Genomic DNA, 58,970 nt, shown 5'->3' with positions numbered 1-58,970 from the left:
AGTCATGTCAGGATAAGAATTTGGGATTCCAGATTTTCTACAGCATATCAAGTTTTTTTTAAAAAAATCATTTATTTATTTACTTATGGCTGAGTTGGGTCTTTGTTGCTGTGTGTGGGCTTTCTCTAGTTGCGGTGAGTGGGGGCTACTCTTTGTTGTGGTGTGTGGGCTTCTCATTGCAGTGGCTTCTCGTTGCAGAGCACGGGCTGCAGGTGCACGCGCTTCAGTAGTTGTGGCATGCAGGCTCAGTAGTTATGGCCCACGGGCTCTAGAGCGCAGGCTCAGTAGTTGCGGCGCACAGGCTTAGTTGCTCCGCGGCATGTGGGATCTTCCTGGAACAGGGCTCGAACCCGTGTCCCCTGCATTGGCAGGCGGATTCTTAACCACTGCGCCACCAGGGAAGCCCTATCACAAGTTTTTTACAATGCTATTTTTCGAGTCTTTTCCCTCTTGCTTTTTTTTTTAAAGTATAATTTATATACAGTAAAGTTCACCCTTTATAGTATAAGTTCTGTGAGTTTGGACAAATGTATACAGTAGTGAACTACCATCACTATCAAGGTATAGTTTACATCACCCCCAAAACTCTCCGGAACTCTTTGTAGTCAACCCCTACCCCCACCCTCAGATTCTGGGAGCCCCCGATCTGTTTTCTGTCCATATAGTTTTGCCTTCGTGTGAATGTCACGTAAAAAGAATCATACAGCATGTAGGCTTATTTTATGCCCATAGGCATAGAATAAAATAACCTTTGGTGTACTTAGAATAAGATAACCTCTGGTGTACAGTTCTATAAGCTTTGACAAATGCATAGAGTTGTGTAACCAACACAATCAAGGTATAGAACAGTTCCATTACCCTCTGCTCTCCCCCGTCAAATTCATCCCTGCTACTTTATAGTAAAAACCTCCCTACCTCTTAACTCCTGGCAACCCTGATTTGTTTTTTGTCCCTATAGTTTTATCTTTTGGAGAATGTCATATAGATGGAATTATACAATATGTAGCCTTTTGAGACTGGCTTCTTTCTCTAAGCACATTTGAGATTCATCTACGTTATTGGGTTTATCAATAGTTCCTTATCTGAGTTACACTCCATTGTATGGATGTACCACCATTAGTTTATCCATTCCCCGGTTGAAGGGACATTGGGTTGTTTCCAGGTTTGGGTGATTACAAATAAACCTGCTGTAAACATTTGCATGGATTTTTTTGTGTTTTCATTTCTTTAAATACTTAGAGTTGGTTTGCTGGGATATATGGTAAGTATATGTTTAACAGTCTCAGAAACTGCTAAACTTTCTCAAAGTAGCTCTACCATTTGGCATTCCCATCAGTGTGTGAAAATTCTCCACACCTTTTTCAGCAGCTGGCATTGTCAGTTTTTTGACATTAGCTAATCTAGTAGGATGTAGTGGTATCTCATTGTAGTTTTGATTTGCATTTTTCTACTGACTAATGATTTGAGAGTATTTTCATGTGCCATCCAAATATCTTCTTTGGTAAAATGTTCAACTCTCTTGCACATTTTGTATTGGGTTGCTCATTTTATTGTTGAGTTTTGAGAATTCTACATATAATCGGATAAAAATTCTTTGTCAGATATATGTATGTTTTGTAACATTTTTCCCCAGTCTGTGGCTTGTCTTTTCATTCTTTAAAAAGTGTCTTTTTTCATTCTGAAAAAGCTTTTCATTTATGGCCACACAGCATGCGGGATCTTAGCTCCCCAACCAGGGATTGAACCCGTGCCCCCTGCAGTGGAAGCCCAGAGTCTTAACCACTGGACTATCAGGGAAGTCCCCTGAAAAAGCTTTTGAAACATTTAAAATTTTAAAAAATATTGTGGTAAAATACATATAAAATTTACCATCTTAACAATTTTTAAGTATAGAGTGGCATTAAATACATTCACATTTGTGAAACCATCACCACAATCCATCTTCAGAACTCTTTTCATCTTGCATAACTGAAAGTCTACCATCTAAACACTAATTCATCCTCCCCCCAGCCCCTGACAATCACCATTCTACTTTCTGCCTCTGAATTTGATTACTCTTGGTACCTCCTATAAGTGGAATCATACAGTATCTATCCTTTTGTGACTAGCTTATTTCACTTAGCATAATGTCTTCAAGGTTCATACATGTTGTAGCATGTGGCAGAATTTCCTTTGGAAGGCTAAATAATATTCCATTGTAGTGTACACCATATTTTGTTTATCCATTTACCCATTGATGGACACTTGGGTTGCTTTTACCTTTTAGCTATTGTGAATAATGCTGCTTTAAGTATGGGTAAACAAATATCTATTTGAGTCCCTGCTTTTAATTCTTTAGGGTATGTACCGAGGAATGGGATTGCTGGATCATATGGTAACTCATTTTTAATTTTTTGAGGAACTGCCATACGATTTTCTGTAGAGACTGCACCATCTTATGTTCCCAACAACAGTGCTCTAGGATTCCAGTTTCCCCACATCCTCACCAACACTTTTTCTTTTCTTCCTTTCTCTTTCTTTCCCTTCCTTTCCTCCCTCCTTCCCTCCCTTCCTTCTTTTTCTTTCATCATCCTAAAGGGTGTGAAGTGATATGTGATTTTGATTTGCATTTCCCTAATGATTAGTGATGTTGAGCATCTTTTCTTGTGCTTATTGGTCGTCTGTATATCTTCTTCACCCATTAAAAAATTTTTTTATTGTTGAGTTGTAGAAGTTCTTTATATATTCTGCATATTAACTCCTTATCAGATATGATTTGCAAATATTTACTCCCATCTCCTGGATTGCCTTTTCATTCTGTTGATTGTGTCCTTCAATGCATAGTTTTAAATTTGGATATAGTTCAGTTTTTTCTTTTGTTGCCTGTACTTTTGGTGTCATACACAAAAAATCATTGCCAAATCCAATGTCATGAAGCTTTCTGCCTATGTTTATTTCTAAGAGTTTTGTAGTTTTCTCTCTTACATTTAGATCTTTGATCTATTTTGAGTTTTTATATATGGTATAAGGAAAGGGTCCAACTTCATTCTTTTGCATGTGGATATCCAATTTTCTCAACTCTATTCTTTATCTAAACAGTGTCTTTTGAAGAGAAGACATTTTAAATTTTGATGAAGCTTAAAATTTTTTATTGGCGTATAGTTGCTTTACAATGTTGTGTTAGTTTCTGAGGTACAGCAAAGTGAATCAGTTATATGTATACATATATCCACTCTTTTTTAGATTTCCTTCCCATTTAGTTCACCACAGAACATTGAATAGAGTTCCCTGTGCTATACAGTAGGTTCTCATTAGTTATCTATTTTATACATGGTAGTGTATATATGTGAATCCCAAGCCCCCAGTTCATCCCATCCCCCCTTCCCTTTGATGAATATTATTTTATTCTTCTATGGAATATGCTTTTGGTGTCATATCTAAGGAATCTTCGTCTAACATAAGATTACAGAGGTTTTCTCCTATGTTTCCTTTTATGAGTTTTATAGTTTTAGGCTTTACATTTAGGTCCATGAACCATTTGGGGTTAATTTTTGTATATGGCAGAAGGTATGGCACCACGTTCTTTTCTTTTTTTTTTTTTTTAGCATATAGTTACCCAGTTGTTCTAGCAGCGTGTGCTGAGAAGGCTATCCTTTCTCCATTGCATTGCTTTTGTACTTTTGTCAAAAATCAATTGTCTGTATATGCGTGGGTTTATTTCTGGACCCTCTGTTATGTTCCACTGATGTATTTGTCTACCTTTATGCCAGTATTACACTGTTTTGATTACTGTAGCTGTATAATAATTTGGGAGATCAGATAGTCTTAGGCCTTCAATTTTGTTCTTTTTCAGGATTGTTTTGGCTCTTTGGGGGTCTTTTGCATTTCCACATGAATTTTAGAATCAGCTTGTCTATTTCTACAAAAGAGTCTGCTGGGATTTGGTTGGAATTGCATTGAATCTATAGATTAATGTGGGGGAAGAATTGAGCTCTTAACAATATTGAGTCTTTGGCTCATGAACAAGATGTATTCCTCCATTTATTTAGGCCTTTACTTTTTCTCAGCAATATTTTTTGTAGTTTTCAGTGTACAGGTCTATCACATTTTTTCAGATTTATCCCCACTTATTTCATATTTTTGGGTGCTATTATAAATGCTATTTTAAAATTTTCAATTCCCAGTCATTCACGGCTAGTATATAAAAATACAATTGTAGCAGTGAATTTCCAGTCATTCACTGTTAGTATATAAAGATACAATTGTGGGACTTCCCTGGTGGTCCAGTGGTTAAGACTGTGCACTCCCAATGCAGAGAGGACACGGGTTCAATCCCTGGTTGGGGAACTAAGGTACCACATGCCTCACGGCATGGCTAAAAATGTATATACATATACAATTGGTTTTGTATATAGATATTATATCCTGAAACCTTGCTAAACCTACTTAGTTCTAGTAGCTTTTTTTCTAGATTTCATTATACTTTCTACGTAGATAATCGTGTTCTCTGTGAATAAAGATTGTTTTACTTTTTCTTTTTTGTTCTCTTTTTAAATTTGTTCCTATCTTCAAGATTTTTTTAAGGTTTTCTTTTCTTTTTTTAAAAATTTAAATACAGTTAATTTACAATGTTGTGTTAGTTTCAGGTGTACAGCAAAGTGATTCAGTTATACATATATTATATATATATATGTAATATATATATATATTCTTTTTCAGATTCTGTTCCATCGTAGGTTATTACAAGGTACTGAACATAGTTCCCTGTGCTATACAGTAGGTCCTTGTTGTTTACCTATTTTATATAGTACTGTGTATATGTTAATCCCAAACTCCTGATTTATCTCCCCCGTCCCGCTATCCCCTCTGGTAACCATAAGTTTGTTTTCTACATCTATTTCTGTTTGGTAAATAAGTTTGTTTGTATGATTTCTTTAGATTCCACAGATAACTGATATCACATGATATTTGTCTTACTCTGACTGACTTACTTCACTTAATATAATAATCTCTAGGTCCATCCATGTTGCTGCAAATGGCATTATTTTATTCCTTTAAAAAAATTATTTATTTATTTATTTATTTGGCTGCATTGGGTCTTCGTTGCTGTGCATGGGCTTTCTCTAGTTGTGGTGAGTGGGGGCTACTCTTCGTTGCAGTGTGCAGGCTTCTCATTGCGGTGGCTTCTCTTGTTGCTGAGCATGGGCTTTAGGTGCATGGGCTTCAGTAGTTGTGGCACACAGGCTCAGTAGTTGTGGCTCACAGGCTCTAGAGCGCAGGCTCAGTAGTTGTGGCACACAGGCTTAGTTGCTCCGCGGTATGTGAGATCTTCCCGGACCAGGCATTGAACCCATGTCCCCTGCATTGGCAGGCAGATTCTTAACCACTGCGCCACCAGGGAAGTGCCTATTTTATTCTTTTAATGGTGGAGTAATATTCCATTGTATATATATACCACATCTTCTTTATCCATTCATCTGTTGATACACATTTACATTACTTCCACGTCTTGGTTGTTGTAAATAGTGCTACAGTGAACATAGGGGTGCATGTATCTTTTCGAGTTAGAATTTTCGCCAGATATATGCCCAGGAGTGGGATTGCAGGATCATATGGTAACTCTATTTTTAATCTTTTAAGGAACTTCCATATTACTCTCCATAGTGGCTGTACCAATTTACGTTCCCACCAAGAGTGTAGGAGGGTTCCTTTTTCTCCACCCTCTCCAGTGTTTATTGTTTGTAGACTTCTTGATGATGGCTATTCTGACTGGTGTGAGGTGATACCTCATTGTGGTTTTGATTTTCATTTCTCTAATAATTAGTGATGTTGAGCATCTTTTCAAGTGCTTTTTGCCCATCTGTATGTCTTTGGAGAAATGTCTACTTAGATCTTCTGCCCATTTTTTAAAATTTGTGTTTAAAAATTTTTTATTTTATATTGGAGCATAGTTGATTAACAATGTTGTGTTAGTTTCAGGTGTACAGCAAAGTGATTCAGTTAGATATATCCATGTATCCTTTTTCAAATTCTTTTCCCATTTAGGTTATTACAGAATATTGAGCAACGTTCACTGTGCTATACAGTAGGTCCTTGTTGGTAATCTATTTTAAATATATCAGTGTGTACATGTTAATCCCAAACTCCCAATCTATCCCCTACCCACCCTTCCCCTCTGGTAACCATAAGTTTGTTCTCTAAATATGTGAGTTTGTTTCTGTTTTTTAAATAAGTTCATTTGTATCATTTATTTTTTAGAATCCACATATAAGCAATATCATATGATATTTGTCTTTGTCTGTCTGACTTATTACACTTAGTATGATAATCTCTAGGTCCATCCATGTCGCTGCAAATGGCATTATTTCATTCTTTTTTATGGCTGAGTAATATTCCATTATAGATATGTACCACATCTTCTTTATTCATTCCTCTGTCGATGGACATTAGGTTGCTTCCACATCTTAGCTATTGTAAACAGCACTGCAATGAACAGTGGGGTGTGTGAATCCTTTCGAACCATGTTTTTCTCTTGATATATGCCCAGGAGTGGGATTGCAGGATCATATGGTAACTCTAGTTTTAGATTTTTAAGGAACCTCCATAATGTTCTCCATAGTGGCTGTACCAATTTACATTCCCACCAAGTGTATAGGAGGGTTCCCTTTTCTCCACACCCTCTCCAGCATTTATTTGTTTGTAGGCTTTTTGAAGATGGCCATTCTGACTGGTGTGAGGGGATATCTCATTGTAGTTTTGACTTGCATTTCTGTAATAATTAGTGATGTTGAGCATCTTTTCATGTGTTTTTTGCTCATCTGTATGTCTTTGGAGAACTGTCTACTTAGATCTTCTGCCCATTTTTTGACTCGATCATTTGTTTTCTTGCTATTAAGCTGTATGGGCTGTTTGTATATTTTGGAAATTAATCACTGGTCAGTAGCATAGTTTGCAAGTATTTTCTCCTGTTCTGTGGGTTGTCTTTTCATTTTGTTTATGGTTTCCTTTGCTGTGCTACTTCTTCATTTCTAATATGCATACCTCTATTTTCTTTTCTTGCCTTATTGTGGTGGCTGGAACTTCCAGTACTACATTGAATAAGAATGGTGTGTTTGGGGATCCCTGGCTTCTTCCTGATCATAGGGGTAAACATTCTGTCCTTAACCATTAAGTATGTTAGCTGTAGATTTTTTTGTATTTCCCTTTACCAGTGTGAGATACAAGGTTTTTTGTTTTGTTTTGTTTTGTTTCAGGAATGGATTTTGGATTTTCTCAATTGTTTTTATACATTGATTGAGATAATCACATTGTTTTTCTTTTTCAGTTTGTTTTTATGGTGAATTACATTGATTGGCTTTCTAATGTCAAATCAAACCTTCAATCATGTGAATAAATCCCAGTTGGTCATGACTTTCACTGGGCCAAAATAAAAGTGTTGGTAGGGTCACACTCCCTCCAGAGATTCTAGGGGAAAATCCATTTCCTTGCTATTTCCAGCTTCTAAAGGCTGCTTAGATTACTAAGGTCATGTCCCCTTCCCCCATCTTCAAAGCAGCAATGTAGTATCTTCTCTATCTCACTCTAATCCTCCTGCCTTCCACTTATAAGGACTCTTGTGATTACACTGAATGCACTAGCATAATCCAGGATAATCTCCACATCTCAAAATCCTTAAGGACATCTGGGAAGTCCCTTTAACCACGTAAAGTAACATGTTCAGAGGTTCTGGAAATAAGGATTGTACATCTTTTTTTTTTACTTTTGCATAAGAAATTAAAAAAATTAAGGTGTAGTTGATGTATATTATTATGTAATTTTCAGGTGTACAACATAGTGATTCACAATTTTTAAAGCTTATAATCTATTTATAGTTATTATAAAATATTGGCTATATTCCCTGTGTTGTACTATATATCCTTGTAGCTTATTTATTTTATACATAGTACTTTGTACCTCTTAATCCCCCACCCTTCTTTTGCCCCTCTCCTCTTCCCTCTCCCCGTGGTAACCACTAATTTGTTCTCTATATCTGTGAGTCTGTTTCTTTTTTGTTATATTCACTAGTTTCTTTTTATTATTTTTTAGATTCCACATATAAATGTTATCATACAGTATTTGTCTTTCTCTGTCTGACTGATTTCACTTAGCATAATACCCTCCAAGTCCATCCATGCAAATGGCAAAACTTCATTCTTTTTTTATGGCTGAGCAGTATTCCATTGCATATATATACCACACCTTTATCCATTCATCTGCTGATGGACACTTAGATTGCTTCCATATCTTGGCAATTGTAAATAATACTGCTATGAACATTGGGGTGCATGTATGATTTCAGATTAATGCTTTCATATTTTTTGGATAAATACCCAGAAGTAGAATTGCTGGGTCATTTGGTAGTTCTATTTTTAGTTTTTTGAGAAACCTCTATACTGTTTTCCACAGTGGCTGCACCAATTTACATCCCCACCAACAGTGTATGAGGGTTCCCTTTTCTCCACATCCTCGCCAACATTTGTTATTTGTGTTCTTTTTGATGATAGCCATCTGACAGATGTGAGGTGATATCTCGTTTTATTTTCTTTCAATTTTCATTTTATATCGGAGTATAGTTGACTTACAATGTGGTGTTAGTTTCAGGTGTACAGCAAAGTGATTCAGTTATGCATATACATATATCTACTCTTTTTCAGATTGTTTTCCCATTTATGTTATTACAGAACACTGAGCAGAAATCCCCGTGCTATACACTAGGTCCTTGTTGGTTATCTCTTTTATATACAGTAGTGTGTATCTGTTAATCCCAAATTCCTCATTGATCCCTTCTCCCCACCTTTCCCCTTTGGTAACCATAAGTTTGTTTCCTAAGCCTGTGAGTCTGTTTCTGTTTTGTACATATGTTAATTTGTATAATTTTTTAAGATTCCACATACAAATGATATCATAATATTTGTCTTGCTCTGTCTGACTTACTTCACTTAGTATGATAATCTCTAGGTCCATCCATGTTGCTGCAAATGGCATTATTTTGTTCTTTTTTATGGCTAAGTAATATTCCATTGTATATATGTACCACATCTTCATTATCCATTCGTCTGTCGAGGGACATTTAGGTTGCTTCCATGTTTTGACTATTGTGAATATGCTGCAGTGAATATTGGGGTGCATGTATCTTTTCAAATTATGGTTTCCTCTGGGAATATGCCCTGGAGTGGGATTGCTGGATCATGTGGTAGCTCTATTTTTAGTGTTTTAAGGAACTTCCATACTGTCCTCCATAGTGGCTGCACCAATTTACATTCCCGCCAACAGTGTAGGAGGGTTCCCTTTTCCCCACACCCTCTCCAGCATTTATTGTTTGTAGACTTTTTGATGATGGCCATTCTGACTGGTGTGAGGTGATACCTCATTGTGGTTTTGATTTGCTTTTCTCTAATAACTAGCGATGTTGAGCATCTTTTCATGTGCTTCTTGGCCATCTGTGTGTCTTTTTTTGAGAAATATCTATTTAGGTTTTCTGCCCATTTTTTGATTGGATTGTTTGTTTTTTATGTATTAAGCTGTATGAACTGTTTGTATATTTTAAAGATTAACCCCTTGCTGGTTGCATTGTTTTCAAATATTTTCTCCCATTCCATATGTTGTCTTTTTGCTTTGTTTATGGTTTCCTTTGCTGTGCAAAAGCTTTTAAGTTTAATTAGGTCTCATTTGTTTATTTTTGTTTTTGTTTCCATTACTCTAGGAGATGATTCCAAAAAAATATTGCTGCAATTTATGTCAAAGAGTGTCTAGCCTATGTTTTTCCTCTAGGAGTTTTATAGTATCTGGTCTTAGACTTAAGTCCTTAATTCATTTTGAATTTATTTTTGTGTATGGTGTTAGGAAGTGTTCTAATTTCATTCTTTTACATGTAGCTGTCCAGTTTTCCCAGCACCACTTATTGAAGAGGCTGTCTTTTCTCCATTATATATTTTTGCCTCCTTTGTCCTAGATTAGGTGACCATAGGTGTGTGGGTTTATCTTTGGGCTTTCTATCCTGTTCCATTGATCTATATTTCTGTTTTTGTGCCAGTACCATACTCTTTTGATGACTGTAGCTTTGTAGTATAGTCTGAGGTCAGGGAGCAGGATTCCTCCAGATCAAGATTGCTTTGGCTATATGGGGTCTTTTGTGTCTCCATACCAATGTTAAGATTTTTTTCATCTAGTTCTGTGAACAATGCCATTGGTAATTTGATAGGGATTGCATTGAATCTGTAGATTGCTTTGGGTAATATAGTCATTTTGACAATATTGATTCTTCCAATCCAGAACACAGTCTTTCCATCTGTTTGTGTCATCTTCGATTTCTTTTATCAGCTTCTTATAGTTTTCAGAGTACAGGTCTTTTGTCTCCTTAGGTAGGTTTATTCCTAGGTATTTTATTCTTTTTGATGCAATGGTAAATGGGATTGTTTCTTTAAGTTCTGTTTCTGATCTTTTGCTGTTATTGTATAGAAATGCAAGAGATTTCTGTGTATTAATTTTGTATCCTGCAACTTTACCAAATTCATTGATGAGCTCTTGTAGTTTTCTGATAGCATCTTTAGGATTTTCTATGTATAGTATCATGTCATCTGCAAGCAGTGACAGTTTTACTTCTTCTTTTCCAATTTGAATTCCTTTTATTTCTTTTTCTTCTCTGATTGCCATCGCTAGAACTTCCAAAACTATGTTGAATAAAAGTGGCGAGAGTGGACATCCTTGTCTTCTTCCTCATCTTAGTGGAAATGGTTTCAGCTTTTCACTATTGAGAATGATGTTAGCTGTAGTTTTGTCATATATGGGCTTTATTATGTTGAGGTGTGTTCTCTCTATGCCCACTTTCTGCAGTTTTTATCATAAATGGGTGTTGAATATTGTCAAAATCTTTTTCTGTATCTATTGAGATGATCATACATGGTTTTTAGTATTCGGTTTTTTAATATGGTGTATCACACTGATTGATTTGCATATATTGAAAAATCCTTGCATCCCTGGGATAAATCCCACTGGATCATGTTGTCTGATCCTTTTAATGTATTGTTGAATTCGGTTTGCTAGTATTTTGATGAGGATTTTTATGTCTATGTTCGTCAGTGATATTGGCCTGTGATTCTCTTTTTCTGTGGTATCTTTGTCTGTTTTTGGTATCAGGGTGATGACGACCTCATAGAATGAGCTTGGGAGTATTCCTTCCTCTGCAGTTTTTTGGGAATAGTTCCAGAAGATAGGTGTTAACTCTTCTCAAAATGTTTGATAGAATTTGCTTGTGAAGCCATCTGGTCCTGGACTTTTGTTTGTTGGGAGTTTTAAAATCAGTTTCAATTTCAGTACTTGTGATTGGTCTGTTCATATTTTCTACTTCTTCCTGGTTCAGTCTTGGGAGATTGTACCTTTCTAAGAATTTGTCCATTTCTTCTAGGTTGTCCATTTTATTGGCATATAGTTGCTTATAGTAGTCTCTTATGATCCTTTGTTTTTCTGTGGTGTCTGTTGTAATTTCTCCTTTTTCATTTCTAATTTTGATTTGAGCCCTCTGTTTTTTTTTCTTGATGAGTCTGGCTAAAGGTTTATCAATTTTGTTTATCTTTTCAAAGAACCAGCTTTTAATTTCATTGATGTTTCCTATTGTTACAGACATAAACCCTGCTGAATCTATAACAAGGCCTGCATTGCTCTAGGGTTTGACATTGCCAATAACTTATCAGCAGTCTGCATCTGTGCAGCAAGGTCAGGGTTCTGGCTTAGTGACTGCATCATGCTTCTCATGTAGGGGGCAGACAACATATTTTGCATAAGTTGTGAGTTTTCAGTTATTTGTTGCAACAAGCTCTGCATTCCTGGTGTGTTGAACATACTTGCTCTTACTCCAGGCCCCAAATTTGGCACAGAACTCTGCCCAGCAGTGCCACTGACAGCACTGCCACTAGTGCCTCCTAGGCACTTGTGAGTGCCTCCCTCAGAAGCTGATGAATTCTGAGAAGCCTGTGGAGCCCACGTTTTGGGTAATCGATCTCTATTTTCTGTACGGGCAGCTTAACTACCTTCACCTGAGGATATATTGCTCACTAAGGAAGAAAATGGATTACCACCAAACTGTTCTTGTGCAGCACTCAGCATTGGGTCCTGAATATCTGGGTACATGCACCATAAAGTATTGTAGAATCCTCTGGGATGCTTCCTAGGTTGGTCAAGGCTCGGTCCTGGTTTCTCATTATTTCCTGCATCATTGCTGTATTCTTGGCAAGTTCCAATGTTTGTCTCATAATATCTGGATTATTCAGCATATAACTAATTTCTGGATTTCTCTGTATCAACTGCTGCATTTGTGGATTGGCCATAAGTAACTGCCTCATCAGGTCAGGATTTGAAAGCATGCTCTGGACAAAGGGATTCTCCATGAACTGGACCATTATTTCAGGATTGGACACAAGTTGCTGCTGCACCTGGCTTTGTAGTTCAAAGAAGTTGGTAGTATTCAAACCCAAGCTACTCAGACCTGCAAGTCCTCTAAGGCCACCTAAACCAAAAAGGTTGCTAGCAGCAGAACCAAATGTGGAGTTACTTTTAGGAGCTGATGATGTGGTAGCACTGCTTCCACTGGTGTTTTTTTGCTGAGCTGAATGATCCTGAGGTCTGCTTTGTGTTTTGATGACGAGGTGAACAATAAGTACCTCGTGAATTCCATGCTGACTCAAAGTATCTTGATCTTCTAAAACTTTTCCAGCAAATATCAACACAAGTTGGTTGGTATGTGATTTGAAACATTTAGAGATTTCTTCCTTGAACTGCAGGGCGGAGCTATTCTTGGACACTGTGAAGTACTCCTTCTTCTTCGGGGTCTTCAGGGTGACTTTCGTGATCTTGCGTTCTGTGGAGGCAGCGGTGGCAGGGGGGCTGGCACCTTCGGCAGCGGTGGTGCTGTCCTGGGAGCTTGGAGGGCTGAGACTTTCATCATTCTTGGCCATGGGACAGCAGTGCCTCAGGTGTGCAGGAGAGAGTGGGCGAGCAAAGGGAAGCCAGGCAACACCTGAGCTGGCCGGCTGGGACAGCGGAGAATGTGGGGCACACTGCCTCAGTGACAGCTGGGTGCAGGGCCACCCTGGCAGGCTAGGGGGCACAGAGCTCAGTGTGGGTTCCAGCGCAGGCCCTCAGCACTTTAAACATGTAATCACCATTGTATCTGATAAGAAATCGGCTGTTAATTTTTATTGAGAATCCCTTATGTATGATGAGTCATTTATCTCCTATTGCTTTCAAGATTTTCTTCTTGTCTTTATCTTTTAGTGATGTGATTATAATGTGTCTTGGTGTGGATCTCTCTGAATTTAACTCATTGGAGTTCCTTGAGGTTCTTGGATGTATGGATTCATGTATTTGATTAAATTTGTGAAGTTTTAGCTATTTTTTTAAAAAATTATGTATTTAATTTATTTTTGGCTGTGTTGGATCTTTGTTGCTATGTGGGCTTTCTCTAGTTGCGGCGAGTGGAGGCTACTCTTCATTGCGGTGCGTGGGCTTCTCATTGCAGTGGCTTCTCTTGTGGAGCACAGGGTCTAAGTGCATGGGCTTCAGTAGTTGTAGCATGCAGGCTCAGTAGTTGTGGCTCACGGGCTCTAGAGTGTAGGCTCAGTAGTTGCAGCGCATGGGCTTAGTTGCTCCGCGGCATGTGGGATCTTCCTGGACCAGGGCTCGAACCTGTGTCCCTTGCATTGGCAGGTGGATTCTTAACCACTGTGCCACCAGGGAAGCCCCTATTATTTTTTCAAATATTCTTTTTCTCCATTTCCCTCCTCTTTTGCTTAAACTTCCATTATGCACACGTCGATATGTTTATTACTGTCCCACAGGTCTCCTAGGTCTGAATCATTTTTCTTCATTCTTTTTTCTTTCTGCTCTTCAGATTGGATACTCTAATTGATCTTTTTTTGATGATTCTTTTTTATTCCTGCAAAAATCTACTATTGAGTCCCTCTAGTGAATTTTGTATTTCAGTATTTAACGTTACAGCTCCAGAATTTTAATTTTGTTCCTTTGTTTAATTTTTATCTCTTTATTGATATTCTTTATGTATTTAGACATTATTCACATAACTTCCTTAAGCTCTTTGAACATATTTAAGACAGTTGATTTAATATATTTATCTTTAAGTCTACCCTCTGGGCTTCCCTAGGAACAGTTTCAACTGATTGCTTTTTTCCTGTATATGAACCATAGTTTCTTGGGTTTTGGCATGCCTCATTTTTTTGTTGTTGTTGAAAACTGGACATTTGCAATATTATAATGTGTAAATAAATGAACAAACCAAACCACACAAAAACAAACACATAGATATAGAAAACAGAGTAGTGGTTATCAGAGGGGGTGGTATGGGGGGGGTAGTGCAAAATGGGTAAGGGGGCTCAACTGTATGGTGCCGGATGGAAAATAAATTTTTGGTGGTGAGCATGTAGGCTATACAGAACTAGAAATATAATGTTGTACACATGAAACTTATATAATGTTATAAATCAGTGTTACCTCAGTAACATATATGTGCGTGTATATGTATGTATATCTAAAATGTGGCAACTCTGGAAGTCAGGTTCTTCCATTTTCCCATGTTTTGTTATTTTTGCTCTTTGTTGTTTTTTTTAATTTAGTGTCTTTTCTGAATTAATTTTGTAAAGCCTGTATTCTTTGTCATGTGTGACCACTGAAGTCTCTGCTTGGTGAGCAAAGTGGTTAGCTAATGACCAAAAGAGATTCCTTTTTTTAAAAAAAATAAATTTATTTATTTATTTTTGGCTGAGTTAGGTCTTTGTTGCTGCTCGCGGGCTTTCTCTACTTGCAGCGAGTGGGGGCTACTCTTCATTGCGGTGCCTCGGCTTCTCATTGTGGTGGCTTCTCTTGTTGCGGGGCATGGGCTCTAGGCATGCTAGCTTCAGTAGTTATGGCTTATGGGCTCTAGAGGGCAGGCTCAGTAGTTGTGGCCCATGGACTTAGTTGCTCTACGGCATGTGGGATTTTCCTGGATCAGGTCTCGAACCCGTGTCCCCTGCATTGGCAGGCAGATTCTTAACCACTGTGCCAGCAGGGAAGCCCCCAACAGAGATTCTTTAAATGTCTGGAAATAGTAACACTCCTTGTCTTTTCTGAGGGGCTCTGTGTTTTTACTGGTGACATGCTTTTATCAGTTCATCAGGCAGTTTACAACTCTGTCTTGACCTTAACTTCCTACTAGCACAGAGCCTCATTAACAGGCAGAGGTGAGAGCCTAAGGCTTTCTCAGGTATTTCCCCAGTGTACACACAACCTTAGTCATAAACACAGACCTGCATATGCATGTGGCACTCTGATTCCCAGGAATACATTGGAGCTTTTCAAGGACCCTGTGGACATCTCATTTCCCAGCTTTTCATATAAAAATGTAAATTTTCTCTTCAATATTTAAAAAATCTTTCTGGGCATTGGGGTTTTGATAGGAATTCCATTAACCCTGTGTATTAATTGGAGATAATTGACATTTTTACTATAATAGGCTTTCTAAAGCTTGAACATGGTATGTCCCCACATAATTAGGTCTTTGATTTCTTTCTTCAGTGTTTTGTAGTTTTCAGCATACAAGTATTGTGTGTGTTTTGTTAGGTTAACATCTATTTAATATTTTGAACAATTGTAATAGGGATTGTGCTTTTAATTTTAGGTTCCACATGTTCATTGCTAGCATATAGAAATATGTTTGATTTCTATATGTTTTTCTTGTATACTGTTACTTTGCTGAACTCACTTATTTGTACTAGGTTTTGTGTATGTGAGTATCTTGGGATTTTCTATGTAGATTACTTTGCCTTCTGCAAATTTAGACAGTTTTATTTCTATATTTTCAGTATATATGATTTTTATTTTGTTTTCTTGCCCATTGTACTGGTGAGAACTTCCAGTATAATGTTGAAGTGGTGAAAGTGGAATTCTTGTCTTATTCCATATCTTAGGGGAAAACATTGTCTTTCACCATTTTGTTTAACATTATAGTTTCTTTTTTACATTCTCTGTGTCAAATTAAGAAAATTTCTGTCTATCACTGTTATTCTGAGCATTATTTTTTATCATGAATGGATGTTGAATTTTTGTCAAAAGCTTCTCTGTATCAACTGATATGATTATATGATGTTTCTTGTTTAGTCTGTTGATGTGATGGATTACACTGGTTGATTACAAATGTGGAAACAGTCATGTTAGCACTGCATTAGCTTTATTCTTCAAATTTTGATATGATTTATTTTCATTTCCATCCAACTCAATCCAATTCAATGTATTAAAATTTTTTTAAAAATTATTGAGATACAATACCGTATCTTCTTTATCCATTTGTCTATTGATGGACACCTAGGTTGCTTTACTATCTTGGCTATTGTAAATAATGCTGCAATAAACATGAAGTGCACATAACTTTTTGAATTAGTATTTTTGTTTTCTTTGGGTAAATCCCCTGAAGTGGAATTGCTGAATTATATGACAGTTCTATTTTTAAATTTCAAGGAACTTCCATACTGTTTTCCATACTGGCTGCACCAATTTGTATTTCCACCAACAGTGCTGGAGTGTTCACTTTTCTCCACATCTTCACCAACACTTGTATTTTGTTGTCTTTTTGGTAATAGCTATTCTGACATGTGTGAGGTGGTATCTCATTGTGATTTTGATTTGAATTTCTCTGATGATTAGTGATGTTGAGCATCTTTTCATGTGTCTGTTGGCCATATGTATGTCTTCTTTGGAAAAATATCTATTTAGGTCCTATGCCCATTTTTTTAATGTGGTATTATCTTTAAGTACAAAGACTTTTCCAATCATGTCACTTAGAGATCATTTTATCCACTGCTGTGTTTGGCCACCAGTCTCTTGTCTCTCTCCTCAGCAATGGTAAGGCAGATACCCTTTCTATGAGGAAGAGAGATCCATGGTTTGTCGCCTTTGCCAATAACGAAAATGTTGGAGAGCCAGGTGGCAAAGCTGTTGCCACTGGCATCTTTCACACGAACTACATCGAAAGAACCAGTATGTCTCTCCCGGTTAGTGATCACACCAATTCTTCCCAGGTTAGCACCTCCAGTCACCATGCACAGGTTACCAGTGTCAAATTTGATGAAATCAGTAATCTTGCCAGTCTCCAAATCAATTTGAATGGTGTCATTCACCTTGATGAGGGGATCAGGGTAGTGGATGGTGGGAGCATAATGGGTCACCAGATGAGGGATTCCTTTTGTCCCCACAAAGATCTTTCTCACTTTACACAACTTATACTTGGCCTCCTCAGGTGTAATACAATGAACAGCAAAGCGACTCTTGGTGCCATATATCAGACGAAAATTCTCTCCAGTCTTGTCAATGCTGATGACATCCATAAAACCAGCAGTAGGTTATATCAGTGCGGACCTTGCCATCAATCCAAATGAAACGCTGCATGCAGATCTTCTTTATTTCATCTGTTAGGGCATACTTAAGTCTGTTCCTTAGGAAAATGATTAGGGGGCGACATTCCCTTAGCTTGTGGGGACCAGTAGATGTACGAGGAGCAAACACACCAGTCAGTTTATCCAGCATTCAATGCTTTGGAGCTGCTACATGCTTCAGGTGCTTCTTGGGACCACGAGCCATGGCTGCACTAGGCACGAAAAGAGCCCTATGCCCATTTTTTAAAAATTAATTAATTTATTTTTGCTGTGTTGGGTCTTCGTTTCTGTGTGAGGGCTTTCTCTAGTTGTGGCAAGCGGGGGCCACTCTTCATCGCAGTGCGCGGGCCTCTCACTATCGCGGCCTCTCTTGTTCTGGAGCACAGGCTCCAGACGCGCAGGCGCAGTAGTTGTGGCTCACGGGCCTAGGTGCTCCATGGCATGTGGGATCCTCCCAGACTAGGGCTCGAACCTGTGTCCCCTGCATTAGCAGACAGATTCTCAATCACTGTGCCACCAGGGAAGCCCCATATGCCCATTTTTTACTTGGGTTTGTTTTTTTGATGTTGAGTTGTATGAGTTCTTTTCATATTTTGCATATTAACTAACCTCTTGTTGGATGTATCATTTGCAAATATAAGCTCTCATTTCCTTTTCATTTTGTTGATAATTTTTTTCACTGTGCAAAAGCTTTTTATTTTGATGTAGTCCCATTTTGTTTCCCTTGCCTGAGGAGACCTATCCAAAAACACGTTGCTAAGATAAATGTCAGAGAATGTATTGCCTGTGATTCTTCTATGAATTTTATGGTTTCGGGTGTTACATTTAAGTCTTTAATCCATTTTGAGTTCACTTTTGTACATGGTATGAAAAAGTAGTCCAGTTTGGTTTTTTTTTTGGCATATGGCTGTTTAGTTTTTCCAGCATCATTTACTGAAGAAGCTGTCTTTCTCATATTGCATATTTGTGCCTCCTTTGTCATAGATTAATTAACCATATAAATGTGGGTTTATTTCTGGACTCCTTATTCTGTTACATTGATATATGTGTCTGTTTTCATGCCAGTACCATACTGTTTTGATTAGTGTAGCTTTTTAGTATAGATTAAAATCAGGGAGTGTGATACCTCCAGCTTTTTCTTCTTTCTCAGACTGTTTTGGCTCCTTGGGTTTTAGTGTGTGTGTGATGCCATACAAAGTGTAGGATCCTTTGTTCCAGTTCAGTGAAATATTTCATTGGTACTTTGATAAGGATTGCATCAAATCTATAGATCATCTTGGGTAGTATGGTCATTTTAACAATATTAATTCTTTCCCCCCACCCCCGGCTCTGCCACTTTATTTATTTGTTTGTTTGTTTGTTTATAACAGAAAGTTTTTTTTAACATCTTTATTGGAGTATAATTGCTTTACAATGGTGTCTTAGTTTCTGCTTTATAACAAAGTGAATCAGTTACACATATACATATATCCCCATATCTCTTCCCTCTTGCATATCCCTCCCTCCCACCCTCCCTATCCCACCCCTCTAGGTGCTCACAAAGCACCGAGCTGATCTCCCTGTGCTATGCAGCTGCTTCCCACTAGCTATCTGTTTTACATTTGGTAGTGTATATATGTCCATGCCACTCTCTCACTTTGTCACAGCTTACCCTCCCTCCTCCCCATATCCTCAAGTCCATTCTCTAGTAGGTCTGCATCTTTATTCGCATCTTGCCCCTAGGTTCTTCATGACCTTTTTTTTTTCCTTAGGTTCCATATATATGTGTTAGCATATGGTATTTGTTTTTCTCTTTCTGACTTACTTCACTCTGTATGACAGACTCTAGGTCCATCCACCTCACTACAAATAACTCAATTTTCTTTCTTTTAATGGCTGAGTAATATTCCATTGTATATATGTGCCACATCTTCTTTATCCATTCATCTGTTTATGGACATTTAGGTTGCTTCCATGTCCTGGCTATTGTAAATAGTGCTGCAATGAACATTTTGGTACATGACTCTTTTTCAATTATGGTTTTCTCAGGGTATATGCCTAGTAGTGGGATTGCTGGGTTGTATAGTAATTCTATTTTTAGTTTTGTATGGAACCTCCATACTGTTCTCCATAGTGGCTGTATCAATTCACATTCCCATCAACAGTGCAAGAGTGTTCCCTTTTCTCCACACCCTCTCCAGCATTTATTGTTTGTAGATTTTTTGATGATGGCCATTCTGACTGGTGTGAGATGATATCTCATTGTAGTTTTGATTTGCATTTCTCTAATGATTGATGATGTTGAGCATTCTTTCATGTGTTTGTTGGCGATCTGTATATCTTCTTTGGAGAAATGTCTGTTTAGGTCTTCTGCCCATTTTTGGATTGGGTTGTTTGTTTTTTTTGATATTGAGCTGCTTGAGCTACATGAGCTGCTTGTAAATTTTGGAGCTTAATCCTTTATCAGTTGCTTCATTTGCAAATATTTTCTCCCATTCTGAGGGTTGTCTTTTCGTCTTGTTTATTGTTTCCTTTGCTGTGCAAAAGCTTTTAAGTTTCATTAGGTCCCATTTGTTTATTTTTGTTTTTATTTCCATTCCTCTAGGAGGTGGGTCAAAAAGGATCTTGCTGTGATTTATGTCATAGAGTGTTCTGCCTAACAATATTAATTCTTCCAACCCATGAACATGGTATATCTTTCCATCCGTTTGTATCATCTTCAGTTTCTTTCATCAATACCTATTCGTTTTCCAAGTATGAGTCTTTTACTTTCTTGGTTACATTTATTCCTAGGTATTTAATTCTTTTTGATTCAGTTGTAAATAGGCTTGTTTTAATAATTTCTCTTTCTGATAATTCATTATTATTGTATAGAAAGGCAACTGACTTCTGTGTATTAATTGTGTATCCTGCAACTTTACTGAATTCATTAATTAGTTCTAATAAATTTTAGGTGTTTTTTTTTTTAAATTGGGGTGTAGTTGCTTAACAATGTTGTGTTAGTTTCTGCTGTACAGTGAAGTGAATCAGCTATATGTATACATATATCTCCTTATTTGGGATTTCTTTCTCATTTAGGTCACCACAGAGCACTGAGTAGAGTTCCCTGTACTATACAGCAGGTTCTTATTAGTTATCTATTTTATACATATTAGTGTATATATGTCAATCCCAATCTCCCAGTTCATCCCACCCCTTTTAGGTGGTGTCTTTAGGATTTCCCATATGTAGTATCATTTCATCTGCAAACAGTGACAATTCTACTTACTCATTTTCAATATTAATTCCATTTATTTCTTTTCCTTGTCTGACTGCTGTGGTTAGGATTTCCAATATTATGTTGAATAAAAGTGAAGAGAGTGGGCATCTCTGTCTTGTTTCTGACCTTAGAGGAAATGCTTTCAGTTTTTCACCACTGAGCATGAAGTTAGCCATGGGCTTGTCTTCTATGGCCTTTATTATGTTGTGATATATTCCCTCTATACTCACCTTGTTGAGAGAGAGTTTCTATCATAAATATATGTTGACATTTGTCAAATGTCTTTTCTGTCTTTTGAGATGATCATATGATTTTTGTCACTCATTTTGTTACTGTGGTATGGCATACTGTTTGATTTGTGGATGTTGAACCATTATTGAATCTCTGGAAAAATTCCACTTGATTATGGTTACAATTCTTTTATTGTGTTGCTGAATTTTGTTTGCAAATATTTTTTTGAGGATTTTTGATTCTATGTCCCTCAGGAATGTTGGACTGTAATTTTCTTTTCTTGGTGTCCTTGTCTAATTTTGAGATTAAGGTAATGTTGGTCTCAAAAAATGCATTTAGGGCTTCCCTGGTGGCGCAGTGGTTGAGAGTCCGCCTGCCGATGCAGGGGACACGGGTTCGTGCCCCGGTCTGGGAGGATCCCACATGCCGCGGAGCGGCTGGGCCCGTGAGCCATGGCTGCTGAGCCTGTGCGTCCGGAGCCTGTGCTTCGCAACGGGAGAGGCCACAACAATGAGAGGCCCACATACCGCAAAAAAAAAAAAAAAAAAAAAAATGCATTTAGATGTGTTGCCCCCTCCATTTTCTATATTTTAGAAGAGTTTGAGAAGTATTGGTATTTATTCTTCAAATGTTTGGTAGAATTTACCATTGAAGCCATCTTATCCAGCGCTTTTAATTTTTGGGGAGTGGTTGGTCTATTTATATTTTCTGTTTCTTCCTGAATCAGTCTTGGTAGGTTGTATGTTTCTAGGAATTTATCAGTTTCCTATAGGTTGTCCAATTTGTTGGTATATAATTCTTCATAGTAGTCTCATTATCCTTTGTATTTCTGTGGTATCAATTGTAACATCTTCTCTATAATTTCTGATTTTATTTATTTGAGACTTGCTCTTTTTTTCTTGGTAAGTGCAGCTAAAGTTTTGTCAATTTTATTTATCTTTTCAAGGAATGAGCTCTTAATTTTATTGATTTTTTTAGATTGTCCTTTTAGTCTCTATTTCATTTATTTCCACTCTGATCTTTATTATTTCCTTCCTTCTACTGACTTTGGGCTTCATTTGTTCTTCTTTTTTCTAGTTCCTTGAGGTATAAAGTTAGGTTGTTTATTTGAGCTTTTTATTGTTTTATGATGTAATCATTTATCTCCATGAATTTCCCTCTTGCAACTCCTTTTGCTGTAGCCCATATGTTTTGGTATGTTGTATTGCCATTTTCATTGACTCAAGGCATTTTTTACTTCTCTATTGATTTTTCTTTGACTCATTGGTTTTTCAGTAACATGTTTAATCTCCAGTTATTTGTGAATTTTCCACTTTTCTTCTTCTAATTGATTTCTAGTTTCTATAGTCCAAAAAGATGCTTGATATGATTTCAATTTTCTTAAATTTATTTTCTTAAGTTATTTTATTTTATTTTATTTTTTATTTATCTATTTTTTGGGGCTATGTTGGGTCTTCATTGCTGCGTATGGGCTTTTTCTAGTTGTGGCGAGAGGGGGCTACTCTTTGTTTCAGTGCGCAGGCTTCTCATTGCAGTGGCTTCTCTTGTTGCAGGGCATGGGCTCTAGGCACATGGGCTTCAGTAGTTGTGGTGTGTGGGCTCAATAGTTGCGGCACACGGGCTCTAGGGCATGCAGGCTTCAGTAGTTGTGATGTGCAGGCTCAGTACTTGTGGCACATGGGCTTAGGTTCTCCGCAGCATGTGGGGTCTTCCTGGACCAAGGATCAGACCCGTGCCCCTGCATTGGCAGGTGGATTTTTAACCACTGTGCCACCAGAGAAGTCCCTTAAATTTATTAAGACCAGTTTTGTGCCCTAACATATGATGTATCCTGGAGAATGTTCCATGTGTTCTTGAGAAGAATGTGTATTCTGTTTCTTTTGGATGGAATGTTGTGTATATTTTGTTAAATTCATCTTGTCATTTAAGGTCAATATTTCCTTGTTGATTTTCTGTCTGGATGATATATCCATTGATAAAAGTGGGGTATTAAAGCCCTCTACAATTATGTATTGCCTTTTATTCTCCCTTTAGGTCTATTAATATTTCTTTGTATATAGGTGCTCCTATGTTGGGTGCATAAATATCTAAAATTATTATAGGCATACCTTGGAAATACTGAGAGCTTGGTTCCAGATCACTTCAATAAAGTGAATATTGCAATAAAGTGAGTCACATGAGTTTTTTGGTTTTCCAGTGCATATAAATGGCATGTTTACACTACACTGTAGTCTACTGTGTCCAACAACATTATATCTTTAAAAAAAGTACTAAAAAATGCTGACCATCATCAGACAGTGCAGAGTTGTCATGAAGCTTTGAATTGTAAAAAAGTGCAATGTCTGTAAAACACAATAAACAAAGGGCAATAAAATGAGGTATGCCTGTGTATCCTCCTGTTGGATTGACTCCTTTATCATTATGTAATGACCTAATTTGTATCTTATTGCAGTCTTTAAGTCTATTTTGTGTAAGTATAGCTACTCCAGCTTTCTTTTGGTTTCCATTTACATGGAAGATCTTTTTACATCCTTTAACTTTCAGTCTGTGTGTGTCCTTACATCTGAAGTAAGTCTCTTGTAGGCAGCATATATATGGGTCTTGTTTTTTAATCCATTTAGCCACTTCATGAATTTTGGTTGGATTATTTAGTCCATTTACCTTTAAGTTAATTTTTGAGAGGTATGTACTTTTTGCCATTTTGTTCATTGTTTTCTGGTTGTTGTTTTTTTTTTGCAGTTCTTTTCTGTTCTTTTCTGTTTCTCTTGTTCTCTTCCCTTGTGGTTTGATGATTTTCTTTAGTGTTATATTTGGATTCCTTTCTCTTTATTTTTTGTGTATCTATTTTAAGTTTTTTGATTTTGGTTACCATGAGGTTCATATATAACAATCTGTATATAAAGCAGATTATTTCAAGTTCATAGTTGCTTAAATTCAAATGCATTCTAAAAGCACTATATTTTAAATTACTCCCCCTTTTAATATTTTTGACAACCTATTTTACATCTTCTTATTTTGTGTATCCCTCAACTACTTATTGTACTTTTAGTTGATATTACTACTTTTGTTTTTTACCTTTCATTCTAGCTTCATAAGTGGCTTTGTTATATATTTGTTTTTACCAAGAAGATTTTTCTTTTGCATATTTTCTTATTTCTATTTATGGACTCTTCCATTCTGCTTAAAGAAGTCCCTTTATCATTTCTTGTAAGGCTGGCTTAGTGGTGATGAACTCCTTTAGTTTTTGCTTGTCTGGCAAACTATTTCCCCTTCAATTCTGAATGATAACCTTGCTGGATAGAGTAGTCTTGGTGTAAGTTTTGTCCTTTCATCACTTTGAATGTATCATGCCACTTCTTCCTGGCCTCCAAAGTTTCTGCTGAGAAATTCACTGATAATCTTAAGGGGGTTCACTTATATGTAACTAGTTGTTTTACACTTGTTGCTTTAAAAGTTCTCTTTATTTTTAACTTTTGACATTTTAATTGTAATGTGTCTTGGTGTGGATCTCTTTGGGTTCATTTTGTTTAGGACTCTCCATACTTGGATGTCTGTTCCTTTCCCCAGGTTAGGGAAGTTTTCAGCCATTATTTCTACAAAGAAGTTTTCTGCCCCTTTCTTTCTTTTCCTTCTGGAGGTCCCTATAATACAAATGTTAGTATGCCTGAGGTTGCCCCAAGTTCCCTTAAACTATCCTCATTCCACAGAATTCTGTATTCTTTTTGATGTTCTGATTGGGTGATTTCCACTACCCTGTCTTCCAGATCATTGGTCTGTTCTTCTGTATTATCTAACCTTCCATTGATTCCCTCTAGTGTATTTTCCATTTCAGTTATGTGTTTTTCACCTCTGATTGATTCTTTTTTATATTTTATAATTTTTTTTCAAGTTCTCACTGTGTTCATCCATTCTTCTCCAAGTTCAATGAGAATCTTTATGACCATCACTTTGAATTCTTTTTTTTTAAGGGGCCACCACTTCTTTTTTATTATTATTATTATTTTTATTTATTTTTGGCTGCGTTGGGTCTTCGTTGCTGTGCACAGGCTTTCTCTAGTTGCCACATACAGGGTTTACTCTTCTTTGTGGTGCGTGGGTTTCTCACTGTGGTGGCTTCTCTTGTTGCGGAGCATAGATTCTAGGCGCACAGGCTTCAGTAGTTGTGGCGCATGGGCTCTAGAATGCAGGCTCAGTAGTTGTGGCTCACGGGCTTAGTTGCTCCACAGCATGTGGGATCTTCCTGGACCAGGGCTCAAACCCATGTCCCCTGCATTGGCAGGCGGATTCTCAACCACTGTGCCACCAGGGAAGCCCATTTTTATTCTTTATAAATTATATTACTTATTCCCATATCATTAAGATCTATTTCTGAGGGTTTTGTCTTGTTCTTTCATTTTGAACATATTTTTTCTGTTTCCTCACTTTGCTTTGGTCTCTATGTTTATTTCCATGTATTAGGCAATATTGCTACCTCTCTCATTCTTGAAGGAGTGACCTAGTGTAGGTGATGATCCTTCTCATTCAACCTCGTCCTAGCACTTGGTTGTCTCACAAATCTTTGCAGTTGCCTATACCACCTGATTTATTCTTGATATGCCCCTAATGTTGAGGATGTGCTGAGACCTCTCAGTGTTCCAAGGGGAGGAATCTCATTTAACACAAGTGTCAGTCTGATTGGAAGCCAGACCCTCAGGCAGTACTTTTAAAGTATGCAGATATATACAGTCCAGTGGAGCCATAATTGTATTCTCTGCTGGCTTCCAGACCAGGACACCTGGAGTTGTCCTCTGGGTAACAGCTGCAAAAATTGGGGCTCCTGACTAGTGTATAGGCTACACTCCAGGGAGCCTTGTTGAGCATTAGTGAGGCCAAGAGGGTGGGCAAGGATGGTGTCTCCCTGCTTATGTACCCTGGGAGCACCTCCTTAACCTCTAGATGTGTGGGAAACCTGAAGCCTCTACTTCATGGTGAAGTTCCAGACTAAGTAAATAGGCCTTTTTCACAGTAAGACTGAGATTGTGTTTCAGTCTGCTGTCTGTGCAGTACCCTGTTACAGTCCCATGGAGCTCTGGAATGCCAGCCCTCTTGGTCAACAGGGCCAGGCAATCAAGTGCTGTCCCTTTTGTGAATTGTACATGCCCAACAACTTTAGCTAGGAAGCTGGAGAGTGTATGGTGCAGAGCTTGTTCCCTTTTTTTCAGAAAGGCAGTGGGAAAACGACTGCATACAGTTGCAGGCTTCAGCAACACAGCAGTAGAGTGCCTTGTCTGAGTGCATGTCAGCTTTAGGCCAGGTGTAGGAGAATGCTGAAAGTGCTCATATTTGCAAGACCCAGCCTGGTGGCAGGGAAGTGTTGAGTTGGCTTTAGGCTGGGAGAGGAATAATACTGCAACTTGTCATACTCGCTTGTCCCAGCCAGGGAATGGTGTGTGTGTGTGTGTGTGTGTGTGTGTGTGTGTGCGTGTGCTGCAACCACAGACATTCCCTAGCTTCAGCAAGGTGGTGGGATAGTGCTGTGACTGCTCGCCCCCACATCTCAAATCAATTCTCACATTCTTTTCAGGTGAAATGATCCTTATATAGCTGTATATTTATTGTATCCTTGGGAGGAGGTAAGTTCAGGCTCTTTTTATGCTGCCATTTTGAACCCTATTATCTTAACTTTTATTTTTAAGATTGGCTTATCAGATGCAAAAATTCTCAATAAAATATTAGCAAATCAAATCCAGCAATGTGTAAAAAGAATTATACACTGCAACCACGTGTAAATTATTCCAGGTATGCAAGGCTGGTTCAACATTTGAAAATCGATAAATGAAATCCATCACATCAATAAACTAAAAAGGAAAATCACATGTTCATATCAATAGATGCAGAAAACACATTTGACAAAATCCAACACTCATTCCTGATAAACTCTCAGTAAATTAGGAACAGAGGGGATCTTTATCAACTTGATAAGGACTATCTATGAAAAAATCCATCACTGACATCCTACTTAATGGTGAGAAACTTGAAGCTTTCCCACTATGATCAGGTACAGGGCAAAGATTTCCTCTCTCACCATTCCATTTCTGAAAGTCCTTGCTAATGCAATAAGACAAGAAAAGGAAACAAAATGTATACAGATTGGGAAGGAAGAAATAAAATTGTGTTTTCAGATAACATGATAGTCTTTGTAGATAATTGAAAGAATCAACAAAAAACTCTTGGGACTAATGATTATAGCAAGGTTGCAGAATAAGATTTTAATGTACAAAAATCAATCTCTTTTCTACATATCAGCAACAAATAAGTTGAATTTGAAATTAGAAATGTAATATTATTTACATTAGCTTCCCCAAATTAAATATTTAGATATAAATCTAACAAAACATGTACAAGATCTATATGAGAAAAATTATAAAATGCCGATTAATGAAATCAAAAGAGAACTAAATAAATGATGAGAGAGTCCATGTTCATGGGTAGGAATATTTAATATTGTCAAGATGTCAGTGCTTCTGAAATTGATCTATAGATTCAATGCAATCCCAATCAAAATCCCAGCACGTTTTTTAATGGATATTGACAAACTGATTCAAAAGTTTATAGGGAATTCCCTGGTGGCCCAGTGGTTAGGACTTGGGATTCAAATACTGGTCGGGGAACTAAGATCCTGCAAGCCACTGGCCAAAGAAAAAAAAGGTTTATATGGAGAGGCAAAAGACCCAGGATAGCCAACACATATTGAAGGAGAGAACAAAATTACAGGATTGACATCATCTGACTCCAAGAACTACAATAAAGCTACAGTCATCAAGAGTGAGATATTAGGGAAAGAACTGACAAATAGATCAGTGGAACAGAATAGAGAGCCCGTAAATAGACCTGCATAAATATAGTCAACTGATCTTTGACAAAGGAGCAAATGCAATAAAATAGAGCAAAGAGAGTCTCTTCAATAAATGGTGCTGGAGGGCTTCCCTGGTGGCGCAGTGGTTGAGAATCCGCCTGCCAATGCAGGACACACGGGTTCGAGCCCTGGTCTGGGAAGATCCCACATGCCAGGGAGCAGCTGGCCCCGTGAGCCACAATTACTGAGCCTGTGCGTCTGGAGCCTGTGCTCCGCAACAAGGGAGGCCGCGATAGTGAGAGGCCCGCGCACCGCGATGAGGAGTGGCCCCCACTTGCCACAACTGGAGAAAGCCCTCGCACAGAAACGAAGACCCAACACAGCCATAAATAAATAAATAAAAATTAAAAATAAAATAAAATAAAATAAAACAACTTTAAAAAAATAAAATAAAAAAATAAATAAATGGTGCTGGAAAAACTGGATATCCACATGCATAAAAATGAATCTAGACACAGACCTTACACAGTTCAAAAAATCAACTCAATATGGACATAGACCTAATTGTATAATGTAAACCCATAAAACTCTTAGAACATAACATAGTAGAAAACCTAGATGACCTTGGTATGGTGATGACTTTTTAGATAAAACACTAAAGGAATGATCTATGAAAGAAATAAGAAACAAGACTTTATTAAAATTAAAATCTTCTGGTCTGCGAAAGATGCCAAGAAAAATAGGAGGCAAGCTACAGACAGAAAATATTTACAAAAACACCACTGATAAAGGACTGTTATCCTAAATATACCAATAATTCTTTTTTTTTTTTTTTTTCGGTACACAGGCCTCTCACTGTTGTGGCTTCTCCCGTTGCGGAGCACAGGCTCCGGACGCGCAGGCTCAGTGGCCATGGCTCACGGGCCCAGCCGCTCTGTGGCATGTGGGATGTGGGATCTTCCCGGACCGGGGCACGAACTCGTGTCCCCTGCATCGGCAGGTGGACTCTCAACCACTGCGCCACCAGGGAAGCCCTATACCAATAATTCTTAAAAGTCGCCTATAAGAAAACATACAACCTGATTAAAAATGGGCCCAAATCCTTAACAGATACCTTACCAAAGAAGATATACAGATAGTGAATAAACATGTGAAATGATGCTTTACATTCTATGGCATCAGGAAAATGCAAGTTAAAACAACAGTGAGATACCACTTCACACCTATTAGGATGACCAAAATCTGGAACACTGATAACACCAAATCCTGGTGAGGATGTGGAACAGGAACTCTCATTCATTGCTAGTGGAAATGCAAAACTATACAGCCACTTTGGAAGACAGATTGGCAGTTTCTACAAAACTAAATATACTCTTACCATATAATCCAGCAATCACATTCCTTGGTTTTTACCCAAAAGGAGTTGAAAATTTTGTCCACACAAAAACCTGGACATGGATGTTTATAGCAGCTTTATTCATAATTATCCAAACTTGGAAGCAACCAAGATGTCCTTTGGTAAGTGAATGGATAAATAAACTGTGGTACATTCAGACAGTGGGAAATTATTCAATAATAAAAAGAAATGAGCTATCAAGTCATAAAAGGACATAGAGGAAACAAATGCATATTGCTAAGTGAAAGAAGCCAATCTGAAAAGGCTACATACTGTATGATTCCAATTTTATGACATTCTGGTAAAGAAAACATTTGTCTCCATTTTTACTGTGAAGAGAGTAAAAAGATCAGTGTATGCCAAGAGTTGGGGTGGAGGGAGGAATGAAGAGGTGGAACAAAGAGAATTTTTAGGAAAGTAAAAATACTTTGTATGATATTATAATAATAGATACATGACATTATACATTTGCCCAAACCCATAGATTGTATGACACCAAGAGTGAACCCAAAGGTAAACTATGGACTTTGGGTGATTATAATGTGTCAATGTAGATTCATCAATTATAACAAATGTACAATTCGGGTGAGTGATTTTGAAAGTGGGGGAAGCTATGCATGTGTGGGGACAGGAGGTGAATGTAAAATCTTTGTGCCTTCCTCTCAATTTTGCTGTGAACCTAAAACTGCTGTAAAATAATAAAGTACAATATTTAAAGACTTACCTTAAAATATATTTTTTGCATACTGCTTCATGGATTTCAGATTTGTCTGTCATATGAATTTCAACATGTATTAACTGAAAACTAATAAAACAGAAGTTATTTTACCAGCAAAATGGGTTTTATTTGGGAAACAGCAATTAATTGCACTTTGAGACATGCAATCTATGTCAAACCATAGACAAGTACAGAGAACAAAAGAAAAGAGGCTGCTTTTATAGGGAAGCAGGTGTAGTTGAGAGGGACAGCTCTAAATAAAAGTTCATTGGAGAAAAGTAAGAGTTCATGGTGATGATGATTTCTCATTGGCTGAGCTGCACCCATTCTTTATTGCTTGGGCTGTTGCTGAGCAAGGAAAATTCTTCCTTCAGGATACTAAAGTAGTTGCACTTTCTGTTTGGGAGTGAAATTTATGCTTCTTCCTGTTGGGCATGCAAATCAAGGTCAGTGCATGCAAAGGATGGCCAGTGATAATGCATGCATGAGAGTTCCCTCTACAGGCCATTCCCAACTTTTAATTTTAGTTGAGGTTTCCTTTATTAATTTTCAAATGTATAGATTGGTTAAAAACAAGCACAATCAGAATACAGAACAGTTCTATTACCCCTTAAACTGCCTGTGTTATCCCTTTGTTTTCATGTTTCCCTTCCATTCCTAAATCCTGACAACCACTGGTCTGTTTTCTGTCAGTATATAAATGGAATCACAGAATAGAATATAGGACTTTTGAGAACAGCTTTTATTTTCACTTAGCTTTGAGATTAGTTAATTTTGTTCCATGTATCAGTGTTTTATTCCTTTTAATTCTGGAGTGGTACTCCATTGTATGGATATACCACAGTTTGTTTATACATTCCCTCATTGAAGGCTATTTGGGTTGTTTCCAATATATGGGGATTATGAATGGAGCTTTTACAAACATTTGTGTACAGCTTTTTGCAGGTACAGAATTGTTATTTTTGTGGAGCAAATACTTGGTTTAGGATTGCTGGTCCTTATGGTACGTTTATGTTTAACGTTTTACAGCTTTATTGAGCTATAATTGATATTAAAAGGGCACCCATTTAATGTATACAATTTGATGAGTTTGAACCTATTCATACACCCGTGATCACCATGATCAGGTAATAAACTTACCCATCACCTCTAAAAGTTTCCTTTCATCCTTTTTTTTTTGGTGATACGAATTATATTTGTAAGAAACTGCCAAACTGTGTTTCAGAGTGGCTCTACCATTTTGCCCACCCACTATGCAGGTATGAGAGTTATAGTTCTGCCAACTATAGTTCTGCTCCATCCTCACCAGCACTTGGAGTTGTTATAATTGTTTACTTTAGATATCGTAATAGGTGTGTAGTGGTACTCATAGTTTTAGCTTTTAGTTCTCTAATGGCTAATGATGGTGAACATCTTTTCATCTGCTTATCTGTCATCCTATAATCCTCTTTTGTGAAGTGCGTGCTCATGTCTTTTGCCCACATACGAATTGTGTCACTTATTTTCTTAGCATTGAGTGTTGTGAGTTCTGGCTACAAGTCGTCATTGGATATGTAATTTGCAAATATTATTTCCCAGTCAGTGGTTTATGTTTTCCTTCTTTTAACAGTGACTATCAGAGCAAATATTTTAAATTTTAATGAATTCTAATTTATCAATTATATCTTAATGGATTTTATCTCTAGTGTCATATCTACTATTTGCCTATACCAATGCCATTAAGATTTTCTCTCTGTATTCTTCTGAATGTTTTGTAATTTTATATTTGGATCTATGATCCATTTTGACTTAATATTTATATAAGGTGTGGAGTTTAAGTTGAGGTTCATTTAAAAAATATGGATACCCGATTTTCTCAAAACCATTAAAAGAATTACTATTCTCCCACCATCAAGATGCCTTTGTATCTTTGTAAAAAATATCAAGTGACTATATTCACGTGGGTCTATTTCTCGACTATTATGTTGATTTATGTCTATCAATGCAAATTCCATGTTGTCTTAATTACTATAGCTTCATAGTAAGTCTTGAAGTTACTGTGATTATTCCATTTCTTCGTTTTAATATTCTTTTCTTCGAGTTCTTTTGCCTTTCCATGTAAAGTTTAAAATCAGCTTGTCTGTATCTACAACTAATCCAGTGGAGTTTTGATTGGAATTATGTTTAATCCTTAGGTCAATTTGGAGACAGCTGAAAAATTTCCTGCACCTACACAAGTCTTTTAATCCATGAACATGGTATGGTTCTCAGTTAATTTAGGTGTTCTTTGATTTTTCATCAGTATTTTTTAGTTTTCATCCTGCATATCCTGTACATGTTTTTAGGTTTTTACATATTTCATTTTTGTGGAGCTAGTATAAGTGTTAATTTTAAAAATTCCATTTTCCAGTTGAACTTTGGTAGTGCACAGAAATACAATTGATTTTTTCCTGAGCTATCTTGAGATATATTTGACATATAACGTTGTCTAGGTTTAAGGTGTACAACATGATGATTTGATACATGTATATATTGCAAAATGGTTACCAAATAAGGTTAGTTAACACCTCCATTATGTTACATAATTGCTTTTTGTTATGGTGAGAACATTTCATATTTACACTCTTCACAACTTTCAAGTATTCAATACAGTATTATTAACTGTATTCACCTTGCTCTACATTAGATCCCCCAAACTCAATCATCTTAACTGGAAGTTTGTATGCTTTGTCCAACATGTCTCCATTTCCCCCACTCTCCATTCCTTGGCAACCATTATTCTACTATGTTTCTATGACATTGGCTTTCTTAGATTCTACATATAAGTGAGATCATAAGTATTTATGTTTTTCTGCCTGACTTATTTCACTTAGCATAAATGCCCCCAAGGTCCATCTGTATTGTTGCAAATGGTAAGATTTCCTTCTTTTCATGGCTGAATAATATTCCATTATTTGTGAGTGTTATATATGTATACATGCACACATATGTATATAAATTCACATGGGCTTCAGTAGTTGTGGCATGCGGGCTCAGTAGTTGTGGCCCATGGGCTCTAGAGCACAGGCTCAGTAGTTGTGGTGCACAGGCTTAGTTGCTCCGCAGGATGTGGGATCTTCCCGGGCCAGGGATCAAACCCATGTCCCCTGCATTGGCAGGTGGATTCTTAACCACTGTGCCACCAGGGAAGTCCCTCTCATTGTGGTTTTAATTTGCATTTCACTGATGATTAGTGATGTTGAGCACCCTTTCATGTACCTTTTGGTCATATGTATATCTTTTTTGGAAAAATGTCTATTCATTTCCTTTGCCTGTTTTTAAATTGGGTTGTTGGTTTTTGTTGCTATTGAGTTGTATGTGTTCTTTATATATTTTTGGATATTAACCCCTTATCAGATATATAATTTGCAAACATTCTTTCCCATTCCATAGGTTGCCTTTACATTTTGGTTTTTTTTTTTTTTGGTATGAAGAAGGTTTTTAGTTTGATGTAACCCACTTGCTTCATTTTGCTCTTGTTGCTTATACTTTGGGTGTCATATTTAAAAAATCATTGCTGACTCTAGGAGTCAAGATGGTGAAATAGGAGGACATGGAATTCGCCTCTCCTCACAAGTACCTCAGGAATACATCTACATATGGAACAATTCTCACAGACCACCTGCTGAATCCTAGTGGAAGACCTTGGACACCTAAAAGGACAAGAAAACCCCCCAGCAACTGGGTAGGATGAAAGAAAGAAAAAAAAAAAAAAAGAAAAGAGGAAACGGGAAAGGACCAGCACCGCTGGCAGGGAGATGAAGGTGAGGAGAGCTTCCTGCACTCAGAGAAGCCCCCTCATGGTGGAGAAATCAGCTGGGACAGAGAGGGACCTTTGTGGGATTGGGAGATCAGAGGAGAACACAGCAACAGGTCTGTGGAAGGCAGGACAGTGTAAGATCTATGCACATGGTCCTTGCTGCAGCCCTGTGCACCCCAGCTTGAGTTGTGTGTCTCTTGGTGTGGAGGGGGGCTGGGTACTGGAAAGTGGGGTTTGGAGAGTGGACCCAGGGAGGGGACAGCTGTTGGCTGTGAAGAGACAGCCTGAAGGGATGGGAATAAGGAGATCCACAACCAGAAATGTTTGTGGAAGAAGCCCAGGCCACCATAGAAACAAGGCACCACTGTTGAGTGGTGCACAAGGGGCGGGGCCACCATTGCAATGCTGTTCCCTACCCTCCGGCCCCTGACTCCGCATGCAGTGGAGGGGCACACATCTGAGCAGGCTAGCCTGCACCTCAAGCCTAGGCCTCCTCTGCCCACACAGGGTCCAGGGTCCTGAGCGCTGCCCCAACCAAAGCCTCCAGGGAATCAGCCCTGGGTGCCCCAGCCTGAGACGGGAATCTGCCAGTTCTGGCGGGGGCTGAGTGCTAAAGTGTGGGGTTGTGAGAGTGGACCTGGAGAGAAGGCTGTTGTTGGCTGCATGGAGATGGCCTGAAGGGATGGGAATGACGAGCTCAGGTGCGCGGAGACAACCTGAGGGGACAGGAGTGAGGGGTTCTGTGGTTGGGAATCCTCCTGGAGGAAGCGTGATCTGCCTTGGAAATGAGGTGCCATTGTTGAGTGGTGCGCAAGGGGCTGGGCTGCCATCGTGGACTCTCTCCCCACACGCCAGCCCCCGCTTCTGCGGGAACTGCCCACCAGAGTGCCTCAGACTGTTGCAACTTCCTGCTGGTCTCTGCAGCTGCATGCACAAGAGGGGTATCCCATCAGAGTGAGTGCGAGTGCCCCAGTTGTGCCCACCTTATCCCTCCCTGGCCTGACCAAGCAAGTGTGCCCCAGTCAGCTGTTGCTTTCACCCCCTCTCACCTGGAACAGATGCCTGAGGGTGGCCCACACATAGAGGTGGGACCAAAACCAAAGCTGAGCCCCAGGGGCTGTACAGCTGCACAAGGGAGAGGAACAGAAATCTCTCTGTACAGCTGCACAAGCTGTGGGTTAAATCCCCATGATCAGCTTGGTAAATCCTGCACCTGTGGAATATCTGAATAGACAGTGAGTGCTCCCACAACTGAGACCAGTCTAGCTTTAGCAGCCGTGGACTTTGGGGGCAAGTACATGCAGGAGTTGGGGCAGGTCAGAGGCTGAACTGCCCCCAGAGTGCCCACAGTGGGTCCAGAGACCTACCTAGAGGTATTGGAGGGCCTCCTGGGAGGTCGGGGTTGGCGGTGCCTCACTGTGGGGGCAAGAACACTGACAGCTGAGACCCCAGGAAAAATTTTCTTGTTTTATTTTGTTTTGCTCTGCTGTTATTCTTTTACTTAAAAAATTTTTTTTCTTTTAAAAAAATTTGTGTAATACATTTTTTATTTTTCCATTTTTATTTTACGTTTTTGTTCTTTCATTTTTTTTTGTTTTTCTCTTTATTTTCTATTGTTTTGCTTTTATCTTTTTCCCACTGTTTTTGTGTGCTTGTTTTATGTATTCTTTGCTTTCTTTCTTAGTTTGCTTTCTGTTTTGGTTTTGATTTTTTAAAAATTTATTTATTTATCTATCTATCTATCTACCTATCTATTTATTTATTCATTTTGGCTGTGTTGGGTCTCCGTTGCTGTGCAAGGGCTTTCTCTAGTTGCAGTGAGCAAGGGCTACTCTTCATTGCAGTGCGAGGGTTTCTCACTGTGGTGACTTCCCTCACTGCGGAGCATGGGCTCTGGGCACGTGGGCTCAGTAGTTGTGGTTTGCAGGCTCTAGAGCGCAGGCTCAGTAGTTGTGGCACATGGGCCTAGCTGCTCTGCGGCATGTGGGATTCTCCCGGATCAGGGCTCGAACCCATGTGCCCTGCACCGGCAGGCAGAACTTAACCACTCTGCCACCAGGGAAGTCCCTGTTTTGATTTTTGTTTTCTGTTTTTGTTAGTTTTGTTTTTATTTTAAAAATATATTTATTTGTTTATTTATTTTGGCAGTGCCAAGTCTTAGACACAAGAGGGAGGAGATATGGGGATGTATGTATGTTTAGCTGATTAACTTTGTTATACAGCAGAAACTAACACACCACTGTAAAGCAATTATACTTCAATAAAGATGTTAAAAAAAAACTACAATGAGGTGTCACCTCACATCAGTCAGAATGGCCATCACCAAAAAATCTACAAACAATAAAAGGTGAGGGTGAGGGTGAGGTGGAGAGGGTGTGGAGAAAAGAAAACCCTCTTGCACCGTTGGTGGGAATGTAAATTGATACAGCCACTATGGAGAACACTATAGAGGTTCCTTAAAACACTAAAAATAGAACTACCATACGACCCAGCAATCCCACTACTGGGCATATACCCTGAGAAAACCATAATTCAAAAAGAGTCATGTACCAAAATGTTCATTGCACCTCTATTTACAATAGCCAGGAGATGGAAGCAACCTAAGTGTCCATCATCAGATGAATGGATAAAGAAGATGTGGCACATACATACAATAGACTATTGCTCAGCCATAAAAAGAAACGAAATTGAGTTATTTGTAGTGAGGTGGATGGACCTAGAGTCTGTCATACAGAGTGAAGTAAGTCAGAAAGAGGAAAACAAATACCATATGCTAACACATATATATGGAATCTAAGAAAAAAAAAAGGTCATGAAGAACATAGGGGTAAAAGGTCATAAAGACACAGACCTACTACAGAATGGACTTGAGGATATGGGGAGGGGAAAGGTTAAGCTATGATAAAGTAAGAGAGTGGCATGGACATATATATACTACCCAACATAAAATACACAGCTAGTGGGAAACAGCCGCATAGCACAGGGAGATCAGCTCGGTGCTTTGTGACCACCTAGAGGAGTGGGATAGGGAGGGTGGGAGGGAGGGAGATGCAAGAGGGAAGGGATATGGGAACAGATGTATATGTATAACTGATTCACTTTGTTATAAAGCAGAAACTAACACACCATTGTAAAGCAATTATACTCCAATAAAGATGTTAAAAAAAGAATAATCCACATATTAATTGTCAAAAGTTAAAAACAAGTAGAGGATCTTAAAAGCAGCAAGAGAAAAAGAACTTGTTACCTAGAAGGGAACCAACATAAGACTATCAGCCAATTTTTCAGAAGAATCCTTGCAGGCCAGAAGAGAGTGAGATAATATATTCAATGTGTTGAAAGAAAAAAAAAAATCCTGCCAACCAAAAATACTCTACTCAACAAAGTTGTCCTTCAGAACTGAAAGAGAGATTAAAAGTTTTCCAGACACATAAAAGCTGAAGGGTTTAATCATCACCAGATCTGCCTTAAAAGAGGTATTAAAGGAGTTCTTCAAGCTGAAACAAAAAGATGCTAATTAGCAACAAGAAAACATATGAAAGTAAAATACTCACTGGTAAAGTTAAATATATAATTAAATTAAAAATATTCTAATATAATACTGTTAGGTCAATCACATATAACTCTAGTATGAAGGTTAAAAGACCAAAGTGTTAAAAATAACTGTAACTGTAACATAATTTTTTAATGGATACACAGTGTAAAAAGGTGGAATTTTGACATCAAAAATACACAATTTGGGGGTGGAGGAGTTTGTTACGTGTTAAAAGTTAGTTATCAGCTTAAAATAGACTGTTATAAGTGTAATATGTTTTATGTAAGCCTCAAGGTAACTATAAAGCAAATGTCTACAGTATATAGAAAGGAATCTAAGCATACCAGTACAGTACATCAAATCACAAATGAAGAGAACAAGAAAGGAATAAAGGCACAGAGGAATTAAAAAACAACCTTAAAATAATGAATGAAATGGAAACAGTAAGTCCATAATATGAATAACTACTTTAAATATAAATAGAATAAATTCTCCAGTCAAAAGGCATAAAATGGCTTAATGGCTTGAAAAGAAGTTCCAACTGGGGAATTCCCTGGCGGTCCAGTTTTTGGGACTCTGTGCTTTCACTTCCGAGGTCCCAGGTTCAATCCCTGGTCAGGGAACTAAGATCCCAGAAGCCGAACAGTGAGGCCAAAAAAAAAAAAAAAACAAAAAACTGTCTTGAAAGAAATATCAATAAGAATTTAAAAGTTCCAAGTATATTAAGTTTATGTTGCCTACAAGAGACTCCCCACAGCTTTAAGGACACACATAAAGGGAAAGTGAAGAGATGGAAAACAATATTCCGTCAGATGAAAACTAAAGGAAAGCAGGAGAAGCTACATTTATATCAGACAAAATAGACTTTACAAAGATTGTAACAAGAGACAAACAATGTCATTATATAATAATAAGAGGGTCAATTCATCTAGAAGGTATAACAATTTTAAATATTTATACACCAAACATAATAGCACCTAAATATATAAAGCAAATATTAGCGGATCTGAAGGGAGAAATATACATCAATACAATAAAAGCAGGGGACATCAATACCCCGCTTTCGACAATAGACTATCCAGACAGAAAGTCAATAAGAAAACATTGGATTTAATCTACATGTTAGGACAGATGGAACAAACATACATATATATATATATATATATATATATATATATATATATATATATATATATATATATATATATAGAGAGAGAGAGAGAGAGAGAGAGAGAGAGAGAGAGAGAACATTCCATGCAAGAACAGCAGAGTACACATTCTTCTCAAGCTCACATGGAACATTATCCAGGATAGATCATATGTTGGGTGACAAATCAAGTCTTAATAAATTTAAGAAGATTGAAATCGTATCAAGTATCATTTCTGATCACAATGATCTGAAACTAGAAATCATTTACAAGAAGAAAATGGAAAAAATCACAAATAAGTGGAGATTAAATAACATGCTTTGGAAAATCCAACATGTTAAAGAAGAAATCAAAAGAGAAATAAAAATAATACCTTGAGATAGATGAAAATGAAAACAAAACATACTAAAACTTATGGGATGCAGCAAAAGCAGTTCTAAGAGGGAAGTCTCTAGTGAAAAAAACCTTCATTAAGAAATGAGAAAAATCTGAAATAAACACTTAACTTTACACCCAATGTATTAGAAGAAGGACAAAATAAGCCCCAAGATAGCAGAAAGAAGGAAATAACAAAGATCAGGGAAGAAATCAATGAAACAGACTAAAAAGAAAATAGAAAAGATCAATAAAACTAAACTAAGTGCTACTTTTTCTAAAAAAGATAAACAACTGAAAAATCATTAGTTAGACTTACCAAGGAAAAAAGAGAGAGGACTCAAATAAATAAAATCAGAAATGAGAGAGGAGAAATTACAGTTGATATCACAGAAATACAAAGGCTCATAAGAGATTACTATGAACAATTATATGCTAACAAATTAGACAACGTAGAAGAAATGGATACATTACTAGAAACATAAAACCTACCATGACTGAATCAGGACGAAATAGAAAATCTGAACAGTGCAATTACTAGAAAGAAAATTGAATAAACAGTAAAAAATCTCTTAACAAGAAAAGGCCAACAGTAGATGGTTTCTTGGGTGAATTCTACCAAACATTTAAAGAAGAATTAATACCAAATCTTCTCAAACTCTTCCAAAATATAGAAAATGAGAGAACACTTCCCAGTTCATTTTACAAAGCCAACATTACCTTGATATCAAAGCCAGACAAGGGCACTACAAGAAAAGAAAGCTATAGATCAATATCCCTGATGAACATGGATGCAAAAATCCTCAACAAAATATTAGCCAACCAAATTCAATAATACATTAAAGGGATTATACAACATGACCAAGCACAATTTATTTCAGGGATGCTGGGATGGTTCAACATACACAAATCAATAAATGTGATATACCACATTAACACAATAAAGGATAAAAGTCATATGATCTTCTCAATAGATGCAGAAAAAAACATTTGACAAAATTCAACATCCTTTTAGTATAGAAACTCTCAACAAACTGGATATAGAGGGACTATACCTCAACATAATAAAGGCCATATAGGACAAGCCCACAACTAATACCAGAAAGAATTGGTGAAGAGCTGAACACTTTTTATCAGATGAGGAGTAAGACAAGAATTACCATTCTTACCCCTTTTATTCAACAAAGTACTGGAAGCCCTAGCCAGAACAATTAGGTAAGAAAAATAAGTAAAAGGCATAGTTTTGGAGTGGGAAGAAGTAAAATTGTCTCTATTTGCAGATGACATAATATTATATGTAGAAAACCTTAAAGACTCCATTAGAAAACTATTGTATTAATAAACAATTTCAATAAAGTCACAGGATACAAAATCAATTTACAAAAATAAGTTTCATTTCTATACACCAGTAATGAACTATTAGAAAGAGAAATTAAGGAAACAATCCCATTCACAGTACCACAAGAAAGAATAAAATACTTGTGAATAAATTTAATCAAGGAAGTGAAAGATCTTTACCCTGAAAACTATAAGACATTGATGAAAGAAATTGGAAAGGACACAAATAAATGGAAAGATATCTCATGTTCATGAGTTGGAAGAATTAAAATTGTTAAAATATCCATACTACCCAAAGTGATCTACAGATTCAATGCAATCCCTATTTTTGTTGATTTGTAGTTATTTATTTGTTGTTTATGGGGGTGATGAACATTGGGACCTCCTAGTCCTGTATCTTGCTGATGTGGCTGTATCCCTCACATAGCAGTCTTAATAGTTTTTTTTTTTTGTAGATTCCATGTGATTTTTTTTCACATAAGCCATCATATCATCTGTGGATAAGTATAGTGTTATTTCTTTATTTCCAATATACATGCCTTTTGTTTACTTTTCTTGCCTTATTGCACTAGTTAGGACTTCCAGTTAGATGTTGAAAAAGTGTAGTGAGATCAAACATCCTTTTCTTGTTCCTAATCTTAGGGGAAAGCATCTAGTCTTTCACTGTTAAGTATGATGTAGGCTGTAGGTTTTTCATAATTGCTCTTTATCAAGTTGAGGAGATTCCCCTCTACTCCTATTTGCTGAGTTTTTTTTTTTTTTTTTTTTTTTTTTGCGGTAGACGGGCCTCTCACTGTTGTGGCCTCTCCCCCTGCAGAGCACAGGCTCCGGACGCGCAGGCTCAGCAGCCACGGCTCACGGGCCCAGCCGCTCCGCGGCATGTGGGATCCTCCCAGACCGGGGCACGAACCCGTGTCCCCTGCATCGGCAGGCGGACTCCCAACCACTGCGCCACCAGGGAAGCCCTGCTGAGTTTTTATTTAAATCATGAATGGTGTTGAATTTTTTCAGTTGATTTTCTGCATCAATCGATATGATTATATGGGTTTTCCTCTTAAGCCTGTTAATTTGGAGGATTACATTGATGGATTTTCAAATATTTTTTTGAATTTTACAATTTCAAGATTTATTATAAAACCATAATAAACACAGTGTGGTTTTGGTGAAAGTAAGGACATATATATTAATAGAACAGAATAGAGAGGCCAGAAATAGACCCACAAACAGTTAATTTTTGACAAAACAATAAGGCAATTCAATGGACAAAGGATAGTCTTTTCAACAAATAGTGTTGAAACAATTGAAGGATTATATGCAAAAAAAGAACATTGACCTAGATCTAACAGGTTATACAAAATTAACTTTAAATGGATCATAGACTGAAATGCAAAATATAAAGCTATAAACTTTCTAGATAAAATCATAGGAGAAAAACTGTGAAACTTGTGTTAAGAAAAAGAGCTTTTAGATACAATACAAAAAGCAAAATCCATATAGTATTGGGCTGGCCAAAGCGTTTGTTCAGGTCTTTCCTGAACTCTTTGGCTAACCAAGTAAAAAGTTTATAAATTGGGCTTCACTGAAAATTTTAATATACCATTGTCCTTTGGTCTACACTATTAATAAAATAAAATACAAACCACAAACTAGGAGAAAACATTTGCAAACCACATTTCTGACAAAGGGCTTACATAAAGAATAAATAAATAATACATAGAAAACAAAATAAGAAAACTAACAACCTCCACTTTTTTTTGAAGTTGTTAGCCAAAGATTTATTCTTTTATTTTTTACATCTTTATTGGAGTATAATTGCTTTACAATGGTGTGTTAGATTCTGCTTTATAACAAAGTGAATCAGTTATACATATACATATGTTGCCATATGTCTTCCCGCTTGCATCTCCCTCCCTCCCACCCTCCCTATCCCACCCCTGCAGGCGGTCACAAAGCACCGAGCTGATCTCCCTGTTCTATGCGGCTGCTGATTTTCAAATATTGACCCAGCTCTACATTCCCAACACAAACCTAACTTGGTTGCAAAGCTTTGCTATTTTTATATATTGCTGGATTTAAGGAGAGATGGGAGAATTGCAGTAATTCTCTCTCTGATGAAGCAAGATGAAGTGGGATCAGGTGCCCAAGTGGAAGAATTGGTCTTAGATAGGAGCAGTGACTTGTTATCCACAGTTACAGGGAGACTGTGTTGGCACAGATGGGAGTAGGTGGGCAAAGGTGGTTAGAGATTTTGGGAGTTTTCTTCTGATGACTTCTATTTTTGATGTGTTAACCACTGTAAAAGGAGCATAGGAAAAGTAGAGGACGATGACAGGAGTGCCAGTTTCAGAAGGGTTTAATGCAATAATTGAAGGCTCCATCTTTATCTAGTGGGCCTTGGTGAGCTGCTGAATGTTCTGTAGCAGAGGGGTGGGGTATGATCAAACCTAACATTTGGACTTGATTTTGTAGACAGAGTGGATAAGAAGTATAAAGGTTGGGGGTGGACAGTAACCAAGGTTGGAAGTGATGGGACCTAAACTAGGCTGCAAAGATGGAGAGGAGGGCTTCCCTGGTGGCGCAGTGGTTGAGAGTCCGCCTGCTGATGCAGGGGATATGGGTTCGTGCCCCGGTCCAGGAAGATCCCACATGTCGCGGAGCGGCTGGGCCCGTGAGCCATGGCCGCTGAGCCTGCGCATCCGGAGCCTGTGCTCCGCAATGGGAGAGGCCACAACAGTGAGAGGCCCGCGTACTGCAAAAAAAAAAAAAAAAAAAAAAAGATGGAGAGGAGGTGTTGGCAGAGCTAGAATGAAATGGAGTTGGCACTTGGGTGGCAGAGGCAGCAAGGAGAATATTGTTTATTCATTAATTCACTTTATTTATTTATTTATTCATTCTTTCAAGAAATATTGAGAGATAAGCAGTGGCCCATTGGAGGTCAGGGTACAAGCACAGAAGGCTGAAGAGTGGGTTGGCAGCTCAGCAGGCATTGGGGCCCCAGCAAAGAAAAAAACAATGAGTTCGTGGCCCAGTAGGGATTGGGGCCTGATTGAGGAAGGGAGAAGAGCAGGGTGGCAGCCAGTTGTCTGAGGATATTGGTTACATACAAAACATAGGACATATAAAGATATTAAAATTTTCAAACAGAATATTATAAAACTATAATAGTTAAAAAAAATAAAACAGGAGATTGAAAACATGTACAGAGAATGGAAGATAATAACAAATGACCAAGTAGATTTGAAAAAGAACCAAATAGGACTACTATATATGAAAAAATATAACAATTGAAAACCAAAAGTCAGTGGATAGATCAAACAGCAAATAAAACCTTGATGAACAGTAAATTAGTGAACTAGAAGATAGATCCAAAGAAATTATCCAGAATGTGCATCAGAAAGAGAAACCCAGCAACTTAGAAACAGATGCTTGCCTGGGATTCTAACCCAGCTTGTTACAAACAGAGAAACCTAGGACTCTAACTAGCTTCTGCTTGTCTGGGACTCTAACCTGGCTTCTAGAATATACTCAGAATCTTAAGAATCAAAGTCTATCCTCACCGTGTTTCAGTGGACATTTATCTGGAGCACCGGGTTTTGGTTGGAGTCAGACTCACCAGTGGACACCCAGATGAGCAAGCAGACTGGAGACAAAATTTTTGATGGGAGATGGGAAGCTTGGTTGTCTGATTTGAGGGTCTGATGGTGGTTCTGATCCAGATCTTAGTTGCAGCACCAAAAACTGTTAAAGAGAACCAAAGTTGGACAGAAGTTACAGTGGTGAAGATAGATTTTATTCAGTAAATTATTGCAACAGTAGAAGAGAGACTCCAGTATAGAACTGGGCTCAATTCTGAATACAACCAGAAAAACTGGGGATTTATAGCTAAGGAGCAAGTTGAGGGGGAGCATTGGTGGATGGAAAATGAGTAACAGGAGCCATGAAGTCTGGGAGAATTCTGGCTGAACTGACCTAGCAGGATTCTTGCTGAAGATAGGCTAGGTGATCAGGTATCACCTGGGGGATAGTGTGGATGAGCAGTTCAATCAGATATCAAGGGTGGGGAATTCTCACTAAACTGACCTAGTAGGATTCTAGCTAGAACTGAATTCTACAAGGAAGTAAGTACATGGATGGGCCTTACTGGGGAGAAGGTTCAGGGAAGCCTGACTAAAGTTTGGTCAAGCAAAGAATCTTTGTCAGTGGACATGAGTTTTCGAATCCGTTGGGTAAATACCAAGGAGTGTGTTCACTGGATCATATAGTAAGAGTATATTTAGTTTGGCATGAACCACCAAACTGCCTTCCAAAGTGGCTGTAGCAATTTGCATTCCTACCAGCAATGAATGAATTCATGTTGCTCTACATCCTCACCAGCATTTGTTGTCACCTCACAATGTTTTGAAATGTTGTTTGGCCTTTGAAGTCCTATGGTTTGGGAATGGGGTGTTTTGCCACACACTCATTTTGTCTGAGACAGCCTTTTCCTCCCTTTTGGCAAACACTTACCTGCCTTTCAGGTTCTACCTCTTCCTGAAACCCTGCCTGATCCATTCCTCTGGGCTCCTACAGCCTTCCTTTGCTTGTATTTTTGTCTCCTCCACCAGACAGGGGGTAAGTCTGACTATATGAGGCCACAAAAATTTAGAGACAAGATCCTTGGTGCCAGAACCTGCTCTGGACTGGACATATAGGCTGAGTTAGACATGGTCCATATCATCGAGCATTGCTGTAAAATTAAATGACTATAAAAGTCCTTAGCATAGTGCCTAGGACAGTGTAAGCACTCAATAAATGTTAACTGTAATCATCACCATCACCACCACCACCACCACCATCATCAGTATCTTTCCCTGTCAGTTTATAAAGATATAGCCCATTTTTAACTGATAAAATCACCCCCCTAGTGACGCTGTCAATTTTTCACTATTGCAAACAAATGAGTAAGGCTTATACTTGTTCACACATGGGTCCTTGCAAAGTATTTTTCCCTTTAGAGCAAAGGTTCTTGAAGTGTGGTCACTGAATCAGTTAGCATCAGCATTACTCACAACTTGTTAGAAATGCAAATTCTCAGGCCCCATTCCACACCTACTGAATCAGAAACTCTGACAGTGGGTGAACCTTGACAATCTGCGCTTTAGCAGGCCCACTAGGTGATTCTGTTGCACTGCTCTAGGACTCTTCGGTGTATACATGGAAATGGGACTGCTGAGCCAATAGGATACATGCATTTAAAAGTTTTTTTTTAATACTTATTTGGTTGCGTCTGGTCTTAGTTGCGGCAGGGGGCTCCTTAGTTGCCACTCACTGGCTCCTTAGTTGCGACATGCGAAATCTTAGTTGCAGCATGCATGTGGGATCTAGTTCCCAGACCAGGGATGGAATCCGGGCCTCCTGCAGTCTTAACCACCGCACCACCATGAAAGTCCCGCACTTAAAAGTTTTAACAGACACTGTCAAATAGCCCTCCAACAACCCCTCGCCCCCCCACCACGCCAACTTCCACTTGGAAGGCTGAAACAGGCCTCTCCAATCCCTCTCCCATCTCATCTGATGCGCCCCGCCCTGACTCTCTTGCATCAGCCTCCCGCTAGCCCCGCCGGCTACGAAGAACAGACGCAGGCGCAGTTGGAGTATCTCAGAAGTGTGAGCCGCACACAGGTCTGGGCTTCAATTCCCACGCTTGGAGAAAGGAGGTGGAAGGAGTCAGAAAGGGGCGATATCTATCTCGGGAGTGGGTGCGACAGAGGCAGAGTAAGGAGTAGTGAACTTTAGGGTTCGCAGCTTTTCTTGGATCCCGCTCTTAGAACCAAGAGTTTGCCTGCATTTCTTACGAGTAGGGTGTTGCCACTTTTTAAAGCATTGGAATAAAGAAAAGAGAGAACTCAGGAACCTGAAGCTCGGCCCCACCTGCGGCAGCGGCGCGCCAATTGGCCAGTGGTGGGAGCGCATGCGAATCAGTGAGAATGACATCATACTGTAGATCCCAGCGGAGAGAGGCTTTGGGCGAGAGAGGAGCTCGGGTGAGAGTAGCAGGGTGGGATTAGTCCGGGTCAACCTCTGGCTGAAGCGCCTACTAAGAGATCGAGAGTCCCAGAACGGGGGAGAGGGAGGAGTCTTGGAGGCAGCTAGGCTGAGGCTGGACTCCCGAGGGTGGAAGCCACTGCCCAGGAGGAGGTTAGAGCCGCCCAAAGGCAGGTAGTCGGGTGGCCGCCAGGGGGTGACCGTGCCTGCACACATCCACAAATGGTTCCGCACAGACTGGCCTATATATTTTGAAACGGTTTATTTTTGTATTTCTTTCTTCTTCTGCCCTAATGTCCCTGAGAAAAAGAATCGTGGGTGATTCGTTGAATCTCCAGCACCTAATGGGAGACCCGGTAACAAAAAAGGCACGTACTTAAGATGGTTGACTGATTGAATGAAAAGCGGGAAGAAGAGAGGAAAAACCTCAGAGATGTTCATGGTTTACTTAAGTAAAGTTTAGGACATTTTTTCCCCCTGTAGATGAGACATTTTAAATGTTCACCGGCAGACCCTGAGCCTACGCAGCTTTTACGTTGTTGCAGTCGGAGTGTACACATAACCCTGTGTCCTTAGTTACAGCATAATAATTTTCCCCTGTTGCTATAGAATCTCCACAGCCATCATCCGTCGGTAATGGTTATAGAATGTTCCATCAGACAACTGTGCCACGAATCACTTAACCCTTCCCCTCTTGGTGGATATTAAGACTACTTCTCTGTTTGACCATCAGAAAATAGCCTTGTTAGGAATAATTTTGTGCTTAGAGCTTTTCTTGTTTCAGAGTAGGGTCGGGTGGATATTGAGGAGCAGAATTAGTGGGAAAATGGCATGAATGTTTTAGGCTCTTATTGACCCACTTCCCTGAAAGGGATTGTACCCATTGATGCCAGAGGCCAAATCCGAAATCAACCCTAGTGAACTCCAGGTATTGTCTGTCTCCAGGCTGGTTTAAAATTCTCCCTCCTGAAGCAACTCTCAAGTTTATTATTAGTTCTGCCCTATGGGGCAAGACAAACACACACTAAAGGCTCAGGGACAACTTTAGCAACTACAACAGCTGACATTGAGAGAGGGTGCAGCTCATCTTTCAAGCTTGGGCAACAGGTGTGGATGAACTTGCTTCACTGAGACAGGGAATCTGAGAAGAGGAACAGGTTTGGGGGTGGGGGCAGATGAGATCAGTTTTAAATACACGTAGTATGAGGTGCCTTTGGGACATCTAAGGGGATGTATCCAGGAGACATGCATACATACGGATAAACAGCAGTCTTTGCCCTTCTCTGAACTCCCAGAGTTTCCTATCTGTGGATCTCTCATGGCTTAGGCTTCCTTTTCCCTTGCACTACCCTGGGAGCTCTTTGAGGCCAGGATAAGGGCCTGATTCATTTGTGTATCCCTCCTCCCAGTGCATTACACCTATGAACCTTTAAAAGTCTGTCCTAGATGAAGGAATTTCAATGATTTCTTAATTGGACAATTCCTGCAGTAGGATTTCTGTTCTGGGGGAGAAATTTGAGAAGCTTGAGAGTTCTGGGAAGGCTTCCTGTAAGAGGTGGCATAATGTTACTGTTAATCATTGTGACCATTTGTTGAACACCTACCGTATGGCAGTCACTCTGCTACACACATGCATCAGAAAAGCCACTTCTTGCCTGCCATCTTTACATCCCCGTTCTGGGAGAATCTGTTCTACTTACAGCACCTGCTGAATGGGCAAGCCAGGCCTGACTATGTACTGTATCCTCCCTTCCCTTAAGGTACAGCTGATTGCATCTGATCCAAGGCCACCCAGACAACCTGAGAGTTTTATGGTCCCGTTTGACAAGATGATGTGAACCAATCAGATTGCTCTTTTGGGAAAGTGAAATAAGAGATGCAGAGGGGAGTTGCCAGTTACTTGTTGAGCGGGCAGGTCTAGCAGACCAGGATGCTGGTGGGGGGTGGGCATTATGGACCAAGTCAAGTGTTAGCTGCATTTCTTTCTTTCTTTTTTTTTTTTATTTAGGCTGCACCGGGTCTTAGTTGTGGCACGCGGGATCTTCACTGTGGCGTGTGGGCTCTTTAGTTTTGGTGTGCGGGATCTTTTAGTTGCAACATGTGAGCTCCTAGTTGTGGCATGTGGACTTCTTAGTTGTGGCATGCAAACTATTAGTTGCGGCATGCATGCAGGATCTAGTTCCCCAACCAGGGATTGAACCAGAGCCCCCTGCATTGGGAGCACGGAGTCTTACCCACTGCACCACCAGGGAAGTCCCTCAGCTGCATTTCTGAGTTGAGCACGGCACATGGGGGAAATGTGCAGAAAGAAGCAGACATGTAGTGTAGATGAGTCATGTTAATAGCAAAGCTCTAGAGCAGAGGCCCATACCTCATCCAGAATTTTCCTACAGCTCCAGGCTTAATGAGCTCTAACTGTGCTCAGCTTCCTGACCTTGGATTTCTGATTCTTGATCTAGCTTGACTGAGTTTCTCTTCCTTTTGTCCAAAAGAGCCCTAACCAAAACAATCCATTACATAGGTTTGCACTTTGGCCCTCTGAGGTGAGTGTATTTTTCCTCATTTTACAGATGAACAAACTGAGGCTTAATGAGATTAACTTGACTAAGGTAACCCAGCCAGTAGGTGATGGAGCTAGCCTATGTGATTCTCTTATTCTCTTTTAAAAGTGTTAAGGTGTTATTGTTATTTTTAAAAATTACCACAAACTTGTTATAAAAAAAGATAAAAGAAAAATAATCAATACAGAGATTATGTGTCTGATTCTCGGTCAGCTTCTCCAACTCTCCCCTACATTTACTAAGCTCCAGCTATACTGGCCTCTGTTTCTGGAACACATCAAGGTTGTTCTTGCCTTTGGGTCTTTGCACCGAGTCTTCCTTCTCCTTGGAATGCTTTTCTTCTTGATTTTCTGGTGGCTGGCTCCTACTTGTCATTTAGGTCTCAGCTCAATTGTCACTTCCTCAGAGGACCTGCCCAGCCATGCAATATGAAATAGCCCACCCAACCCTTTCCCCCTACTTCTCTCCATCATATCACCCCGTTTTTTTCTCCACAGACCTTATTGTGTTGATACTGTGCCTGAAATTGTGCTATTCATTTATGTCATTGCTTATCATCTGTTTCTTCTTCAACACAGAGCAGAGGCCTCATCTGTAGTCCCAGAACCTAAAACAGTGCTGCCATATAATAGAAGTTCACTCAGTATTTGTTGAATGAGTGAATGAATGAATGTATAAACTAAAGAAAGAAACCTTTACCCAACCCTCTTTTCCCCAATACCAATTCCCAGAGACAGTAACTCAACAGTTTGTTCTACATCTTCCCAGATATTTTCTGTGCATATACAAACATATACCTCTCTTATATAAAAGTAAATGTGCATATATTCTTTTTTAACAGCAATGGAAGTTCTGCAACCTGCTTTTTCACATAACAAATTATCATTAACACCTTTCCATGTCAGAACTTAATTACTTCATTAAAAAAGCCTAAATTCATAGTATTAAATTGTAAGGATATACCAGAATTTATTTAACTAAGACCCCTCTTTCTTTTAACTTTTTATTTTATATTGGAGTATAGTAGATTAACAAGTTTGTATTAGTTTCATGTGTACAGCAAAGTGATTCAGGTATACATATACATGTATCTATTCTTTTTCAAATTCTTTTCCCATTTAGGTTGTTACATAATATTGAACAGAATTCCCTGTGATATACAGCAGGTCCTTGTTGGTTATCCATTTTAAATATAGCAGTGTGTACATGTCAACCCCAAACTCCCTAACTATCCCTACCTCAAACCTTCCCCCCTGCTAACCATAAGTTTGTTCTCTAAGTCTGTGAGTCTGTTTATGTTTGGTAAATAAGTTCATTTGTATAATTTTTCTAGGTTCCACATATAAGAGATTCTCTTTCTCTGTTTGACTTACTTCACTCAGTATGACAATCTCTAGGTCCATCCATGTCGCTGCAAATGGCATTATTTCATTCTTTTTAAAGGCTGAGTAATATTCCATTATCTATATGTACCACATCTTCTTTATCCATTCCTCTGTCGATGGACATTTAGGTTGCTTTCATGTCATGGCTATTGTAAACAGTGCTGCAATGAACATTTGGGTGCATGTATATTTTCAAATTATTGTTTTCTCTGGATATATGCCCAGGAGGAGGATTACTGGATCATGCAGTAGCTCTAATTTTAGTTTTTTAATGAACCTCCATACTGTTCTCCATAGTGGTTGTATCAATTTACAGTCCCACCAATAGTGTACGAGGGTTCCTTTTTCTCTCCACCCTCTCCAGCATTTATTGTTTGTAGATTTTTTGATGATGACCATTCTGACTGGTGTGAAGTGATACCTCATTGTAGTTTTGATTTGCATTTCTCTGATAAATAGTGATGTTGAGCATCATTTCATGTGCTTATTGGCCATCTGTATGTCTTCTTTGGAGAAACGTCTATTTAGGTCTTCTGCCCATTTTTTGATAGGGTAGTTTGTTTTTTGATATTGATCCACATGTGTTGTTTGTAAATTTTGGAGACTAATCCCTTGTCGGTTGTATCACTTGCAAATATTTTCTCCCATTCCGTGGGTTGTCTTTTTGTTTTATTTGTGGTTTCCTTTGCTGTGCAAAAGCTTTTGAGTTTAATTAGGTCCAATTTGTTTATTTTTCTTTTCATTTCCATTGCTCTGGGATATGGATCAAAAAAGATATTGCTGTGATTTATGTCAAAGAGTGTCCTGCCTATGTTTTCCTCTAAGAGTTTTAGAGTATCCGGTCTTACATTTAGGTCTTTAATCCATTTTGAATTTATTTTGGTATATGGTGTTCAAGAATGTTCTAATTTCATTTCTTTACATGTAGCTGTCCAGTTTTCCCAGCACCATTTACTGAAGAGACTGTCTTTCTTCCATTGTATAGTCTTGTCTCCTTTGTCGTAGAATAATTGACTGTAGGTGCATGGGTTTATTTCTAAGCTTTCTATCCTGTTCCATTGATCTATATTTATGTTTTTGTGCCAGTGCCATACTGTTTTGATGACTGTAGCTCTGTAGTAATGTCTGACGTCAGGGAGCCTGATTCCTCCAGCTCTGTTTTTCTTTCTCAAGACTGCTTTGGCTATTTGGGTTCTTTTGTGTCTCCATACAAAAGATTTTTTGTTCTAGTTCTGTGAAAAATGCCATTGGTAATTTGCTGGGGATTGCATTGAATCTGTAGATTGCCTTGGGTAGTATAGTCATTTTAACAATATTGATTCTTCCAATCCAAGAACATGGTATATCTTTCCAACTGTTTGTGTCATCTTTGATTTCTTTCATGAGTGTTTTACAGTTTTTGGAGTACAGGTCTTTTGCCTCCTTAGGTTTATCCCTAGGTATTATTTTCTTTTTGATGTAATGGTAAATGGGATTGTTTGATTTCTCTTTCTGATCTTTTGTTGTTAGTGTACAGAAATGCCACAGATTTCTGTGTATTAATTTTGCAACCTGCAGCTTTACTGAATTTATTGATGAGCTCTAGTAGTTTTCTGGTAGCATCTTTAGGATTTTCTATGTATAGTAGTATCATCTCATCTGCAAACAGTTACAGTTTAACTTCTGCTTTTCCAATTTGGATTCCTATTATTTTTTCTTCTTCTTATCTGATTCCCATGACTAGGACTTCCAAAACTATGTTGAATAAAAGTGGTGAGAGTGGACATCTTTGTCTTGTTCCTGATCTTAAGGGGAAACTTTCAGTTTTTCACCCCTGAGTGTGATGTTAGCTGTAGGTTTGTCATATATTGCCTTTCTTATGTTGAGAATTGTTCTATGTCCACTTTCTGGAGAGGTTTTATCATAAATGGGTGGTGAATTTTGTCAAAGCTTTTTCTGCATCTATTGAGATGACCATATGGTTTTTATTCTTCAATTTGTTGATGTGGTGTATCATACTGACTGATTTGCAGATATTGAAAAATCCTTGCATCCCTGGAATAAATCCCACTTGATCATGTTGTCTGACCCTTTAAGTGTATTGTTGGATTCAGATTGATAATATTTTGTTGAGGATTTTTGCATCTATGTTCATCAGTGATATTAGCCTGTAGTTTTCTTTTTTTGTGGTATCTTTGTCTGGTTTTGGTATCTGGGTGATGGTGGCCTCATAGAATGAGTTTGGGAGTTTTCCTTCCTTTGCAATTTTTTGTAATACTTTCAGAAGGATAGGTGTTAACTCTTCTTTCAAGGTTGGTAGAATTCACCCGGGTAGCCATCTGGTCCTGGACTTGTTTGTTGGGAGTTTTAAAATCATAATTTCACTTTCATAACTTGATATTTTTTCTATTTCTTCCTGGTTCAATCTTGGGAGATTGCATCTTTCTAAGAATTTGTCCATTTCTTCTAGGCTGTCTATTTTATTGGCATACAGTTGCTTGTAGTAGTCACTTATGATCCTTTGTATTTCTGTGGTGTCTGTTGTAACGTCTTCTTTTTAATTTCTAATTTTATTGATTTGAGTCCTCTCCTGTTTTTTACTTGATGAGTCTGGCTAAAGGTTTATCAATTTTGTTTATCTTTTCAAAGAACCAGCTTTTAGTTTCATTGATCTTTGCTATTGTTTTCTTTGTCTCTATTTCATTTATTTCTGCTCTGATGTTTATGATTTCTTTCTTTCTACTAATTTTAGGTTTTGTTCATTCTTCTTTCTCTAGTTGCTTATAGACATAAGTTTAGATTGTTAATTTGAGATTTTTCTTGTTTCCTGAGGTAATATTGCATTGCTATAAACTTCCCTGTTAAAACTGCTTTTGCTGCATCTGATAGGTTTTGGATCACTGTGCTTTTGTTTTCATTTGTCTCTAGGTATTTTTTGATTTCCTCTTTGATTTCTTCAGTGATGCTTTAGTTGTTTAGTGGCATACTGTTTAACCTACATGTGTTCTTGTTTTTTCATTTTTTCTTGTATTTTATTTCTAATCTCATAGCATTGTGGTCAGAAAAGATCCTCGATATGATTTCAATTTTCTTAAATCTACCAAGGCTTGCTTTCTGGCCCAGCAGGTGTTCAATCCTGGAGAATGTTCCATGTGCACTTGAGAAGAATGTGTATTCTGCTGCTTTTGGATGGAATGCTATATAAATCTCAATTAAGTCCATCTGCTCTAATGTGTCATTTGAGGCCTGTGTTTCCTTATTGAGTTTCTGTCTGGATGATCTGTCCATTTATGAAAGTGAGGTGTTAAAGTCCCCCACTATAATGGTGTTACTGTTGATTTCTCCCTTTATGGCTCTTAGTATTTGCCTTATATATTGAGGTGCTCCTATGTTGGGTGCATATATATTTACAATAGTTTTATCTTCTTCTTGGATTGATCCCTCCTTGATCATTATGTAATGTCCTTTTTGTCTCTTGTAAAAGTCGTTATTTTAAAGTCTATTTTGTCTAATATGAGAATGGCTACTCCAGCTTTCTTTTGATTTCCATTTGTATGGAATATCTTTTTCCATCTCCTCACTTTCAGTCTGTATGTGTCCCTAGGTCTGAAGTGGGTCTCTTGTAGACAGCATATATATGGGTCTTATTTTTGTATCCATTCAGCCAGTCTGTGTCTTTTGGTTGCAGCATTTAATCCATTTACATTTAAGGTAATTATCAATATGTATGTTCCTATTACCATTTTCTTAATTGTTTCGGGTTTGTTTTTGTAGGTCTTTTCCTTCTCTTGTGTTTCCTGCATAGAGAAGTTCCTTTAGCGTTTGTTGTTCAGCTGGTTTAGTGGTGCTGAATTCTCTTAACTTTTGTTTGTCTGTAAAGTTTTTAATTTCTCCTTCGAGTCTGAATGATATCCTTGCTGGGTAATCTTGGCTGTAGGTTTTCCCCTCTCATCACTTTAAATATGACCTGCCACTCCCTTCTGGCTTACAGAGTTTCTGCTGAAAGATCAGCTGTTAACCTTATATGGATTCCCTTATATGTTATTTGTTGCTTTTCCCTTGCTGCTTTTAATATATTTTCTTTGTATTTAATTTTTGATAGTTTGATTAATATTTGTCTTGACGTGTTCCTCCTTGGATTTATTCTGTATAGGACTCTCTGTGCTTCCTGGACTTGATTGACTTTTTCCTTTCCCATATTAGGGAAGATTTCAACTATAATCTCTTCAAATATTTTCTCAGTCCCTTTTTCTCTTCTCCTTCTGGGACCCTATAATGTGAATGGTGGTGTGTTTAATGTTGTCCCAGAGGTCTCTGAGACCGTCCTCAATTCTTTTCATTCCTTTTTCTTTATTCTGTTCTGCAGCAGTGATTTCCACCATTCTGTCTTCTAGGTCACTTATTTGTTCTTCTGCCTTAGTTATTCTGCTATTGATTCCTTCCAGTGTATTTTTCATTTCAGTTATTCTATTTTTCATTTCTGTTTGTATGTTCCCTAGTTCTTCTAGGTCTTTTTTAAACATTTCTTGAATCTTCTCGATCCTTGCCTCCATTCTTTTTCCAAGATCCTGCATCAACTTCATTATCATTATTCTGAATTCTTTTTCTGGTAGGTTGGCTATCTCCACTTCACTTCGTTGTTCTTCTGGGGTTTCATCTTGTTCCTTCATCTGGGACATATTTCCTCTGCTGTCTCATTTTGACTAACTTTCTGTGATTTCAGTTTCCATTCTGCAGGCTGCAGGATTGTAGTTCTTCTTGCTTCTGGTGTCTGCCCTCTGATAGATGAGGATGTCTAAGAGATTTGTGCAAGCTTCCTGATGGTAGGGGCTTATTCCTGCCTAGTGATAGCTGGAGCTGGGTCTTGTCCCTCTGGTGGGCAGGGGTATGCTCAGAGAGACTTTAAGCCACTTGTCTGCTGATGGCTGGGGCTGTGTTCCTGCCTGTTGGTTGTTTGGCCTGAGGCGACCCAGCATTGGAGCCTACAAGCTGTTTGGCTGGGCTAATGGCAGCCTGTGGGAGGGCTTATGCCAATGAGTACTTCCCAGAACTGCTGCTGCCAGTGTCTTTGTCCCTCAGTGAGCCACAGCTGCCCACTGCCTCTGCAGGACACCCTCCAGTACTAGCAGGTAGCTCTGGCCCAGTCTCTTATGGGGTCACTGCTTTTTTCCCCTGGGTCCTCATGTGCATGAGACTTTGTGTGCACCCTCCAAGAGTGGAGTTTCTGTTTCTCCCCGTCCTGTGGAAGTCCTGTGATTAAACCCTGCTGGCCTTGAGAGCCTGATTTTCTGGGGACTCCTATTCCCATTGCCACACCCCCAGGCTGGGAAGCCTGTTGCAGGGCTCAGAACTCTCATTACTATGGGATAACTTATGTGGTATAGTTGTTTTCCAGTTTGTGGGTCACCCACCTGGTGGGTATGGAATTTGATTTTATTGTGATTGTGCCCCTCCTACCATCTTGTGGCTTCTTCTTTGTCTTTGGATGTAGGGTATCTTTTATGGTAGGTTCCAGCGTTTTTTGGTCTATGTTTGTTCAGCAGCTAGTTGTGATTTTTGGTGTTTTTGTAAGAAGCAGGTGAGCTCACACCATTCTACTCCACCATCTTGAGCTAAGCCTAACCAGGCCCCTCTTAATAGCTATTATTTTATCCTAAATTTTTTATTATAAGAAGTAATATTGAAATAAATATTATGTGTGTATTTGTAGAAATGTTCCCAACACCCATTTGTTGTATTTTGACTTTGCCTGTGGTATATGCACAGAGAAATTTTGTTTAAACTTATATGGTCTAGTTTATCAGTCATTTTTAATGGCCTCTGTAGTTCATTCTATTCTTTACAGAAACCTTCTCCACTCAAAGATTATACATAAAAATGATTTATATGTGCTTTCTGTTAGTACTTTCGTGGTTTCAGCTTTATAGTTAAATCTTTGATCTGTCTTGAAATTGTTTTGGAGTAGGATTTTCCTTTCAAATGGTAAGTGAGCTGTCTTAGTACCATCTATTGAATAATAATTTTTGACCCATTGATTTGAAATGTCACCTTTATCATATATGAAGTTTTCATATGTGCTTTCTGTTCTGTTCCTTTCATCTGAATGTCTATGCTTGCTCCACTGCCATTCCATTTTCATTAATGTAACTTCATAATATATTTTCATATCTGTGGGGCAAGGCCTCTCTGTTATCTTTTTTGAGAAAATTTCTGCCTATTCTCACATATTTATTCTTACAGATAAACCTAAACATCATTTCATCAAGAGAAATATTTCAAAATAACCTATTGATATTTTGACAGAGATTTATTGAACTTATAGGTTAATTTAGAGAAAAAGGTTGTCTTTATAATACTGAGTCTTCCTATTGCAGAACAAGGTATGGTTTTCTATTTATTCAAGTCTTTTTATTGCTTAGGAGAATTTTAAAGTTTTCTTTATGTTCTCTCAGGTTTATTCTTATTTTTGGTTCCTATTGTGAAGGGGACTTTTTCTCTTACCATTTTTTTTAAAGAGTGTTCTTGTCTTGACAGCTGGTGTTTCATTTTATTTATAAAATTTATTTATTTATTAATTTATTTATTAATTATCTTGGCTGCATTGGGTCTTTGTTGCTGTGCATGGCCTTTTTCTAGTTGCAGCGAGCAGGGGCTACTCTTCATTGTGGTTCGTGGGCTTCTCATTTTGTTGGCTCCTCTTGTTGCAGAGCATGGGCTCTAGGCACTTGGGCTTCAGTAGCTGTGGCATGCAGGCTTCAGTAGTTGTGGCTCACAGGCTCTGGTGCGCAGGCTCAGTAGTTGTGGCACATGGGCTTATTTGCTCTATGGCATGTGGGATCTTCCCAGACCAGGGCTCAAACCTGTGTCCCCTGCATTGGCAGGTGGATTCTTAACTACTGCACCATCAGGGAAGTCCCTCTCTTATCTTTTTGAACTGGATCTTGTGGGAAAGCCATTACAAGTACTTCATTACATCTTATTATTTTTTCTAGTGGGTTTTCCATAGATTCTCTCAGGTTTTCAAGTTATACAACTATGTCTTTAACAAATAGAGACTGTTTTGCTCCTAGTTATCCAAGGTTTATGCCTCATTTAATTCTCTTGTCTAAGTATGTTATGTAGTGCTCTAGGGAACAATTATAGTGGTGGTACTGGGGCTATGCACACTTTTCCTAACTTTAATGGAAATTTGTACATTTAATTATTCAGTATAACATCGACTTCTGGTTAGAAACATGTATTATAAAAATTGTCAATGAAATATCCATTCCTAGATAACTAAATCAGGAATACATGTTTGATTTTGTTAAGTTCATCTTTTGGGAATCTATTGAGTTGACCATATGAGTTTTCTCACTTGGCCTATTTATATAGTGGATTGTATATACTTCCTAATATTGAATAATTCTTGCACTCTTAGAATGGACCCCATGTTTTTCAGTCTTTCAGTTTACTACTGGACTTTATTTGTTAATATTTTATTTATTTTTTTACCAATATTTATAAGTGAGATTTGTTTGTGGTTTTCTTACATGTGAGCTTCGTTGGGAGTCCATGCATTTCCCAAGCTGTTTTATGAAGTCCCTGACCATTCAGGACTGAAGATGTACTAATATTAGAGGAGGACTGCAGTTAGTGGCAACCAAATCCCCCCATTCCTTCCATGTTTCTTTGCTGCATTGGATGGTTTCTGAGAGATTCTATATACTCTCTATATTGTGGGAATAAGCACCATTAATTGTAACTGTGTAGATGTTAGCACAGAGTGTTTAATCCAAGTTGACTATTTAAATAAACTGCAGTGGAATTTAGTAGGAAATGATAAGTGATGGCTATTCTGTGATTTTACATTTGTCCTTTAAAATATCAATTATGTATAAAAGTATTACTCTATATTAAGTAATTATTATAGTATTAAAGCCTCATAATAAAAAAACCCACCTTCCATCCTACGATTCCACAACGCCCATCTTTCCCTCCAAAGTCAACAATTCCAGTTCTAAATTCTTCCCTATATATTATGTCCAGATATTTATATAATGTGCTTATATTGCTACTTATTTATATATTTATTTAAAAATTAATAGATGTTTTAAAAGAGCAGTTCGAGGTTTACAGAAAATTGAGTGGAAAGTGTAGAGAGTTCTCATATACCTTTAGTCCTCACTCCTGCCCTCCTCCCCCCAGTTTCCCCTATTATTCACATCTTGCATTGGTGTGGTATATTCTTAGAACTGATGAGCCAATTTTTAAATTTAATTGTATTTATTTTTTTATACATCAGGTTCTTATTAGTTATCCATTTTACACATATACACAGTGTATATATGTCAATCCCAATCTCCCAATTCAACACACCACCACCGCCCCCACTGCCACTTTCCCCCCTTGGTGTCTATACATTTGTTCTCTACATCTGTGTCTCAATTTCTGCCCTGCAAACCGGTTCATCTGTACCATTTTTCTAGGTTTGATATATATGCGTTAACATACGATATTTGTTTTTTCTTTCTGACTTACTTCACTCTGTATGACAGTCTCTAGATCCATCCACGTCTCTACAAATGACCCAATTTCATTCCTATTTATGGCTGAGTAATATTCCATTGTATATATGTACCACATCTTCTTTATCCATTCATCTGTTGATGGGCATTTAGGTTGCTTCCATGTCCAGGCTATTGTAAATAGTGCTGCAATGAACGTTGGGGTGCATGTGTCTTTTTGAATTATGGTTTTCTCTGGGTATATGCCCAGTAGTGGTATTGCTGGGTCGTATGGTAGTTCTATTTTTAGTTTTTTCAGGAACCTCCATACTGTTCTCCATAGTGGCTGTATCAATTTACATTCCCACCAACAGAGCAAGAGGGTTCCATTTTCTCCACACCATCTCCAGCGTTTATTGTTTCCAGATTTCTTGGTTATAGGCTCTTCACTTTCATTACTTTAAATATGTCATGCAACTCCCTTCTTGCTTGTAGAGTTTCTGCTGAG

The 58,970-nt window shown here is 38.2% G+C and overlaps 2 pseudogenes across 2 annotated transcripts; both read right to left on the bottom strand.

Annotated features, from left to right (window-relative positions):
- Positions 1 to 11,464: 11,464 nt before the first annotated feature.
- LOC308608622 (ubiquilin-1-like) lies at positions 11,465 to 13,107 on the bottom strand (annotated as a pseudogene). Its single transcript has one exon. The product of its transcript is annotated as a ubiquilin-1-like (transcript).
- A 3,723-nt stretch (positions 13,108 to 16,830) lies between these two features.
- Positions 16,831 to 17,640, bottom strand: LOC308608572 (small ribosomal subunit protein eS4-like; annotated as a pseudogene). The gene has a single exon. The product of its transcript is annotated as a small ribosomal subunit protein eS4-like (transcript).
- Positions 17,641 to 58,970: the final 41,330 nt, after the last annotated feature.

This window comes from Mesoplodon bidens (genome assembly GCF_964165515.1).
Source record: "Mesoplodon bidens genome assembly, chromosome: X".
Taxonomy (NCBI): Eukaryota; Metazoa; Chordata; class Mammalia; order Artiodactyla; family Ziphiidae; genus Mesoplodon; species Mesoplodon bidens.
This window is presented reverse-complemented; position numbering and strand designations above follow the sequence as displayed.